The following is a 72089-nucleotide window of genomic DNA, read 5'->3' on the forward strand; positions in this document are numbered from 1 at the left end:
GAGGAAGAGGAAAAGTAATGTATGTCGAAGAATTCTCTGCATTAACACTCAATAAGAACTAGCATAAATGCGGCTTTATCTAGGAAAAATTAATGAAGTAAATTGAAACAGAATGAAGGAACTTCAATTTATTAGGACAGAACTAATTTCTGACGAATTCCGTTAAGAAAATAAGAGCTGCATATATATTTCTATACTTAATGTCATGGAAATAAACAAGCAAGGTGTTAACAGATTACTTTAAATGGTTTGGAGAAAACGTGAGTCTGAGTCTGGGTTATCCTCAGCACGCATTAAAATGCAGGATAATTCAGACCTCACAGTCAATAATTGGGTTGGAGAAACTTCAGCGTAAAGAGAAATCGCTCTGATTGGGACGATTTGAAAAGCATAGTTAAGTGTCAAAATAGCCAATAAGCAAAAAAAAAAACCAAAGCCTGGATGATATATTTTTTAGAGTTATAATCTGTGGCTAATTCTGACGAGAAATTTATTGAAGTCGTTCTAGACAATATCCATTCCATTCCATCTGTCATTGCCAGGTATATGTGAAAATTTCTAATGGAGAACCTTTAATTGTGAGTTGCAGGCTGATTAAAAATGTCGAAATACATTGTTCTTAACTGGCTAATTCGAAATTTGTGTATTACACAAACACGCTGCAATTTAAAATCACATAGTCAAAAACTTTCTGGGCAAAGAACTCTATACCTGTCATACAGTTTTAATAACGAAAGGAGAAAATTGTATTCGTCTTTGGTTAGTACCGCAAGCTTGTTAATGGACCGGTTGAGCCCATTTTTAACACCGACCTATCCGTAACGAATCTAAATGTTTTTTCTATGCTTAATAGCTTGACTCCCTGCACCAGTTCAATATTTGACGTTGAACAAAAGTATACATATTTCATAACGTCTCTGAAATTTGCTTCTGTGAGTATTTCAATATGGTCAATACACCGAAGAAGAATTTCTTGCCAACGGAGCTTAAAATGCTAGGAGTGGTCTTAATCGTATTTCACCTTGTATTCTTACTAACGTCGCTAATGTTCTTTGTAAGGCTCTAGCAATCATTTCCAATGTATCGTTTTTCACTAGCGTATTCTCTAATTTATTAAAAATGGGCTTTTTAATATAATGGTAGCGGGGCAAAGCACCAATAATTGCGTTTTGCTAAATTCAGTGTCGTACCAAGGTTATTTGCGTCGCTTTTTACTAGTCGTTTGATCCATTCTGTCGACGCGGGGGTTGTCTCATACCAGCCGGGTTTTGCTGCGACAAAATCTACTAGAACTTTCTTATTATATGTTAAAAGCATTTTCCCAATGTAATCAACATTCGGATAGTCAAATGTTTGCGTCGTGTTTGTCTAATCGCACACAAACAGTAGTGTATAAATTTCTCAATTCCATCGGGTGTGTTGTATCGTACTTTCACTTTGGTATTTCACTCGATCAAAACACGAACTTTGACCTTCTTATTCAATCGTGTGAAACTAAAGCAAAATGTTCGTTGCGTTTCATAAAAAGGTGTAGGAAGTGTTTTCATACCGCCAACATAACAAAGAGTTCCTGTTGCGCTGGTAGGACGTAGTTTAGAGTATGCGCCAATTGTCTGGAAACCTAACTATCCTTGCCAGCTAGTATAGACTCACTTAAAAAAAAGTTATGTCTTCCGCGGACTACAGCCTATTCTCCCTATGCAAATCGCTTAGAATTAATTGAGAAAAGAGGGTGGTTGAGAAAAGAAGGCACATGCTAAGAATGACCTTTGTGTTTAAGCTGAAGGGAAACATTAGTTGCCCACATATGCTCAGTCAACTATTTTTAAACATTCCACCCTGCTTTTTCAGGCGTTCCGTTCCAATTAGGCTCTCTCCACTGCGCATAATTTTCGAGCGTTTTTCGCCGTTTCGCGTAACTAGTAATAATTTGAACGACTTTTATACGCACGCTTCATTTTCTAAAAAGGAAAACTCCTTTAAATAAAATTTTTAACTATGAATTAAGTTATTGGTTGTCAGTTGTGTATCTATATGGATGCACCTACGGACAGTTATAGGTTTAATCGCCTACATCACCGATAGCATTAAGGTTGGAAGAGCATCTCTGTTTTTATCACATTGTCCACAAGTTTAATTGCTTTCTATTAACCTCCTTTACGTTATCTTTCGAATTTACATGCATTGAATTACATTTTCATTTATGTATATTGACTGTATAGATTAGCTAATTGTATTTAGTAAATAAAAATAAAATAAAAAAATACCACTTTTCTCCGGTATAAAAACCCTATTATTCATAAAATTAACATAGCAGACTAATTTAAAATTGCGGCATTCGTTGGAAAGGAAATCAACACAGTACAAATATATATTAAAAACTCCGTGTTCAAAGAATCGAGGAGGCTGGCAACCATACACATAACATGATGACAGCATAGCCGTTTCCGGCATGTTGAATATTGGGTTGATTTTTATTAAGTAGTTAATTTAACACATCTTTTTACTGAGGACATACGAGAAATAATTTATTAAATCAAAAGTGTTGGTTAATGATTAAAAAAATAAAATGAATACCAAAATAAATAAATTGCGATCGCAAAATAAATTCACGGAGAAAGTGTACGGCAATAAATGCTTCCCCAACCATACCAGCAAACCGCTTATAGTCAGAAAGACAAAAGTAAAGCGGCCGTAAATTACTAAATGTTAGAGGTGTTAATACATCTGGTAGAAAATGTCAGAAAGACAGAAGCAAAGCGGTCATAACCAAAGCTTGAATGTGTTAATATAGCTGGTAGAATGTAATTCAGAACAAAGCAAATACCAGAATGATTTCAAATTATATGCGAATTATAGAATTAATAGAATTAGTTGTCGCGTTTCAAGACAAACAAAAAGGCACATGTTAATGTAGAAGCAAATTCTTGATTAAATAACTGACGGTCTTATGGATTTTTAATGCGACAGCGTAAGCGCTTATGAAAAGTACGCTGTAATTCTTTGCATCATAAAATATAACCTAATCTAAAAGAACTGATCTCTATTACATGACGGCAACCAATTTGATAGAAATCGTCCGAGTTGAACTAACAGGAATGTGCAATGTTATTCCGTGCATACGTTGTGTGTAGGTTATGTTTTTCTTTGTTTTATTGCGCACGAAAACATCCCCAACTGATTACCATAAATACAAGAACACGCATTGAATTAAAACAAAGCAAAGCCTAAAAAGAAGTGCATATGATAAAGTGAGAAAGTAGCAAACTTATTCGAAGAAAGAATAATGTGCCAATTCCATTTAATGCCACAAGAGTTAGATGGTTCATAATATAAACTTGGGTGGCTACTGCATGCTGTAATAATTGTAGGATAATCGTGCTGTGCCTGTTTATGGATATGACATGTCCATGAATACTTATAATTTTTGCGTAAATTTCTGCTATATCGTTTATTTTTATGGTCGTGAGTTAGCATGACATTTTCTTTTTTTGTTGATGTATTAATCGATAAATCCATTGAAAATTTTGAGTGTTAATTTCTAGCAGATTTCTAGAATGGCAAAGAGCTTAATGCGGCCGCGGAAACTGAAAAATTTAATAGCTATGATTTTAGATTTTCCCGTTAGTGGTTCTAAGATATTGAATTTTTTTTAATGTTATGATTCGTGACAAAATTTCTATCATTCGGTATTTAACGAATTGCCAACATTGTTGGTGACTTTTTTTTGTTTTTATGATGATTTTAAACTTATAATTTTTTAAAGTATTGTGAAGTCATGTTATGTATAATGAATAAATTTTTTTCATTTGGTACTTCATCGTCTTTATGACGATATCACAAAAAAGTTGTGTTATATTTAAAACAATAATGTCGTTATAATGGTATCACATAGAACAGCCATAATGTTTAAAACACAGATCGTCACTATTGTAGGATCTCTATTCTATGCTTTGAAGTATAGTGATCACTGATAGAGAGGTCTACGCATGGTTACATCACCATCAAGGACGCCTACTGACAGAGACTCCATCATTCGTTCTAAGGCGCCGACCATTAGTAAATTTGTGACTTTAAATCATTTCGGCTGTCTATGTCAGTGCAGAGCCATGTGAAATTTTGCTCCAACGATACAAAGGAAAGTTTTGTTGCTATTGGGGGTGAAAAACATATTTATTTTTGGTGTCCTAAGCGCAAAAGATCATGGACAGGCTAAGGAGGACCGTTTACTTCGCCCGCAAGACCGAATTGCTTTAATAGGAAGATGATGCTTCAGTTGTGCGAGAAGGTAGAGGCCTATTATGGCTTGTGAACAGCATGCCATGACAATGCTTTATCACATATGCCAAATCTGGTTCGTCACATTAGAAGCTCTCAACCGGAAAGCGTTGCTCTATGCGGTTTACAAGACGGTTGGCCCCTTCCAACCGCCAATTGTTTGCCTTGATGAGTCAAGCAATTGCTGAACAACTCTTTGGTTCGTACGAAGAGTTAAAAAAATGACTCGCTAAATGATTAGTGTAAAAGTGGAAGTGTGGTATGCACAAATTGCTTTAAGAAGAGAAAAAATCTCTAAGTAACCACGAAGAATGCTTTGAATAAGTAAGTGTTAATGACTTTTTAAACATGATTTTGCAAGAAAACTCATACTTCAGACTTGTGCACCTGATAATGGTAAAATTGTTCTGAAGCACTCATTTCGTGCTTGAACATATGCAGAAGAATTTCACTAAAGAGATCCAAGGAGGACATGCAATACCTCTTTTGCAAGACATTCTCATTTCAGCAACATAAGTGGATTGTGTAACTTCTATCAAGAAACCTGAATTCTAGAAATGTTGCTTATAGGGGAAAAGCAATTTTCAATATGAACAGGGTGAGACCGAACCTAATCATCCCGCTTGTGATTCGGACAACATTAGAATTCCTATGACACATAATTTTACGCAGCCTTAAGCTACAAAGTTAATACGCATAGGAAAGGAAATAAAGAATAATCAGTATGAAGATTTTCCGATCATGGGGAAAGAAAATGCTGTTACTTATTCAAACACACAACTGGTAACCAGCTCCTTAAAGAGATTCATCAATGTTGTTTTCAAAACCCCGCTCATAAGGAAGACGCCTAATTCATTAAGGAACAACTGTCAACATCAATTTCCAAAATTACGAACTTTCTAAAATTGACATCATGCATAGATCCGCATATCACTTGACAAGCGCCGTTCACAAAAAAAACAAGGAATGGCGATGTTTTGGAGACTACATTAATTCAATAAAATTCCTGACCATTGCAATATGCCATTCATCAGCGACTGCAACATAGCGCTGATTGGAGATCGTTTTCCTCAATTGAGGAGCAAACAGGGCCTATAATCAACATAAAAACATAAAAACTATCGGCATCAAGTTACGTGAAGTGTCACTTCTGCTCGACACTTCGCAAATTGTTTATATATGGTCTGTATGACGGCAGTGTTCTTGACATTTTGCTTCCACACAGCTTAGCAGCTTACTACGCAACCTTGTAAATAAGTGATAATAATTATATGTAAAAACTAACCCTAACTTTATTGAGGCACAAATAAAGAGCTTTGTGTTCACATTGGGCCTTTTTTACACATCACGGCGAAGGAACGGTCCAATTTTCTGAAAAAAATACAAATTCGTTGAAGCTGGCCACGCTATTCAATTTTTGAAAGAGTATTCGGTAATAAGAAACAACACAAATAAAATAATGCATGTTACGAAAGAGAATTGTACAAAGGCATGGAAAGAGAATGCTGTTGGATAAATACACACAGATAATAATCACAGAGTAGTGCGTTATATATAATCGTATTAACTGATTATTCGTGATGTGTTTTGATGTATTTCTTGAGTAACAATTCGAAGCATATGCAGTTTTTTGAACTTTAATGGCGGAGAAACAAACAGGTTACAAATTCCAACAAATTAGAAGTGAAAATGGTGAGAAATATTTCAATTCAAATTTAAGGAATATATGCGTAAGAAAGGCGTATTGCATCAGAAAACTGTGAGTCATACGCCTCAGCAGAAGGCACTGCAGAGAGAATAAATATGTTGCATGAATTCAGGCTTACACAGAATTTGTTGGCTAAGGCCATTAATACTGCTACATATATTGGTGATAGGAGCCCGCGGAAAGTTTTAGGAGATGTGACCCCGCAACAGACCGTCAGCAACAAGTTTCCGAACATTTAGTTATAATGCGGTCTTATAAAATCAAGACGCTGAAGTTTAAGGGTTATGAAAGCTTTACTGAAGAGCATCGCCTATTAAACATTGAGAAACTTGAAATACTGGAAGATAGAGGTGTCATATCCTCAGTCCTCAAATTCTATCCGATGCGTTAAATTCAAATGATGCTGAAAACTGAAAAAAGAAGACTATGAAGTCTGCAATTCGACAGACCCAAATATGAAAATGTAATAACGTGAAAGGGAAAGGGACGTTTCCGTCGGAAAATATAGGACAAGATTTGTCGCTCAGGATTGTTCGAAAAGTACGATGTTGACCACCTTGTCAAACTTGTGCTGCGGTCACTATTATGGTCGTGCTTTCACTGAAGATACATTATGAATTGTTGGTAAATCATGTTGATATTGTGGCAGTATATTGATGATGACGTCTTTATAGAACAACTACCAATGTTTGAGGTCGCCGATAATCCAAGTAAAGTCTGCTAAATGAATAAAGCGTTATATGAACTTCTTCTTGAAATGAACTTAAACCGATGGCAGACGTACAATTGCACCGTAATTCAGCTTTAATGATTTTACGTTTTTTTTTATTCAAATTTTCTTGAAATTTAGTTTGCACCGCTGTATAGTGATTTTTAAGTTAATGTGGATTTTATTTGCAAAATTAGGAGATCTATTTACAAATTATTTGCAGGATCTTACATTTGCAGCGCTTGTAATGCCATGAATGTACTTGGGTCGCCCTTTTTCCTTCTTAGAAAATCCACATATTACCATAAAAACTCAATTCACCAAATATGCCATTTTCGTAACAGTACAAATATCGCCGCGTTGTGTGTGGGTGAAACGATCTGAACATGTTGAACGGAAGCTGACATGAACGTTATTATTACGCAACCAAATGAATATGTTGAAGTTGCGGACCACGACCCAATCTCATTTTATTTAAGTCAAGAGAAATCAAGAGAGAAAGATCTAGAGGCAAAATACGAATTCGTCAGCAAAATATACACGGAAATTGCTGAAGGCATGGCACAAGATGTAAGAAAGCGAGAGCTTTCGCATTAAATCCTCTTTTATATATATATATATATATGTATATCAGGATCTTGGTCCTAATATATGCTACCTTCACAGAACGCATAATACAATTATCCGGTCTGGTTCACAAGTGTGGTTTGCAACTTCGTCCATTGTTGCTGATCTTATTCATATTGTTGATTTCTATACATAGCATTGTCATGCAATAGTTGTTGATGTATTGCATTTTAATTTTAAATAATAATTAATTCGTTGTGATAGAAATTTTTAAAAATAAAAAAATAAAAAATTACAAAGATAAACATTAAATCAACGGAAAGAGTTATATACCAATACAATCCGTTATAGGTTCTCATATATCGCGTATTCTGGAAAAGTAGAGATGAGCCCCGGCGTATACGTATGGACGATATGAAACATGCATTTCCTGCCCACTCGGAAAGTAATATACGCAAGAGAATAAAACCAAGCGCAAAATTCGAGAGAATAGGAGTATACCAGACCAGTGCTAGTTTAAGATGGAAAATAAGTTGGCGACTAAGTTGGAGAGCAAGCTAGAGAATAGGATAGAGAATAAGCTAGAGGGTAAGCTAAAGGAAAGGTTAGAGAATAAGAATAGATTAAGAACAGGGTAAAGATAGAATAAGAATAGAATAAGAATAGATTAAGAGTAGAATAAGAATAGATTAAGAATAGGGTAGTGTAGGTTAGTTTTAGTGAGTGATATAGAGAGTTCGGAGTGAATCATGTCTAAGAAAGGGGTCGGGACTGTGGAAAAATGACGAAATAAATAGTAAAAAATATAAAGAACACTATAAACGACGGGTAATATAAATTTCCTGTGTTTCCTGGGCCGCTGAGCTACCCAAGAGAATGGACTGCGAAGGCCCTCACAAATGACGCCCGAGCAGGGACTCTTTAATATAGAGAAAGAAAAAAAATACATTAAAAAGCGGTGAGCAAAAAAAAAAGGAAAAAATATGTTAAAAGTGTGAACAAAAAAGGAAAACCACGGAAAGAAAAGTGGAAATTTTATAGAAGTTTTTCAGCTCTATATTTCGGACAATTGAAGGTCAACATAATTTAATTGAGGCATTAAAAAATAAATAAATATAGTTACGTTTTTAGTTAACTAACCAAACGAACACTACCGGAATCCACGTAAAACAATAGTATCATAATAGGAATAAACGTAGTAATTAGGGGAAAGAATCAAACGAAAATTAATTAAAGGGAAAAAAGAAGAACATTAAAATTTCATCCAACCAGCAACAAAAGTCAGATCTTAGACCAGGATTTTTTATAAAGTATTAATTTTAACTGAAGCGATAGCTCGGAATTTGGAAAGGTACGAAGTTGCATGCGAAGGCAGCAAGTGCAATTACACGCGGAGCGCTCATCAAGCGGCCTATTAATATCACTTTATTGTTAAAAACTTGGGCACCATACATAGTATTTTTGCATTGCAACCAACTTTCTAAACGATAGATTCAGTTGTAAAAAGAAGTGATAGAAGACTCGGGGGAAGAAAACAAAATTTGCCATATATAAGCCTTGCGCAACTTAACGGCTGCTATCAATGCAACAGCGGAACATTATTATAATTATGTTCGGCATTGTGCAAACCAGCCAAATCCGTAGCAACAGTTTCTGTTTAAAAACGCAAAATAAAACAAATTCTGTGGCCAACGACTCTAGTTAACGCGTTTACCTCGTTCGGGTCGGTCGCAAATTTTTGCAAATTATTAACTTTGTGGTTAAAGCCTAATTTACTAGGAACTTTGGTAAAAATGTTTTCGTTGGATATTGAAACATATAATATGTTTTCGGAGAAATATAAAAGATCAATCAATGCGGTATTAAAAATTCTTAAATTATGGGTTAAAACTTCTTAAGTTGTCGATGATCAACGAGTGCATGTGTGTGCTAAGGCACCTGCTACTAGAACCCAATTTTTTCGTCACTTGTATAGCTACCCAAAGCTAGCTAACACACTACCCCATAACTCCGCTCAATCATAGCGTGTGGCGGTATTGCCTTTTGTTTCTTCCGCTTACCATTGGCCTTCATTTAAACGAAGGAAAGGAAAGAAAAGGGATCTTCTTGCTATCATTTTATATTTGCTGGGGAGGTAGATTCTTGGGAAAAAAGGAAAACTAAATACTACCTATTGAGCAACCAAATTCTAAAGAAACGCGAAAATTGAAATTCCATAAATCCAACAAAATTCAAATAACAGCATTGAGTTATAAAATAAACAAAATATAATAGTACTGCTATGAGAAATCATTATGGACAGCCATCAAACGATAAATAGTAAGCTAAAGAGAAATAGCTTCAATTAATAACAAGATTTTGATTTAAAAAAAGAAAAGCAAAAACCCTAAATATTCGTAAAGCAATTCAGGAAAAATTCTTAAAGATATAAGTTACAGCAAAATACTAGACAAAATCATTGGAAAACTCTTTTTCGGTCGCAAAGAAAAAAAATAAATGACCACCTAGTAGGATAGCATACAATTGTTCGAATTTGATGAAAACTCTTCTGTAACAGTGCGATCTTAAAGATCGCACAAAATTTCCTTAAGCACAAACATAAAGGTGCATATATGGTTTATCAATATATTGACCGAAAATTTCCATAATTTTGAAATTGAAAACAAGCAACTCCGTATTCATAATTTAAAGATTTCATAAAATTGAAAAGGGCATTACGAAATTTATGGAAGAGGTGTAATTTTTCAATAAAGCAAACCGTTTTGACAAAAAAAAAAAAGGAAAAAACAAAACGATAAACAAACAACCCATAAGCGAAGTTGTAAAGACAACTTGAAAACTTAAATACTTCAATAAATATACTTTCACAACCAAAATAAATATATATAGTCACTTTATTCCAATATACAAATAAGCGATGCTAAAGTTAGATAGGCTAATAACAGAGTAATAAGCGAAGTTTAAAGATAAGTCGAAAACTCAGATATGTCAGTAAATGAATATTAACGGGTAAAATAAACATGTCGGCATAAGCTACTAATCCCTCTTTAGAAAATGGTAAGGGCTAGCGAAGATACATTAAAACAGAAAAGAAAGAAGAAAAATAAATAAAGAGAAAGAAGAAAAGAAAGAAGAAAAACACTCAAAAAGAAAAGAAAAACAAATAAAGACAAGGAAAGAAGAAAACATTCAAAGAAAAGGAAACAAAAAAAAAAGAGAAAAAATAAATAAAGCGAAAAGAAGAAAATAAACCGAAGAAAAACTATATATACAAAGCCCAGGAAAATCATCAAGTTGCGTATCATTAACTTTAGCTAAGCTTGTCGTTCTCTCTACATTCAACTACTGGACGTGAAATTCATCGAATCTTCCTCACCGGCTCACGAGATGAGCGCCGGCGACAACGCCCCGTGGGGGCTCTCAGTGAAGGCCCCGAGACCGAGCGCTTAGTACCAGCAGCTCATCATCGGCTGTATCCGATACAACCGAAACTTATAACTGCGATTAACAAGCGACGCTAGTTCAAGCACTAGCGGCCCTTTCGCTCACCGTGCCAGACACCCAGTAATGCCACCGAGGAGCCGTGGAGGATACCAGCGCCAGCGAGGCACAGCCCCACTCCCCTAGCCGCCACGTCTCACCCCAACGTCGAAAAACCGGCACCAGGCCAACGGACACGAGCCCGAAGGGCCCAATCGGTCTCACAACTGTTGAGCACCATACAGTCGGTGCAGTAAACCGCCATACAGGTGCAAGAGGACATGCAGGAGGAATTCCGCTGACGGCCGCGCCGACTCGAGGAAGACTTCTTCTAAGGGAGGCGACGCTATCGGCTTATTCTCAACCACGACTGAGAATGGAGGGTTATTGAATCACTCTGGCTTCCACCCGCTTTGCGCGGCCCTTGCCGCACCTGAGACACCGAGGTACCGCGTGCACTTTCCCGAGCGGTCCATCCAAGCAGCGACCCTGCCACAACACAACTGGACCTACAGTTTTTTCCAAAAGCCGAACTGGTCCAGTCGCCACACAGCCATCGAATCACGGATTGGCCGACAGTAGTCCGGCTCGATGTCCACTGATCAGTCGGATGTTCGGGGAACTTCAGCGTACAGGGGCACCGGATCGGCAGACTGTGCTGATCGACGAACAGCTGTATGTCATCACCGTCAGCAACCGAGGGTAGTGGGCAGCTAAACGGGACGGCCCTCGCCGCATCCGTAGGCACCAGGCATCCTCTACACCGAAGCATCCTCCGCCAACCACAGGCCACCTACCTAAATAACATCATCAACATTTAAAAACGAAACATCAGCGACAATAGGTGGCTATCGCCGTTAGCGCAAAACGGTCACAGATGCCACAGCCGCAACGAACCCAACCTAAAAATTCAACACAACAACAATCACAGCTATGACCAACTATTCTCCTATCAACTATTACAATTATATCGCAATCGCCGCCGTCAATGGTTTCGGAAGCCGCTGCTACATCGACATTAGCAACAACTACCACAACAACCAACAACGATGAAACTAGAACAACAACAATAATCCGTGAGAAGTAATGGTTAGTACCACCAACCACTTCACGTACCATCCCTATACGATAGCAATATCGACAATGGCCGAAATCCACGAAGGTTACAACCTGGCGAACGATTTCGCAGAGACAACGTCCATTAAAATCATCACCCGTAGCCAAGGGGCTGTCAACAAATTGCGAGCCCATAGCGACCAACATTGGCACAACGCGTAGCTCCCCCGCCAACGGTCCGGCATCTCAAGAAAAGCCAAAGGTACACGAGGGCTGATGGGATCTTCGGCCAACGATGCGATACTTCGATGTCGGAAGGCCGATGATGCAAGAGTGCTCGCATGACACTCCACCAATGAGAGGCGAGTACCATGGCACTGCGCCCATCACGAACAATAGCACCCTGCTCTACTCAGGCAACAGGCTCTGCGCATGTCACGGAAATATAGCACCCTGCTCTGCTCAGGCAACAGGCTCTGCGCCGATCATGAGAAACAGCACCCTGCTCTGCGCAAGCAACACTCTGCCACCATATTTCGACGCAACAGCTGCGAACGCAGCAACTCTCACAACATAGCAGCAGCAGCGAAAAGTTCCGCCACACCAAAGCCGCCACCGAATGGTCAATACCGGAGAGGCATATCACCAGTCACTTCTTCCCCCCGAAGAACGGAGGATGTGTGAGGGGCCAAAGTCGTCCCTCGTTTTGGACTCACGGTTTCTTCGTCTGTGGTGGGGGGAGAGTGCTAGTTTAAAATAGAGAATAAGTTATCGACTAAGTTAGAGAGTAAGCTAGAGAATAGGCTAGAGAATAAGAATAGATTAAAAATAGGGTAGGGTAGGTTAGTTTTAGTGAGTGATGTAGAGAGTTCGGAGTGAGTCATGTCTAGGAAAGAAGTCGCGACCGTGGAAAAATGGTAAAATGTATAATAAAAAATATAAAGAACACTATAAACGACGTGTAGTACAAAAATTTCTTATGTGTCTTGGGCCGCTGAGCTACCCCAGCCCTAGAAAATGAACCGCAGAGGCCCGCACAGTCTATGCTTTCCTATATGCATACGCACCTTGTAATGTTTACTCATTTCCTTACTTATGTGCGTTATATGTATATATATATATAAATATATATTGATTTACTTTGTTATACATTTTATACGACCATGTTGTACTCTTTCCTATGTAAACTTATTGTGTACTTTTAAATATACTCCTTCTTCTTCTGTTATTCAGCAAATTAACAACCAAAAATTTTCTGGTATTTGTAAATTATAAATATACTGATAGCATCTTCTTACATATGTACACAGTTGTCTCTTTCTATATATATATATATATACTTTGTTTATATACAAACATTAAACATTGTTACGCGCGAATTCGAAATGTTGCGTTTTCTACAGTTGCCGCGCGAGGAGGCCGTTGTGAAATGAAGAAAGTGAGAAACGGAAAGGGAACCAGCACGGTACGATCGTTATGGGTCCATTCTCTACGTGAGGTGGAGTTAGCAGTAGTAAGCGGGGAAGTAGGTCTTGATGATAAAGCAGTAGAAATGCCGCAGCAGCCCCCTAGAAGGACTGAGTCGAGTACAAGCAAAAGGTATGGCTGCCCCCGGCACTTCCTCCGATCATATTACCAGTACCCTCTCTAAACCTAGCTTACGCCACCATAGGTAAGTTAAACCAACCCTCTAGTATAGAAGCTGAAACTGGTCACGAATTGCCACGCAAGCAGACTGTAACCAGGAATAAAAAAGAAGTCGTCACAATGAATACGAGAATTACACATTAGAAGTCAAGAACGGAACCAAGGACAATCACTATTACTACCGCGGTAAAGCACCACCATCCGCCGAAAGTTTCTTGACTGCCGATACTATGAGTACCATCCACAATTATGGTCGTAGTGAAAATCTTTGGTTTCGGCAGACAGTTTGCGCATCATGGCCCAAATATGAGCAACTCTAGTGGTTACTCTCAGCATCTCTAAACAATGCAAATCGACAAATCAATAAATTGTAAAATAATGCTAAGAAAAAACTCTTGCCGAAAGTCGTTTTTCAGAGTTTTCTGATGAAGACATGTCTGTGGACGTTGACAATTCTAGATCAATGTCAACAAACCCCAATATAGTTCCGAAGTTGGACAGTAATTGTGACAATGGAACCTCTGATATCCTATGTTATATTAACAATAATCTGGTTTCGTATAATTCAATCACTTCTTCTAAGCAGATCAACCTTTATGACAGTGACAGTTTGGTGACTTGTGTGTGTTCATTGAATTAAATGAAAGCGAGCACGCCCAACGAGCCCGTCTTAACTCTGAACTTGTTTTCTTCGATTGTATTAAGAATTTCAAACTTGCGTGACTTCACGAAAAATGGAGAGTCCGAAATTGAAATATAGTCGGTCAGCAAGCTGTTTTGCTGAGACTCCTCCGATAAGAAAAATGTCATGGCTACTAACACTATTAAAATTGGCTGAAACGGTAAAGAAATCCCTAAAACCTTTATATTCAAATTTTGCAATCTCCCAGTCGATGACTTCATACAATTTCTTAAGTCATCTTTCAAATATGGCGGATTTAGACACGTATCCTAATTTTGTAAGAGCTAAAAAGCCCGCTGTGTCAAATTCTCACCATGCTTGCCGGACATCTGTACACAAACCAAATGTTTAATCTGTGACGCGTGCGATCACAATGTTCAAAATGTTCGAAGAGGAAACAGTAACAAGAAATTATAAAAATAATGGTCATTCAAAATGTTTCCTTTTGCCAGTACATAGAGAAGTATTCTGCAAACTTTTTTTGAGGAAAACTTTCTACTCTTACGTAACAACCCCGCTTCAAGCAACACAAGAGGTACTATCAACAAACAAAATCCTCATCAAGAAGAGATTCAACTACGTACCCAGACAAAAATCAAATCTCCCTCAACTCATACAGTCCATTATTCCCAAAGCGCAATCCACTACTCTTATATCAGCTTGTAGCCCAATTAGTCAGCCCACTGGTTCCGCTAAACCTACAACTAGGAAGATCATCTAAGTTTCGATGCATACGTAGGTGTGGCCATCCCCATAAAAAAGTATCCTTTATAGACAAATCCCATATAAGTCTTCTGTATATATAGTGATTGTCAAAACATCATCTCTCAGGTCGAATCTTGTAATAGCATCCTGCTATTTTATATCGACGAAATGAAACGACTTTGTAACTTCTTTGAATATTTTCAGAACGTAGTTTTTGCTGGTGATTTTAATTCTCAGTGTGGCGACACAGTTTCGAACAACAGAGGCAAAATCCTCCGTGACATTTAAGCTTTAGTAATTTCTATTGCCTTAACAGAACTATGTCAATCTTTCTTCATTCTAATGTCGCTGTCTTTACGGGTAGTGCGTTTGATGTAACTTTGTCAAATTTTTATATTGTTGCTTTTCAATGGGATGCCAGGAAAGAGATTCACTTATCAGGAAATCCAATCGGCTCGAACCAACTTTCAGACCTCTAACACCTTCTTTTCTAAGCTATGGTGGAATGCGGGTCCTTTTTTTCTGTGATTTACTGCAAACTGCAGGCCTCTAGGCAAAAATTATTGAGATATGATAACGTCACCAACTTTCATAACTTCAAAGAAGTTGAAAAAGAATGGAAAAAGGCGGTAGGGAAAGCGAAAGCAAATCATCATGCTCAAATAATTCAAGAACTTTGTACGAATGGTAATACGAGACCTTTTTGGAAATTTTTAAATGGTCATCGTGAGACGAATAAAAGATAATGTAGTCAATTTGGAATGATGCTAACATCAAACTTTATATGGATTTGATTAAAAATTAGTTGCCTACAGCTAACACTGCAGTTTTTCCCTCCTTCCATCTTTCTGCAGGAGGTTTGTCCCCTTTCTTATTGGAGGAACCTTTGCACGTCTTCAACTGCGGGCAGTGATGGTATCAAATATGACGTGTTAAAGTCCTTTCTGCCACGAGTCTATCCGCATTACTTTCTGCAATAATCAAATGTTGGACAAAAAACTGCTTTCCACATGCTTGGGGAATAATTAAAATTGTTCTCATCCCTAAATTTGGCAAAAATTTTGAAGATTTCATGAACTTTAGATTCATATCTCTTTTAGACAGGTCTTTAGACGAATAGAAGTTTTGAACACTCAAAACTTCTTTTTTGCATTGTCTTACGCATACCACTTACTTAAAGTTTCAAAGAAGGCATATCTGTTGACTGCAAAGGAACTTTTAAAAGCAAAAATCTTTAGACCTTCCTCTTTGGGAAGGGTGATCTCCAGAAATAGTGAAGTACCTTGGAACTACACAAGCTTCTACCAGAAATTTTATCACATTTTTAACAAAGTCAACACCATCCCCGCTTGAAATTTGAATTCATTCTAAATGTAAACTCGACTTCAATATCCTCAAGTTGTGGATGCTAACATGCAGGAGCAACACTTAACTACGATTTCGAGGACTGTGTAAAAACCTTCAGCGAGACCGAAAAGTCTTGTAGTCCCTTCTTATGTCCTTTTGTTGTTGTTGGGGATGTTAACATGCGGGAAAAATACCTAGCTAGAGTTTCGAGGACTATGCAGAATCGACTACGAAAAACGATAATTCCGATCGATTCAGTAAACGCCGACAACTAGGATATGTGGAAACTGCGTAGGGCGCATGTGTAACTTAAAAAGAAAGTATTTGTTGGCCAGAGAAACCCAACGTTTTGAAAGTAAATTTTTTTACTCTACCTCATTCGTCTCGAATCACATTGGTGGCAACCAGAAAAACACACTTACTTTGTGCGCCCCACCATATGGATGGATTTTGAATCCAGCATAATACCACCCTCTGTTGATTGGAGCAGCTACGCAAAATATGAAAGACAATTTTCCAATTAATACCTTCATCAATTTATCTTTTATATCATTTAATTGAACACATTATCTTTAAAATCATTATCAATTACCTTTAGTAAACGCCACGTGGTAAAAGCACCATCTGAGGACGGTTACATCTGTTTGAACAATCGAAAATAAAACAAATTTGAGCTTAGTCTTCTAATACTAACCACAGTTACATGTGATAACATGGAAATTGATTTGGCTTTTGCTGATACCATTTGAGACATTTCACTGTGAGTTTGAAACGAGGAACACTTGACAAGCATTAAAAATTTTAGAGGCCCAGAAGAGCAATCACGGAAAGCAAAATATGATTGAAATAACCAAAGCTTTTTCTATCCGAGAACCTAAAAAAACCCAAAGCAAACTCCAAACTGTTTCACAAAGAATGAGAGGGATAGTAAAGCATGGATGTAAAGTAGGGTACGACTGAGCCCATCACATACAATTGCGACTCTACTTAATTCTCTCAAAATACAACAAAATGTCTATTGGTGAGGAGAATATAGGCCTGCGGTTGGAATGTGATGGTGGTGTATGTTGTTCTATAGTAAATAAAGAACAGCTATAAGATGTCTCCCAAACAAATAAAGCATTTACAGATGGCTCCAAATTTAACACAAATAAATGAAGGTTCCAAATTTAACTTAAGCAATACTACAAATAACGCCGCAATGAACGCTGTGATACTATTTTCAAAGGAAACTCGCCGAAGCCTTGGTATATGTAATGTATCAAGTGAAGTTTATGCGCATCGACAAGTGGTTCAGAAAAATAGATATATCGCACCGAACGACTGATTTGCTGACCAGCTAAAAAGAGAAAAAACGACTCGCTGGAAATAGTGCACATTGGTATGGAACATTCGTTCTCCAGTTGTTATATGTATGCTATATATATATTCTCTACAGTAGGATTTTTATATCAGAATCATTACTCTAGGTTAGGTTAGTTTTTTTCGGTAGCAATAAAATGGAAAATTTGTTGAAAGTGGAATCGTAAGGAAGCGGTCAAGAAAATATGTTATGTGTGCATTTGAGATATTTTATTTTGCATCTTAGTATCAGTTATCTTCCTTGGATGTTATAAAAACATATATCGGATTGTATAGTTACTACTTAACCTTTACGACATTTCAATTGCATATTAAAGGTCTAGAAATATTATCTCTAAAAGTGCCTATATACCGATGCACGATGATCATGCTTGCTCTCATAGTTTCGCTGCTTTTCTATTAAGTAATTCTGCTTACTTCGCAAGTAATCCATTATTTGAAGAAAAAACGTATGTGCAATCGTAAGCATAAATACATGTAGAATTCTCATTGGAATACTCTCCTCTTCAAGCTTATTCTACAAGATAAGATGCACACCGCTGGCAGCAACATGTAACAGTAGGCGCACACGCAATACTTGTCATGTATTTTTACGTCTCCCCGAAAATCCAAACTACACTTGACCGCTTAAAAGAAGTCAGTTTTTAAAGACGGATACTTAGAAATATCTTCCGAAAAGCGGAGCAAAACAAAGCTTACGTTGCATTTACCGCCTCATACATAGAATATATCCATCGACAGTTTAGTGTTTCACCTTACTCTATGCTGCAATGGCATTTTAGTGGGTTTTAAATTCAGTCTACTATCGAATCAAACGCCCTTGATTACTTCGAAATCATTAGAGTTTTGCGATAGGCTCCGGTGGAACCCTTCAACAACAACGAGAGAAGGGGTTACCGAATTAATGGATAAGAATTTAAACAAAAGTTTTTCTAAATGCAGTATTACGAAGTCGTCAAATTATAACTAATCAGCGATTTGATGAAAACAAGATATTCCTAAATTATTAAATCTGAACTTACTGAGGAATTTCAATGTTTTTGTGTATACTCCCTGCTCAAGTACGTGCTGTTGGTACCTGGTAGTCACGCTAAAGCTTTTCATAGAAACTCGACAGGAAGGAACCCTGTTAGCGTCAGTCAATATATGAAAAATGGCGTGAAGAAGGGCATACCTTTGTTGTTCGTTTTTCCTTTAATTGACTAAGCAAAGTAAATAACCACATGATAATATTTACGAGTTGCTGCAACAAGGTAGTTTCATGTTTTAATATTAAATTGGTAATTGTATCGTTTCGACCCACAGAAACGGTTAGGTTACAGGAACAATAACATCCGGTCGTCAAGGCACTTCCGAAAAACGAACATGAACATGACGTTTATGACGGTCCTGCTGTTTTAACTGCACCTTGCAATATTAGCCCTCCATTACCCAGAGCTTTATCTGGATTTACTCTTGCTTGAAGAGTGGTGGACTTGAATTGAAAATGCAGCGTTTGTTGTGTGTATGGGAATATTCCCCATGCGCTAAACAAAAAAAAAAAAAAAGAAACACTCTTTTCACGAAACGTTTTGGATTTTTCCGAAGATTCATCCACCAGTCTAAGTTCCCTTTAGAACAGACTAGAGCTCCCTCAATGTAGGGATCTACAAAAACCGTTGGTGCTGCAGGTCAAATAATTATTTTGTGGAACAAGTAAGTCAAAGTGACGTGTGGGCACTACACTTTGTCCAGGAATTAGACGAGAAAACATATTCAAGAACAACGCCGTAGTTTAAACGGCAATACGCGCAGCGACCGTGTGACCAAATCCGCCGCTCTGATTATATTGCTCTTCTATTATTTCGCAAATTATTAAATTTTATCTATAAAAAAAATGATTTTAACCCCGTAGAAACCACATTACTATAAATAAGGAAGCTATAACCATCTAGGCATAAGGGCATTTAAAAGAGAAGGAGGAATATCACGATTACGCTGTGCTATTATCCTTCAAACTTATACATTTTCCTAGGGCGGACGAGCTGGATAACTGTAAGTTCACAACAACTGTAGATACGCATTGCAATCTTGTTGTTTGGTGTTTCACCGGACTGGTTGGTATATGAACGAGCGTTAGTGATTTGCAATATATCGTTCGTCGGTAGATATCTGCAGTAATAGTTTCATTCGATTTTAGCAGCTCGTACTACACAACAGCTTGCATATCCCAGCATATGCACAGGAAAACTTTAGAGCCATAAATACTTCGCTTCAGTGTCGATATGGATAGCTCTCTTACATTAACCTATAGCTTTTTGTCGCAATAGATTCACTTTTTCTCGCCAATCGGAATGCCCCGCAGGAAACTCTGCACAAAACGCTTTATTGATTGATGGTTCCCTCACGACATAGTCTATCTTTTGTTTCCTAAGAAAGTCAGCCCCGATATTAGAGAGGGATGTGATGTAAAGGAAAAACTTTTGACGATGATGTAAGACATGTCCGAGTTAGTTTCATAATTTTGTTCTCCTATTTATAAATCTACGTGACATTAAACTGTTATGCGTAAAAGTATATTATGACAGTGTTAAAACTCTGTAAGAAATTTTGAAGTGCCCTATCTGCTCCACGTTTGGACTATTAGTCCGAAATTCGCGAATACTTTTGAAAAATTTCTATATATAAAATAAAAAGGCGAAATGTAATAAAATTTCTTAATGTAGTTATATTTCTATAAATTAACAAGCGTTTATTTTTAAATTATACCCGCTTCTCCTTTTAAGTCAGATAACATGACGATAATCGAAGTTGCACTTAGGGAATCAGTGAAGACAATATAAATTACAACCCACTTTGTTTTTATACAATCTTTTAGTGTTTGTCAATAATGCCATTATATCTGCAGATGAGATTTTAAAAATTTTTCAGGTGAAGGTAAATTCAATATATAAAAAAATGATATTACTTTAATAAAATTTACTTTTGTCACGTAGAGCATATGGAAGTATTATGATGCGCATTTACATAGTAACCGTCGTGCTGTGGCCAATGGAGTCATAAACGTTAATATAAATAAATTTATAACAATCCCTAATTTGCTTTCTATCGCCTTAACTTAGCTTATTTGTTTAGGACAAGCTCGTTGGATAAAGCTTTTTGGGTTACTGCCAATTACTTCGATTATTTTATTTATGCAATTATATTAATAGTTCGCTTTTCCTCTCGCGAATGCCGCAGATCTCCAAGCAAATTCTTCGCGGTAAACCTGAGCAGTTCATTTAAATAAGATAAACGTTAATCCAGCCATGGAAATATTGATTTTTGTAGATGCCGTCGCGATAAATAAACACTCCTAATTTCATTAAATATCAAAGACGAATCGTCTCCCGACAGTTAACCTCATGTTGAATAACACGTGGCCAGAAATTTCTTCCAGACTACTGCAAGAAAATCCCCATCGAACGAATTATAAAATGAATATACCTTAAATCGGAGCAAATGACCATTAGATTATAGTTAATGCAAACCTTTTTTGAAAAATACCCTTTTTTTCTCCTTTTTTTACCGCGAGTTTATCTTTTACTCGTTGTGGTCAGTCAATGTCATATTGCCCGCAATTTCTTCAATATTCATGTTACGATTGGAGGTATCATCTCCACTGTCTTTCCCCGCAGAAGTGATAAAACTTAAAAAAGCAACCTAAATAAAAAGTACTACACATATTTGAATTGTAAGAAATATGCAGCAACATTGCAAACCTACATGCGACAAAGTAACTTTTGTTTTCTATATAATGGTTGATATTTTAACAATTAAAGTTCACAATACAAAAAAATTTAGTTTTTTAGTAAACATATGAAATTTATGGACGGCATATTGATATAATTTTTGAAAAATGTAAACAATCAAGATCCAAAAATAAGGTAGGAAAGTGAGTTTCAAGCTTCAAAATTGCAATCACAAGCTTCTAAATCTCCAAAAAAAAATGCAAAATTTTAGATTTAAAGAAGGAAGTATAAAGGAATACATTTGGTTGCGTTCTTATATCATAGAAATTCTATAAATTAAAAATACTTATTACTGAAAAAGTAAAAGCAAGGTGAAGACTAAAATATTAATCAAAATTCGCAAATTTTTTATAAATTGTTAACGCAGAAGAAAATTTGATGCATATATGTAACAACTGGACAACCCAACCATATTTTCATTCATCGATTTTCGTATTTTCACTTTTCTTGAGAGAAGCAAATATATGGGAATTTGGAAGACCGAAATTTAATAACTGCTTCATTCATATCATCCTTTCGACAACTAATGAGCTAAGATTAAACTGATTGTTAGCGGCAAAGAAATCGTAAATAATTTTTAGGTTAGCGTTTGTTTAACACATAAGAAGCTTCATCTATTAAAAAATGTTTGTCATGAAGTCACCATATAACCGCACGACAATTAACTACAAGGGATATAGCAAATTTTTTTTCCACTGTCCACAATGAACAGGCTATGGTGCAACGTGATTGCTACATTACTTTCCCTTGCGCCCACAAATTTTGTTAAATAGAAGTGATCTAACTTGTCCACTAGCTTTATTAGTTCCAACGCAATATATAAAACTACTAGAAACGAGCCAACAAAAATATTTCTAAACTAGAAGCACTCAATCTAACTCCATTCTCTGTAAAACCAAAAATAAAACGACTAATTTTAACCATCCGCTTTCTTTTTTTTATTAATCATGCACTTTCAATATTATTAAGGAAGGAAGAAATTCTTCTCCTGCTTTGATGTTAAAAAAAAAATTTTTAGAATCTTTTACATTGTCTGAGACTTCTAAGTTCCATCGTTGAGTATTCTTTTAGAAAAAATTTATTAAGACAAAGTTGATGTTGTAGAGATTAGTCCCTACGTGTTTATTTTACGTTAGAAGAGTTCTTAGGTTAATTGATTCGTTTCGAGTGCGATAAAAAGTATTTATTGTAATATATACATATATATAAGTCTATAGTTGACGAAGTGAGAGTTGTATGCCTTGAAAACTACTGCAAATAAATCCAAGGCTATTGCCACATAAACTACAATAAAATCTTTACGATGAGCAATTAGACAATTTGTCCAAGTTTTTTAATTCCCCATTGGCATAGGCAGATGGACGAAAATGGGTACATTTGCTCTCTTAGTGGATGAGGATAATAAAGCAAGAACAATTGATATAAAAACTTTGGCCAGAATTAGAGAGGAAGTCTCTGTTTTAAGTAAAAAATTTGCTTAAAAAGATAATTTGTCGTCGATTTCCCCTGATGTGTCTTTTTCTGGAAAAGTTTCTCTGGTTACTAAACGCATGTCTAATAAGGTTTTAGAAGTATTGCAATTTCTTCACTTTGAATCCGTTTTCAAGTACAAATCGTTCATCTCCACAGATTCTTAATTTTTATTTGTACAGGAGAAACCATCAGAAAATAGTAGCAGAAACCTAATATTTGTAAGTTGCACAATATTCCTACTTTTTAAGGTGTATGTAAAGTCTTTAAAGCTGCACTTGCTTCATATGATTCTGATATAAATAATTACATCATCAGATTAAGTTTTCAAATTGTTACGGCCTTGCGTCCTTGTAGCATTGAATAAGTGCCCGATTTGAATGACGTAGATACTATTTTCGTAGACGTACAATGTTAATACAAATAATAACACCGTTAAACAATCGATGTACCTGAAGGTTTAACACACATCTGCTGCAGGTCCTCAAACAAGCACATTTCAATCTTTTAAAGAATTGATTTGCATGAAACTATGAATAAAATCCCGCAGCCAAGAGCGGCTCGTGCATTTTCGTACCAACAATTTTTCTGCATTAAAAAAAGACAATTAATTGGCATTTACGATGTGGCGAAAAATTATGTTTCCGAACGTTGTCCGAATTGACTTTGAGAATGGTGATTAAGAATATGTTTACTTTACAATGTTTGATGGATATTCATCCACTAACTAAATTAACAAAATAAAAAAAATGAATATAGGGGTGACAGAGAAGTTTGGATCGAATCTACTCTAATTGGGGTTTTAGCTTATGTATATATGTGACCAAACGTCGTAGAGAGAAATATATAAATTTCTACGTCGATTATTAAATATACCAACGGCTTCCTGGCACCAGGGTTTTACACAACATCACTGTTTAACGTGTAAAACCATAAGCTACATTAAGAAGGCATCAAACATCACGTCCACTTTTATTATGAATTGATAGGTTAGTTACGAACAAAATTTATAAAAATTATGAAACGTATGTCAAAAATGTTTGCAGGGTAAGTATTTGTACATGTATAAGTGCAAATTTCGAATATGCCTACGTACAAAACGTGCTATTCGTTCGATTTGCACAAAAGTTAATATTAATTTACACTGTTTACTGAATTTACCAGGCAAAGGACATATGTTAAAAACTGCTGCATGAATAATTAATAAAAAAAATTTTGTTTATACAAGGTAACTAGAAAAGCCGTAGTAAATGAAATACGAATAAAAGTGAAAATTAGCAACTTAATTGTTTTCTCTGAAGTTAATGGTTTTTCATTACTTCCATTTACGGGTCTTTCAATCTAGTAACTCCCTAAGCAATTACAATCTTTATTCGCAAGCACAAATCAAGGGCGAGGTTTTTAGTTTCACAATGCAATTTATATGAAAATGAAAATATGTGATCAATCGAGAGAGTAAAACACAGTTTGTCCGGAAGCGAAAATGCTCGTCAATATAAAAAAATGACATTTGGTTTGATTTGCGCTATATATGTTCGCTATAATGTCCGAGACTTTTGATCTAATCTACTTCGAAACTAATTCGCTTTAAAAAAAACCTTACTCGTACCATGCCTGTCCTTCTCCTTCTCGTAGCATCGAAATTATAATGACAAACCACACGGAAAACTTACCAATTAGAATATACGGGGCCGTTTAAGGAGGTGAGAACAGTCAATCTTCCATCAAAAAAATCCGATCAGAATAAAATGCAATCCTTGTGTAAAACAATTCAAATGGTCTTCCCGATGGAATCACTAAAAATAATAAAGGATGTTTCTCTTCTTATCCACTATTGATTCGCAATTATATCAACGGTAGTTCTGACCATAGAAAGTGCGCATTCGAGATTTCTAATAAATCGAAGATGATTTTCCCATTTTTGTTAAGCCTGCTTGCTGTTAAAAATACCATGGATTTAAAAAGAATAAGAAAGCTATAAAGACGAAAAGAACATAAAGCCTATGTAGAATCTTACGTGCAGTACGAATATATTACAAGAATTAATAGACGGTTGTGTATGGAAAAAAGAGAAATGAAGTAACGTGTAACTCGAGACCAATGTGCACGCATATGCTAACGTAGAAATAAATTTTTGTATTTTTCGATATGTGCATATGTATTGCACTGCGCCTGAATGCGCTGCTATTTGTGAATTACGAGAGCTTTCAAGTTGATACTTGAATCACTATGCTTATTGTTGTATTGTGTGAAAATACCGTCCTCAACATCAATTGTCATTGTTATGTACGATAGTGAAAGCAAAACGAATTGCCATCGAACTATGCAGTCTATTTCGCGTAGCTTGAAATTTTATGCTTGCATGTGTACATATGCATTTAAAAAAACCAAACCGCTTAAAATTTGTGGAAAAGAGACACCAAATAACTCGTTTATGTTACTATTCATTCGACACAATTAGCATATAAGTAAGTTTGCAAGAGAATATGTTTTTGATAAAATCTTCGTCGGGGATATAAATTTATCCAATCAAAATACTGCCTGACAGAGACAAAAAATTTTGCAATCCACCAATTAAAAGAGGCCATTAAATCATTTCGTTAATTCGGCATTGGATTCGCTTACAAACAAAATTTTGTTTCTGGCAGTGCACGTATGTGCGCCTCGCTCACAATACTTTGTATGTATAAAAATATTTTATTTTCAATTTATACGCAATGTCAATGATGATTCGCCCAATCATGAGATGTTGTGTGTCGTATTGGTGGACGCATGTTTGTTACACTATGTGATTATTGAATAAAAGAGGGATGACACTACCAGTATCAGTATGAGTGCATATGGGGGACGAGAGCAAACAAGCTGGTAGGACGAACAACGACCACTTAATGAGCCGAGCATACTTTCCAAAAACATTGAAAACTGATTCATCTTAATAAGAAAAACTTATTCGAGGGCTATCCAGAAGCCATCTGAGAAGCACTCGTCAGTACTGTACAGACCTCTTGTTTCATTTGACGGAATCGTGTCGAGTGGTTATTCATAATAAATTCACTGATGTGGGTTCTTCATGCGAGTGTTTGAAATCAAAAGTATTTGAACAATATATTTTCAAGAAATGAAATGTTATTCTATTGACGCTACAATACCGTAATTCAAATTCGTTTTGGTGATATTTTCTTGTACGAGTACTTTCATAAATATTTATCATTTCCGTGTAATTTGCGAGATTAGCAATCATTTATGACTTGGTATAATGTTTATGCAGTACAATGATAAAATTCTTACAACAGCTGCTTCATAGCAAATAATGAAAAGATAAATGTAACAATAACAAAAATGATCCTTTGCCTAAAATATACGTATATACATACACTTAATACACATAGATATTGAGCAAATTTGTGCAACGGAAAACATTGTACGAGAATTAAAAACCATATTAAGAAATATAAAAATCAACCGAGTTAAAGTGATTATTTTGCTACAAAATCGATCAAAATTTGTATTGAAGGTAACTTGAACAATTAAGTTGTGTAGTAAGCGTTATATAAATTAAAAACGTCTTTTGCATAATTAAAACAACTTTTCGGTTAAAATTTTTTGTTAATTTAAATCGCTTATATGCACACGCCAAATGGAGGGCTGCACATAAGTACACAAAAAGAAAAATAGAAAGAGAAGGACGGAGAGAGGGAAAAGAGACAGAGATACTTTCGAGGCTGTCAAGAGCTTACAAGGGGCTTAGTGGATAATTGAAAGAGTCTTCAAAAATGTTTCAATATTCAACTACGAGCAGATAGAAAAAATTAATATAGAAACAACCAAAAGTAAATTAGCTCTAAATTCATTCACTAAATTGGATCTGAATAAAAGCGAAAATAGGCAAATTTAGCATCTTTTCTTTAACAACATTTAAGCGCACATTGTCTCTACCATCATTTGTGAGCTCAAGGAATACCTTCACAGTACTTAACAAAGGACATACACTCATTAAAAGATCTGAGTCTCTCGGAACATTTAATGACATCACATATTAGCTTGTAGGGGAAAGAAAATATACTGTTGTAATGCGTAGAAAGGCAGACGTATGGTGCATACCTATTGCTTCGTCTTTCCTTTTCATAAATATATTGCCATTTGTGTGCTATGAAAACGAAAAAAGCTAGTTGAAGTTCCATAAAAATGAAAAAAAGCTGATTGAAGTTCTCCTTCGAGATACGCGACGGCACTTTTAGCATTATTTACAACTAATGTAGACACTCTATTGATTATATGCAGCAAAACATATCACATCCACTTCGAATTATGCTTAGAATAATACAAAATCTTAAATAAAAAATTTCATTTCCAGCTATTTTAACGATTTGGACATTCTTGTTAGATTTGTATCTAAACCCTGCGCATTCTACAACTTGATATACAAAATTGATGTTAGTTCTTCAGAAGTAAGGCTTTTAAAGTTTTTCTTGTCTTTATCTTTCTGATATCTAATTCACTAGACAATCATCGCATTGACTCATTTGAGATCCGGCGTCTTTCGGTAAACCAACTTAATTCATCCAGCGGGTCTTCACATGTTACTCTCATGCTTATTTTTTTTCAATTTTATTCCGTAACACATTAAATAAATACTATTAAAAATTTTCTTCACATGAACTCAAACTTTAAGGATCGCTGTACGACTTTCCAAGTTTTCTTTTTTCTTTTAAACAAACATGTACACGTCGGTTCTGATGACGTGGAAAAACGATCGATTTAGAGTTTGCAGCGCATTCACGTAAAGAACGCAAACGAGTATCATTTACATAATATCATCGAGTATGATTTTATAACAATCCACGTGACGTTACCTAGGCAACAACGCTTTTCAAAGATCCTGTGCATGTCATTATAATATACTGATATTTATCTATTCATGGCATTTATATTTATCCATTCATGGCAATTGTGTACACATATATATAAACGAGAATATAATGGAAATGTAATAGTAACGCTAGAGATAATATATTACAAGTAGAATATATAACAAATTATAACTACGTTGTTAACAAAGCTTATTAAAATTATATGGCGCCTTCCAGTCAATTCCAAAAATACTCTTTCTATTTGGTTCATTCCGACTATCCACATAATACCACAAAAATGAAATGTAGTTAAAAATGGGCAAATTAGCTCCAACGCGCGAAGTGACGTTCAATATTTTAACTCAAAATAATACAGTTAGTTTCTACAGTATTCTTGCGTAAAAATCCACGATAACAAGTCAGCCTAAAGTCCTTTACTAAAAAGGTTATATTGTCAATTTCTATGTCATTTATCTTTCAAAACCTCTTTTTTTTAGTAGTTGAACTGTACGTTTCTCTACCATTCGTTCTGATAAAACTTTCTGTCTTCATTATTAGTTTCCAATTATGTACTCGACTAACCTTTTTCCTCTTACTAGATGCAACATTTTACACTTTATATTTCCTGAATTTAATACATCCTTTGTGAACAGTGTAGTATATACAACGATGCGTAACTTTTTTTCGAAATTTTGCGTACACCGTTTGTGCCGTATAGCGCATTATAGGAGGCATTAAGTACTTGTAGTTCTTTAATTCCATTGCCGAATTTTTTTAATTTGTTATGCTCACGCCGTTGTTGTATGTACAACGTATATAATTCAGTGCAACAAAAGAATTATTACATATTGCATGAAGATTGCAAGATATTTTATTAATTTTATTTGTGGGTATATCAATTGATTTTATCTGACAGTAAGAAATGTTTGTAGATTAAAACCGTTTTTGCAATATTATGTTATATTCCGCTAAGGATTGTCAGCTTTGTTGCCAGTTGTGAGGTTCTTTTGAAAACATCGCGCTCGTCAAGTTCTTTCTAAAGTCGTTGACTAAGAATATATATTCTAAATGCAATTGTTAGCATTCTAATAACGGAAATCAGAAAACCGGAGGGACAATTATGGCTAAGTAGATTCAATACTTTACGCTGAATCAGAACACGTACATTTTATGGGATATTTAACCGCTACTTTTAAATTTCCAAATTCTTAAGAATTGCATTATGCATTTAGTGTATATCTATCCTTCTCCTAAAGCTAAACAAATAGCTCTTGTATTCACGCGCAGGAAATCATTGGATTTCCCAAAATTCGTAGTTCGACTTTGGCGAACAAAAGTATATCCCATTCTCATCATTATCTATTCTTAATTGCTTTGCAAAGACGAAAGACGTTTATGTATACAAGCTCGTCTTATTAACTACTATGTTTAAAAAAACTCGAACGTTTAGCTGATGAATCTTTAAATCTTTTTATAGTCTGTTTGGCAACATCTTTTCAAAAAACTTGCCTCTGATATCCTAGAATACAGAAGAAAGCTACTAGGATACTAGGATGGACCATGCAATCGTTTTTGAAGGAACCGTGTATAGAAATGAGAACAGCGAAGTTGTGTAACGCAGCTAGACATTATTAACTAGTTAAAGCACTTCGTTTAATATTCCATATTGCCCAGATATTTTTTTCCAATTCAGAACCTCAGAGAAACAAAGTGACCAAATTGAGTAGAAGACGACAGCATTCAGTTTGCGTCCATTCTTATGGTAGTATAATGACAACAGCCACTGTTTTGATAGATAACCTTCTCTTCTACGGACATGAATTTATCTGCTTGCATGTAAACCGCAAAATCCATATGTCAGGATGTTCAAACCGGTGCTTTCGCTAATAGTAAATCTTTCTTATGCAACGGTGATTTGTGACTCACGTAAGTTATGAGGGGAAGTGTCGGCTGGCAACTCCAATAGCTTGAGATATATTGTTTTTGCTGCTGTTGCTATGTTGCAGCAGGTATACTTTGGTATTTTTGACAAATGTGTTCTTACGATTATTTATCCACTTATCCTGTGCCGCTGCTTTATCGCAATTTACGCCAAATTGTGTATGTATGCACAAAAACAAGTTTTGTAAATTTATTAGCTTAAATGTGCGTGTTTTAATATCCACCACCGAAGAATAGGGGATTATTCATTTTGTGAAAACCTCTACAAAAGTCAAAAGAAAGTTTTATAGACCCCACAAAGTATATGTGTTTTTGATTACCATCAAATTCTGAATCGATTGAAGCGTAAATGAATGTGGTCCTGATCGCAAAAATAAGTTGTCGGCTTCACATTACAACATTTTGGAATTTGTTGCAGCCAGGCTGGTATTGAAAATTAGCAAAATTTGACAAAGAACACACAAGCAGTAAAATTAAAACTCCTCGGACTTCAAAAGCAAAATAAGTAGGTTCTTATGCTGACTACTCATAAACTGCAATAATAAATCCTGCCCACATCCTGAAATCAGCTAGGGAACGTTAATATATTGCTTTACTATAACTACTAGATCTTTATCTAATCCTATCTTAGACCTAATATCTAATTTTCTCTTTTAAAATAGAGTCGATAGCGCCTGTTGTTACTGCGCAATTTTTTTTTTTTTTAATCTAAGAATTTATTTCATTACTCTAAAAAATTACTAGTGAAGGATCAGCTACAATTTTGAGGTGAACAATGTGATCATTTAATTACTATGTAATAAGAAGGAGAACAATGGCACATAAGTGTATACATACTTTGTTTTAAACTTTACAATACGTGCATATTTTATTTTGCTTTGTTGCTGCAGGCTCGGTCTTAACAGTTCCAAATTATGCACGCATATTCATTTTGCCTAGCTGCAGTGATGCAACGCACTAAGCAGCCAGAAAATACGGTTTGCATTACATTAATGCATTAAAATCATAAGGTACTTGAAGAACTAACTGTATGATTTTCTGTTGTTTACATCAACTGCTAGATCATCTACATGCATTGTTGCAATGATGCATGCAAGCTATTGAAGCTGAATTCAACTACGGTCAAACCCGTACAGCCATGTCGTATCAAGTTCATCGAGTTTGTAGTATATACCGCATACGCTCGCATTGTGTTTAGATCTTTTTAAATTCTTTTAAAGATGAATTCCGTCCGTAAATATGTCGCTTGAGAAGTAAGCAATTCGTCCCTATTGGATATGCATTATATCACAGCTCACGCGCTTTCATAGATAAATCGAATGCTTTGGATAGACAATCTTTTGCATTAAAAGTTTTAAAGTCGAATAAAAGGATGAACGGGAATGCAGGAAAATGAATATGCCTATGACGAGATGTGACCACGACACGAAGAATTTACTGACGTCTTATGTTGTATTTACCTATAAATACGATTTGCCATTTAATATGAACATACGCCATATTCGCTGACTCGTCGATATTGGTTGCAGTCACCATGCTAAAACTATAACCGAATAGCAAAAAAGTTTTAAGAGTTTTATGGAACAGCAAAATGAACCAAAAGCCTTATACAGCTTTATTGCACATACGCTATGAACAAGCGTGATAATGTGCATCTTGTAAAAATAAAAATGCATCTGTGATTTACATAGCCTTACGTTTCCGATCTTTTCAGGATTGGGATATATTAACAAATTTCGTAAATAAAACCATTTCGTATGTCAGCTACAACAATTAGAGATAATCAAAATAACGCTGAAGCCTTTGCGGGGGATCCAGAACGAGAAGATAGCAACTTGTTAAGAGAATTAAATGGAGTCGATTTGGTAATGAGTTTATCGCCAAAGTCATCTTTATCAACTTCAATTTCTCAAGCTCATAATATCGAACAACATCTTCTTAAACAAAATTCGGGAATTTCGTCTCCAGTCCATGTCTCTTCACCAGCAGTTGCAGTCGCACATCAGCAACACAACTTTTCGAATATACACCATCTTCAGAATTTGCATAATCAGCATAACTCATTTTTCAATAATAGCCATTCAACGCCTTTCAGTGTAACTGATATATTAAGTCCGATTGAAGAGTCTTATCGAAAATTGGAAATAAACGGAAACCCACCATCGCCTTATCGGTAACTATTAAAATTTTAGGTACTGTTTCAATATGAATGATATCATTATATTGACAAATATATGTATCAATATTTTTGCACATTGAGGACTTTAAAGTGCATCCAAAATTAGCTTGTAGATTCACTAATTATTACTTTAGAGGCTATTTCGTGAATAGCTTTACTGACGCACTCCTAATATAAATAATGTGATGCGCTAGTCGTAGCGACTTAAAGGACATTCACTAGTACAAAAATATGTAAACGTAAGCCTTGGTCACTTTGTGCACATAAATGGCATCAACAAAAATGATATGTGCTCTTGTATATCTGACAATGGTCATGGCAAGCTCACCTTAGCAAGATTATAGTTATTTAAGTAAGAACAGTTGATTTTCCTTGCTCCACGTTTTGACTCACTTAGTGCAAACATAGCACTGAGTGCAGAACTTACGTTTGAAATGAAGACTGTGATTCCGATATAGGTGACTGTTAAAAGGGTATATCGCATTATTGCTATGCGAATCGACGAGCTAATAAATATATAAGTGCAGCAAACATAATATATCGACCCACCTAAGAGGCGACATCGATTTAAACTTGCTGTTTCTCCGCGAGAGCAAACTTCGTCTGATATTTTTCTTCTTATTCAACTTACGTTTGACAAACTGGTAAATATGCTTATGGGTGCGTCTCCAATTTGGAAAATGGTAACTTTTAATCTAAACCGAATAATAATCTAATCTTAAGAGGAATAATCGCTAGGATCATTTAAATCTTACTCGCAAAATACAATCTCACAGTAAAGGAAAAGCTTTAATACACGCCTTATATATAACATTGGCCTAGAATACAAATATGTGCTAAAAGTATTTGCTAAAAATAAAACCGAGATTCCAAAGTGGAAATGAAAATCAAAGGCAAATTCCTGTAAACGACTACTTTATATTCTTCAATTTTTCTGAAGTTTCTATTTTTTCTTTTGATAAAAAAAAATTAAATTATCGTTTCTTAATACTAAGCCCTCGCACAATAATTTAACGCTCTTATTGGCCTGATACAACTGTTATCGTCGTTAATAATACTGAATACCCATAGAAAAGCATTCGAATTTCTATTTTGAAGCAAATCTATCCTTTGTTAGCAAATCTAAAATTTATATAGAAGAATATTTAATATATATTTGAATAGCATTTCATTGGTACTATTTGTAAACATAAGATGCGTCCTTATGTGAAAAGTAAACAAAAACTCTTTTACAACAAGCGATTGCTAAGCATACAAAACAATCACAAGACATAGCCCAAAAAAATAATAATGTTCAAAATGTAGACATTTTACGTGGCAAGTTCGCCTCCCTGTTCCAACTTTATACGTTATCGATTAAAGATTACATCTAACAAAATCACTCAAGGTAATGTTGAACTTTACACTCTACTCGCCAGCATATGGAGGAAGTTCTTAGTATAAGTTTCTGACAAGATTTTCGATACCATCGAAATTAAATGTGCATATGTGTAAATACTGAATATAGCATTCTTATTCGTTCCATGGTTGCCATTCACTCCTCCAACCAACTTCTTTAAAAAGTTTCTCTTAAGTAGTCCCCTAGTTTTGATGAATACAACGACATTGCACTCGTTGACAATGTATTCCAGTAACATTAACTTAGCTTCACTCAACTTTTATTGCAATAAGTCTTTTTCGATAAGGACCCGTTGCTTAAAGTAATTGTTAATTAACATTCATTACTCAAGAGATGTAATTCCCGTAAAGTACATAATTCTTGACTAGCGCAAGATTCCCAATCATCTGAACTTAATCTGTCCCCCCTTGCGCCCAGCGTTTATTTTTGGAACGCTCATGCAAATAATAAAGAAGGCTACATCTTCACATCACGCAAAACAAGCGAAAAAATTGTAACTTATAGTGCACAGAATACTTCTCCCATCACCATTTAGATCATTGGCAGTGATCAAAATTGGCAAAATGTGCTTCATTCGATTACAAATTCATCTAAAATAAACAAACACTGCAATTAGCTACCTATGTTGATTTAACATAAGCATTTGTAGCACACGATGTCTGCGAAGTTTTCATACCCGCCCAACTAATTGAAAGATCGAGCACTGTTCAGCGCCGCTTTGTGAGGGTCAGAGACTGTTGAGACTGTCGTACGTGCACTAGCTGAGCGAGCTAATGCGAGAGATGTGGAGGTCTTTTAATTTCGATCTTGCAGACACTCTTCAGACGTTTACACTTAAAAGAAAAGTACATTCTTAACCCTTACACGAATAGACGAACAGGCGAAACCTATCTTACCGAACATGCATATTTTCAGCCCGGAGATATTCTCTATCATGCCATAACTACTGATCTCCTTCCGTCCATGACGTATATGGGAGGCTCCGAAGTTTAATCCGAAGACCCCTAAATTAATTTCTTCTCAAATTTAAGGACACTATATTTTATTTCATTTTTTTCTTTTCTTACATATTATTCAATAGTTCACATTTTTAAATATATAATAATGACAGACAAATTCACTTATTTACAACCATTGGGTATTTATGTAAATATGTATATATGTAAAACTACTCTTACTTATAACAGAAATAAAATCGTTTTATATAAATGTATATAACATACTTACATCTTTTTTATTGCTTAACTGTTTTATAATAAGTGAGCATCGAATCATAGATCACGCGTAATAAATGAAGCAACATATTCAAATAACATAAATTCGGCATAACCCGTCAAAAAAAGCATTCTTTAATCAAATGGAATTAATTCGTTAGGACGGCTCATTGAAATAAATTCTCTTTAATCAAATCACAGTACATTTGTGCTTAGTAGAGTGGTTTGTATTCAGCCAAGGGCAGTTTATATCCAACACATAAAATTTGATAGTTTACAAATGCAAAGAGTGGTTAACAAAATCTTGTCTGCTCTCTAAGTCGGTCTCCCCATTTCTCCTTTTTTTTTCCTTATTTCATTTGTCAAAAATAAGCAATGAAATATTCCGACAGCCACGCCAAAATCTCCTCAACGTTAAACTGCTTTTCATGTCTGAGCTTAATAGTTCCTGCAACGCAAGGTTATGTTCTTAATAAAAATTATTAAGTACAACCACATGTTACAAGGTGTATATTACCCTGATTTTGTTCAACGTTCGAGTTGATTTCAGCAGCTTTGAGAATCTTTATTTATGTGGAAAGAGCTGCAGATACTTTAGCTTCGCTTTCTCCACTAACTATAGGTTTAAAGACAGCGATGACTTTTATATACTTTTAACAAAATGAATCAGTTTGAGTCACTTTTTTGCTCCCACTGCCAAATTAACGACGCTGAAAAAAATCAGTACTTCTTCATATTTTTGTCAATAATGTGCGAACCCTATAAAATATATCTCAAAAACTACGATACAGGTATTTGTTTTGACTTATTTTTGTAGGATTTCCTTTTTTAGGTTAACTGAGACCGTTTATCAGTGACTAAAAAATATATAGATTAGCGTAAGTTCTCATATAAGTTCAGCTTCTATTTATACGTTTAAATATTCGCAAGCTTTCCAAATCATAAACCGATTTCTGTTCTTTTTATTTTAGGTCAAATTCTAGCGGTAGTAGTATCAATTCTCCTAGCACCTTAGGTTCATCCACAATGGCTAATCCATACACAATGGGATCACTGTATCACAGTCCAGGTGTACAAAGTTACTGTGGACCAACGGAAAATTTATCTTTGGCAGGACATTACAGTGATATGCGGTCATCAGCTTCTTGGTATGGAACAACAGCCAATGATCCAAGATTCGCAAGTAAGTCTACTCTCAATAGCATTAAACATTCAATGCAATTTTTGATTCAATTATGCCTACTTTCGCTAAGCCGTAAGCTATATGTGGGCGTCAAATATAAGAAAAAGTTGTAACGTACAAATATTTGCTACTCTCCAAATTTTTTTATTTGATTATTCAAAAGGAAGTAGTCGCGGTCTATATCATATTCATTTTAGAATTAACCCATTTTCAGGCAGATAACATATCTTCATTTGAAGAATGTGCGATATAGTTGTAAACATTTTGTCTGTTTTGGGTTATGATAATTACAAATAACACTTAAAAAAAGAAAAAATATAATTGAATCACTTGTAAATTTGTGTGGGCATGCCCGTTTTAGCCCATTTTTGCACGCAAAGAGTCGAGTATTTCGCAAAGTAAATGTGGAAAATCTCAACCTTCTAGCTTTTATAATTTCTACATAACGACCAAAAAGCCACAAATTTTTATTGGGAAAGACGGAGTTGCATTCGGTTTATGCTCGACTACCGGTTTCTGCTCGACTACGAGTCTCTGCTCTGACTGATTTGTCCCTTTTTCAATAGCAACTTGCGTGCTAAGACTTCCACTTGTCCTACTAAATTTGAAGTGGCTATCTTCAGTTATACGACCAAGAGAGTGCCAAGAGCAAACATCGCACAGGCGGACAGACATGGGTAATTCAATTGAACACCGTTCAAGAGTATATATGTTTTATAGGGTCTCTGAAGTTTCCTTTGGAGTGTTACATACATTATGAAAAAAAATGAATATACCCATATCCTTCTGTGATGGGTGTAAAAAACACCTGAAAGCAAAACACTAACGAAGGAAACGTTGTGAAGAGGGTTATATTGAAATAATTAAAAGAGATAGATGAAGAACTAAATAAAAACGCGCGATCGCAGGAAGGACAGGGGTATACTCATACTTTCTTTTCATTTTTATACCTATCATCGAAGGATAAGGAGTATATTCATGTTGTCAAAACATTTGCAAAGCTCAGAAGCAAGCGTCAGAGAGCCCACAATGTATATATTCTTGATTGGGATCAAATTCTAAATCGCTTTAAGCATGTCCGTCTGTCCGTCTATGCAATGTCTGTTGTAAACATTCTCCTGACCGCAAAGATGAAGCTATCAACTTCAAATGCGGCAGAAACATTAGAAGAAGAAATCAGCTGCGCCCGTTTCATATTAAAAAGCACGAAAATTTTATTCTTTTGCTTCTCTTGCGGTTTTTTGGCGTAAATAATGTTAGGTATAAAAGATTCGATCACGACCGAATGTAATTGTCGTATTGGTTTTTCTTTTCTCGCATACTTGTGTTGCTCCTTCGTTGGCTTGCTTATAGCAGCACAGCCGCTTTACACATAGCGTCTTTATTTGCGCTTTATTATCTTCCTTGTTTGATAGCTTTAATTATGAACTGAATTATTATGCGTATAGCATATTTGTTTTTGAATTTTTGTGTTAATATTTTTTAACAAATTCATATTTTTAACGTAAAGTATATTGCGGACTTTCGTTTTCGCAAATTTTTTACTAATTGCTGTAGCTTAAATTGATCTAATATTCATTGATGATAAACTCAATGTGCTTGTTATAATTACTGCAAATTCCACATTAAAGAAGCATAAAACCGTAAATCCGCATAAAGGGAACTTACCATAATTAATAAACTCCGTTTATCTTGTAAGGAGTGACTATATTCGATCTGAACAGAAAGTACTCCCCTGGATAAAGAAAGACGTATCGTTCAAAACGACGGCAAAATTTTGGTTGATTGGGCAGTGTACTTTAATTTATCCATTGTAACTCAAGTTTCACCAGTCAAACTGATTTGCTGGATTTTATGATCATAAAACTTTTTTTATTTTTTTCTTTCGCATTTCTATTACTTATTAAATATAGACCTCATGAGCAGACACATAAATACAAGCCGAGTTATAATAACAATTAAGCGCAGTGTTGCCATCATACTCCAATTACTAATTATAAGAAGTAGTGTTAGTGTAATATGAAATTTCTTCAAGTACTATTATAATAATTCTTCACTTATATTTTCTCATTTAAAGTGATATTTTAAAACTTCTACACAAATTCCAGCGCATTGCAGCTCAAATAAACATTTTTATAATATACCATTATACAGTTTAGAATCTTCTTACTGTATTCTTATTACTTATCCGCTATCCCATTTTCGTTACGCGAAAAGCAGACAAATTACATGCATGCTGAATTAAATGACTCAAAGCATATAACACTTTTCTAAAAATTATGATTTCTTGCAATTTTACAGCTGATGATATGTGTAAGCTACATTATTGTAACAATGTACAGTTTTAGACCATCTGCTTAGAACAGCTAGTTATTTCCGAACAGACTGTATCCATATTTTGTTGGAACTTATTATTCTTGATAGTCCATAGAAATTATAGTGGGTCTGATGTGTCGTCTTGGAATGCCCTTCGTTCCATTTTGACGGGATTCGTAACAATACTCGAAAAAGCTTGATAAAATTTTCTAGTTTTCTTCTGCTCTTTGCATATTTTGCAGGAAATGTATTAACGAATCATGCAGAACTACGTTAAAACATATATTATGAATTATGTTCGCCATAAGTACAATGTTATAGCCTTCGTATATATTGCGAAGCAAAACTTAAAATTACTTATTGTTAGAGCATTTATTGGAATCTGAATACTTATTAAAATTAATTGTTTTATAAAAATTGTAATAAACTCGCCCGTTCGGTTTTATACTTCTTCTGAGAATATTATAATAACTATAAATACATATATAAAATAGGTATTGTTTCGCATTTTTTACATATAGGCTTGACATTGTCAATATTTTTGAGGAAGAATTTTTAATTGTTTCATTTCTCTCGTATTTCAAGCCTTCAAAGGGGTGATTTCAATAAGAAACAAGTGGGATGTATATAGAGTGTTCAAATAAATTTGCGGCAGTTGGGCTACATATTTTATACTTGACTGATATTGTAGGAAGGAAGTGTATTGGGATTTACCAACTATAAATAAGTGGAATAGTATAAGAGAAAGAGATGACACTTTGACTGGTGTTACTTTCCAGGTAGAATCATCCTAATAAAAATTTCTTACCTGGCCGTTCACTTAAATTTTAACCTAATTTAAAATTTAAAATTTAATTAAAATTTTTAAAGCTTCATTTACACATATTTTTACTTTTCACTCTTGTTATATTTTAGTATCTAGATTAATGGGCAGTACTGCAACTGGGTCTATGGGACATATGAGCAACATGGGGAGCTTAGCAACGTGTACAGTTAGTGATGCAAAACCACTTCAATTTCCCTTAACACAACGAAGGAAGAGGAGAGTACTTTTCACACAAGCTCAGGTCAGTTTCCTTATAATATGTGCTTTATATGACTTGTTCCTTCTAAAAGGTTGCAAATTTCGGACTATGGTTCACTACTGTTTTTACCACATAACTTCTAAAGATTACTTATTTTATTTTGTTTCGAATAACTATTACACATCACCATCTTGTTTCCATGAAAATTTTATCTCTTTATACACGTATGGAAAATGGTCTATGAACAAGGGACCAAATTAATCTTCTTTGAAGCGAACAAAGAAGTGGCAGCCATGTCCAAAGAAATTTAATAATGTCTCTATGAAGCTTATACTTTGACTGTAGCCGAATCTTTTATACCCACCTCTTTAGTTTAAGAAAAAAATGAAAAAAGGTCACCGTGGCTAATTTTTTTCATTTTGTACAATATACGAATCTGCTGTAATTTGTGACTTGACAGCAAAAAACGAAAAATCACACTTGTGCATAGTTTCTGTTTCAAGGTAGACGTGCCCTTCGAGTGATTTGACTCATTTTCACTATGAAACTGCGTGCAACAACTTCTAATGTGCCTGCGAAAATTGAAACCGATATGTTCATTTTTACGATCAGGAAAATGTTTACCGCATGCGTAACGCAAAGGGACAGTGGAATAGGTGATCAATTCAGAATTTGATGTTGGCAAAACGTTTGACAAAATGAATATCCGCAATCCTTCGTAAGAGGTAATATGCATAAAACTGCAGTTGTTCATTGTTTTAATTCAAAAAATGGAGAATAAAATATTTTTTCCAAATAAGATTTTTTTGCTGACATATTCGTTTCCTCAAAGAATTCTCAAGGTTGCGTTTTAACTCACTTTTTTCATATTGTGTCATGTTTCCAAGTTAAGTAAACGCAGGAAATTTGCATTTTTACCTACAGTTTACCTTATTGATGCGTTTAACCTAGGAAATGTACCCACCATGTTTTGTGTTAATGGACGTTTTTGAGAGCCATCTCCAATTTCTATTTTTTGCCATAAATTCATATTGACTTTTTAAGAAGAAAAACCCCATTAGGTTTTATAAGCATTAATTTTATTTCTTTTTTCTTTTTGCCTTCGATAACTCGCCACCATCTTTCATCACGTACAACTACTCCTACTAAATGGCATTTCATCCTAAAATCCGGAGCATGAGGAAAATCGAATATGACCTGTTCACTTTGTCATATAATCGGCCCTAGTTTGTTTCAGATTTTTGAAAATACTCTTGTTTGGTTTCATAAGACTACAACATATACTATCCAAGCATCATACATCATTATCGCCTCACGACACGAATTACTAGAAGGAAACTGGTACCAACAAGACGCTGACGGCAAACAATATGTCAATTTTATATCGTTCCGCTAGCATTACAGCTCTATTATAAGTATACTTAGATTTTAATTACCTTTTCTTAAGATCTTAATAAATGAACTAATATACTGCGCATCATTTTTAATTATCACAATCCCACCAGCAGGCAAATAGATATTGCTGAGACTATTTCTCGACGATCGCCTTCGCTATCATTACTGCCTTGTAGTTAACGAAAAGCGCTCTAAGGCAGGTTAAACAAATGATATTTATTTACATGTTAATAACCCTATATAGTCTTAACTTCCTATCATTTGTTCACGCGATTTTAAATTCAATGTCAAATATAAAGTGTACATAAATTCAGTAAATCTAAGAGAATCCCTATTATTAATAAATTTTTTCTAAAACGAGTACTACCAACTTGTCTCAAATGGAACCTTAAAGTGACTTATCCATTCTAATTCAACTTCAATACAGCATTTTGCAACTCAACCTGAATCTACTGCTTACGTATATATAATATGTAGCCATATATAAAGGGCCGTTGATAGCCAATATATGTGTAATATGTTAGGCAAACAAAGCTTCTTGCAATGAATTTATCCACTTATATAAAGCACAAAAAAAAAATTTAGCAAGTTTAATAAAAACTCAGCAATGCAAGGACATTGCTGTGAATGGTTGTTTAGTTAGCCATGTAAATATTGATTTTTTTTTCTTTGCTTCAAAGTCAATACAGACTCATAAAATTGTTGGTATTTATGGAAGACTCTCAATTTGAAGTGCTCTGTAAATACGAAATTCATTTTTCATTATAGTTTGAATATGGATGTAAATAACTTTGTTTACCAATGCATAGCACCAATATTTAATCCAATGAGTTAGTAGTAATCATTTGAAGACGATTAATAATCGTTTTGCGTATGCACACATAGAAATAAATATCTAACGTTTACATTCAGCGGTTGCATTATGTGGAATAGATGAATTGTGAGCGTCTGAAAATGATATTTATCTAAAATAAGCGATATTTGTGAACATTGAAAGACTTGAAGAGCGTTTCGCTGAGAATCGATCGAGACATTGTCTGTTTTCGCTTATTCACCAATGTCTGCTGCAATTATTTCCTCTGCTACATCCATAGATTTGATGAACTTCAGCAATCCTATTTCCGTTAGAGACAGCAAAACAAAAGCGTCAAATTTAATTCAACCATCATAAATGTACTCAAGCTGAATTTTTGCAAGTCTAGGCAGATTTCATTATGCAAAAATCAAGCTGCTACCTACAAATTTAATTCCTTCTTCTTTAAAGAATGAAGATAAACATGGGACTTCAATCTTTTCCTGCAGTGCTTCGCGAAAAACAGCCTATTCTATTAGTCAAAACAAATTTCCGTACGTTAAGGATTATTATCATCTATTATGAAATATTGCAAGCTTGAAAAATGTTAAAATATAGTTGTTTTCACAACATAACGTCACCATATAATCGCATATATCTCTGATCGTTCCCCCGAAGCTTGTATACTTAATGTAATATTCTTTCCATTCCATTTACAAAAGAGACGTCACACAGCGTGTAAACGATGCACTAACTGCATTTTATATATATACTTATGTATACATTCACAATGTAAAAACATGTTACGTGTTATTTCAAGAATGTATTACAGTAACATTAAAAGAGAGGCAAAAAATTTCGGTCTTTGTTAAGCTGATATGATAAATTTGAATTAATATAGACTACATACAAAAATATTTACATATTCTTTAATTGCAGGTGTATGAATTAGAAAGAAGGTTTAAACAGCAACGCTATTTATCTGCTCCGGAGAGGGAACATTTGGCAAGCTTAATACATTTAACACCAACTCAGGTAAGTTGCATGGTCTTCTATTAATTTTTGATAAATGAAACAAAAAAACTATCTACGGATATAGAAATGAATTGTATTTAACTATAATCTAAAGATAGTGTCGGATAAAAAACTATGTCTTAAAGCAGATGATTTTAGGACCAGTCAGTCTTATTATAACAATTCTCAAATTTCTTATATTACAACTTTGGAAATGCAAGAACCTATTAAAACACTTTATTTACATATTTATTTATTTATTCCACTTATACTAGAAACTCGACTAAAACAAAATGGCAATCGAGTTCAAAAACTTAGTATAAGTACAATAAAACAAATAAGAAAAAAAAAAAAGAAAAAAAGTATGTACACAACTAGCATAGAGCCACACCCACAACCGGTATAGGACCAAATTGTAAGTGAATCCCTAAGCCATCGCAAACATGAATAAGCTTGGCAACCGATAATACAATTAATTTACGACTCATAATCACTTTTTGAAGTTAAAATTTAGTTGAAGTACGACATAGGTAAATCGCGGGGATTAAGCAATGTTGCTTTAATGGACTTTAAAAAGTCCGTTAATGAGAATAAGCAATAGACGTCATTTAGATTCTTGCAAACAACTCTGAGCGGGTTAAACAGGTCGTAATTATATTTGCATTGACTAAGCTTTATCAAGATAAAGTGCCTAGAGAAGCGGTTAGGGACATCAAAGCCTATTTCACGAAGTAATGCGGGCGAGTCAATTGTCCCATTTATCAATTTGATTATGGAAGAAACCCCAAGAACAAATCTACGTTTCTCCAGTGACGGTAAGGATAACAGAAGCAACCTATTTTCATAGCGTGGAAGAGGGGTAATCGGGTCCCAACCCAAATTCCTAAGCGCAAACAGCAAGAATTGCTTTTGAACAGATTCAATTGAATCTACATAGCACCTATATGAAGGAGATCACACAACAGAGGCATACTTAAGTATAGGTCTAACTAAACACATGTAAAGCCTTTTCGTAATACAAGGATCATCAAGCTCTCTGGACCATCTCTTTATAAAACCAAGCACGGACCTAGCTTTGCTTAACGAGAGCTTAATTAGCAAATTGAAGCGTAACCTATGGTCAAATAGAACGCCTAAATCTATTATTGAATCGACGTTCTCCAACTTATGCGAATCTATGAAATACTGAGTAATCAATGACTTTCTTCTTGAGCAAGAAAGCTGCTTACATTTATTTAGATTTAGTTTCAGAAGATTGAAAGGGCACCATGCTACCAAATTATTCAAATCACTTTGAAGATGATGTGATTGCGATTCTACTTCGAAAATTTTTTGAAAAGCTTGTTTTTCCTATTCTGGTAATATTTAATTGTTTTATTAAAGCACGGGGGACACTTACGGAACAGATGCAGAAATAGCTTGATTTAATATATTGTAGAACGACGACAATAAGCTGTCAATACTTCCCACTGAGAAATCAAGCACAATAAGAGAAAGATGTGATTTTAGCAGTGAAACACTGATTTTATGGAAATCATAAAATTTATATGAAAAATTTGAATTTGGACCGTTATAGAAGTTCAACGAACCAACATGCTTGTAATGAAAGGAAATACCCAATGCTGGATGATATGGATCCTGAGGTAAACTAATCGGAAGACAACGATTAACACAAATCTCAGGAAAATTGGCAAAGCAAAGATCAAGCAATCTACTGTTGCAATTAGAGGTACCATTGTATGGAACTAAATTATGATCAAATAATTCATTAAAGAACACAACGGCTCTACCAGATGTTGAGGTGGGAATCAAACAGCCACAACTATCACTGTAACACCAAATGACTTGAGGCAAATTGAAGTCACCCAACGCAATGACTATATCGGTAGGTTTAGATTGCTTGGCCACTTCACAAATGAGACGGCCTGCTTCTTATATACAGAGATATCCGAATTTGGGGGAATGTAGGAGCAGGTCACATATAAGTGTTTATTAGGAAATTTCACTCGAATGACAATAAATGCAACGTCGGGAGTAGTTGGAAATTCAAGTGAACAGGAGGGAACTGCCGAAAAAATGGCAATCAAAACACCACCACCATTGCGAAACAATCGATCGTTTCTGAAAACTTGAAATGAATTATGGAAAAGTTCCGGCGAATGTAGATCTGACTTTAACCATGTTTCAGTGAAGACCGGACAGGAAAGCTCCGTGCTCACTGAATTTAGGAAGGTAGAACGAATCTTTGAATTTAGGCCCCTAACATTTTGATAAATGAGAGAAAATGAGCCTGAAGAAATATTTAGTTTTTTGAGGGGGAAAGAGCTACTGCATTAGCATTACGCGGTCGATCCCGAGGGATAAATTCCTTAATAAAGGATCCGACCGGCCACAATGCTTTATTTAACATCAAATCCATATTTTCAGTCGAAACTAGAATTTGACAGAAGGGGCTTTTGCTGTCAGATAACTTTTTATGCTATCAACACATGTATCTGGTGCCAGTCTTGACACAAATATTGCCTTTCTGGGAGGAACTGCTTTCAAGCATAAGTCGTCTGTACTAGGAGCAGCAAGGTTGACGGACGGGGAGTTATGAGTTGGAGAAAATGTAGAAGGGGTAATCACACTTGCACGAGCACCTTGTGCGACGTGCTCAGTTTGGCGACCAGCGTTTACAATCAAACAGCCAGGAGGAGAGGACGATTTACTGTTATCACTATTAGTTTTAGGCGATGACGCCTGAGAAGATTGAGTGACATCAATGGGAGGAGATACCCTTGCCACTTCAGCATAGCTCAAGCCAGAAGGACTTCCCGCCTTTTTTGTAATTTTTATGTTACCGACCGCTTCAGCCGTAGCAAAAACACTAACATTCTTTTTAGACTTCAAGGAATCGCTAACTTGCACCGACGGAACGGACTTAGGTGAATTCAGAGGTGACGAACCACACGCTACGCTACGAGTTGAAACTTTGTTAGCTGGAGAGGGAGATGACTGCGCAATATAACGACACTCATCAAACCTAGTCTTGCTTAATTCAAATTTCTCCCACAAAGAGCCGAGATTTTTGCTCAAATCTGAGAACCAATTTCTCGTCTCCGTGAAAAGTTTGTAGAAGTCAATGTCCCGCTTTCTGCAGTGACCATCGTAAACCTCTAGAAGGGTCAAGGACTGCATCAGCAGCACGGCCGGTAAAACCAGCACACTTTGCATGTCCAAAACGATCACATAGCCAACAAGAAATGAATCGTTCAGATTCAGGGCCCGTTTTCGCACGACATGGTGTAAATAAACAATCCACGTCCATTGAAAACAAAAAAAGTAGCTTATGAAGGAAAAAAAGAAAAACTAAAAAAAAAATTTTTTTCACTACAAAAATTTTCAGGAAAATTACAGGAAATTTCACACTTCCCTGCCCACTGTAAATATAGAGCGAAAGTTAAAGAAACTGTAAACACAGATTAACAGGCAAAAAGAGAGACTTTTACTAAGAGCTCAATTGCTGTTTACAATAAGCAAAATGATTTTATCACATAAATGGTTATTATATTCATATACGTTAAATTCACACTTTATTCTTTTAGAGAATTTTTTAAAATTAAACACGAATAAAGCAAAAAAGCTAAGAAATACACTAAAAAAATTGAAATATTTCTTGCACAGAATAAAAACGCGACTAGAAGACGCACGCAGAGTTGCCAAACAGATAGATATAATTTTTTTCGCGTACTCAATTGAGTGCACAATCTTACAAACATCCGTCAAGATAATTAGATGCAGACCACTAAATGATTCTGCAATATTCCTTGACACTGCTTTGCTGAATCCAGCAATTTAAGTCATTGTATTTCTTAAAATTTATGAAAAGAGCCTAGAACAAGAAGATCAACAACTCATATAAGAAAATTAATCCGACATACGAAAATTAAATATACATTAACGGTCAATGATCTTAAAATAACGGCGCAAGCGCAAGGAAGCGAGGATATCGCAGGTTGAGAAAATCGTGATATAATAATTCTTTATCTTATACCGAGAATAAAGGAGAGGAGAAGGTAATGTGGATTATAAGGCATAACAAGAGTTTAACATCCCGACAAAATTGCAAATTTAAACAAACTTCTTGATGAAGTGATTATGGTTTGTGTGCTAACAAACAAGAATATGATAGGTTTTATTTTCTTTACTTTTAATTTTTACACTGATATATTCATTGCACTTTTATAATCGTTTAGCTGATGTTATATTTTACATACATTTTAGTTGCTGTTTTGTATTATTTTTTGCACGATGTTATATAATGCTTCTCCTGTATGCACAGAAGTTATTCGTTTATTTCTCTTTATTTTTAGGTAAAAATTTGGTTTCAAAATCATAGGTATAAATGCAAAAGACAAGCTAAAGAAAAAGCCATGGCCGAACAAAACCAACAAAATCAGGTAATTCATTAATAATATCATTTATTGTAATATTGTAGTTTTAAATATTAATCGTAATTGGTTACTAACTAACCAAATCTGGAACTAACTAAACTAAACTCAAACAACTAACTAAAACATATTGTAAAGTTGTTATTCCATTTGGTTTAACTTATTGACAAAACAAATTGTTACGTTTATTATTAATTTTTGAAATTTGCTATTGATATTGTGCGTAGGTCATTTTTTTTGTTAACATGTTGCTGAGACTGTAATTGAGTTTTGAAATACTCTCAAGGAAGAAAGTAACTATTACAATATCGTAAAAGGTAATGTAGTGTCTTCTTCATGCCATTTTAGTACGTTTAGTTTTTATACCATGATAAATACGATCTCGTCGAAGGGCATCGGGCATGATTTTTTGGAGTTTTGAATATGCCGAATTGTGTGCTAAAGAAAATCATTTTGAGAAGAGTTTCTTTTCCTATTTATTTAAAAAAAAAAAATATAAATTGTCAGATGGACCGTGAATCGCGATAGAAAATGGATGAGGAAAATTCGAAACATTAAGCAGGGATTACATTACATCCGCTGAATTTGCAAAACTTTGCAAAATTTCGGACCACTACTTATTTGAATCAATAAAGCATTATTGCAGACAGTTTAGAACGCCATTTTAAGCGATTTCTACGCTTTAGTGCATGGTTATTCGATCAGAATTTTTAAAACATCAAAGATTTCTAAGAAAAAAACAGTCTCAGTTAATTTTAGTGATCAAATATTTTCACTTATTTTCGCGGTTTATTAATGCATAACAATATTTTCTTTGAATCGCACAAGCTATTTCAATAATTATTTATATTATTTAATACTTCTTCTAGCCTTAGAATGACAACGTTCGGGCTGTAAATATTTTTTAGAGGTTAGGTTTATTACAGCTTTATCAATTTTGGGACTAATGAATGCATATAATGAATTTCTAATAAAGACAGGTTATTTTTTATGATAATGGCAGACAATATGTACTTTTTATTTACGGTTGTTTTACTAAGAAGAATTAAGAGTTTCGAAACGAAAACATTTATTACGCTTGTGTGTTACAAAGTCTCAACTAGCTGTGCGTCGCTTCACATTTGCTTTTTATTCTCGTCTATTACAAAGAGGCAAAGACCTGCATTGCATTGTCTGTAATAAATCAATCAAACTGCAATAAATTGTTAGTTTATATCAGAATAGTTGGCAATTAGAAAAGCATTTTAAAATTTTCAACTTACCGCTCAAAGTCTTCAAAACACCTTATTTTGACTACTTTCCATTTCAGAGTTGTTATTATGAACTCTAATATACTCCCTGGTCAAATTAAAGTTCTACTTCAACGTTCCAATACATCCGAGCTTTAGTATCGAATCTAGTGAAAGCGTGGTGTTCAATAGGTGATGTTGGCATGGACATCCGCTTTGCCTGTAAATATCTTAGCATGATAAATTGAAAGTTCAAAGGTATTTAGTTACTTTACAACAGATTGCACAGAAACATTTTTTAACTGTAAGTTCGAGAGTGTCCCTTTTATTTAAGGATTTGTCCTTACGATAGTAGACAGTCACTATCCACTTAACAAAAATGTCAGCTTACAATCTGCTTCAGAAATTAATCTAAAAAGTTAGCACAGGATTAAATGTAGTAGATAAAAAACTGTGTTCTATTGGAAGTTTTAAATTAAAAGTCGGTACATATAATTACTACTTTTAGAAAGCTAAGGTAGACACAAACGATAGTTTTAGGGTTTCCGCGATGTGTGTAATTCTGGTGACAAAAAAGTGGAGCTGTTTGAGCCAACGAGGTAGCACATAGTATATATACCGGAGCAAGGACAATTCATGACCCAAAAAAAATAATACATTCCAAGATAGGTACTTAGCAGTACAAATAACACTTACAAGCGATGAAATTCAAAAGTAGCAACAGAAAAATTAAGTATAGAAAGTATGATCGGCTACGATCACCTACTCGTCACAAACGATGTGGCATCCACACGAAGTTTTTGACAATAACTTTACCGTTAACGAACATACAGCTTTCACGGTTTTCACAGCCTTATTTTTAATTTTTTCTTAACCGCTCAAAATTTCGCAGTTTTTAAAAATGTAATCGTAATAACCTAAGACAAACAATTCGAGGGTTTGATAAAGGAATTCAATACCCAAAAATGTAATCGGCTCGAGAAGGAATGCATTTTAGCCCAGTGATTCACCTCGTTTCATTGGTAAGGAAAGGAATTCTTAAGCTGGCGTGTCCTTCTTGAAATCATCATAATGGTGGTAAAACTTCATCCATAATAGAAACAGTTTATTTTCCCTAAAAGCCGTAGGTTGAAAGTAAACTTCGAAAAGGGTTGCCCAATTGAAAATATAAAATGCATAGGAGGCTAAGATTATTTTCAAATCTTTAACCGATCTAATAATTGTAGACGTATTCTTACGATTTTTGGAGCAAAAACAGTTTAGATATTATCGCACCTAAGTGAAACTTGGTTGAGAATCATCAAGTTAAATAAAAAAAGAAACAATTACGATTGATACTGTCTTTCTACCATTATTTATTGTTAAATAAAAAAATGAACGAGAAAAAAAAGTTGTCGAAAATATATTATTTTTCAAAAAATTCCGTAAACAATTATTATTTAAAACAGCTATTAAATATAAATTACCAATCTGTCTCAAAAGGTGTATCATTTCTGGTTCTCTTATTTCTAGTCGGCAAGTTCGCCGCGGCGGGTTGCTGTTCCAGTCCTTGTGAAAGATGGAAAGCCCTGCTCGGGTGGCAATACAACTCAACCACACTCACAACAGGTTTCAGGCAATGTAAATAACAGTAGTACGGGAAACGCAGGCTCTGGTAATGGAAACAATTCTGCAGCGCCCGGAATCAATCTAATTACGTCGGAAGCTCCAAACTCCCACTCACCAGACACGTCGTCATCACTTCTTGCAACCTATAATGGGACAGTATCAGCGCACAATGCACAAGTCCTGCAGCAGCCATGTAACAACAGCCTAGCAATGTCCAATAGCCTAGCAATGGCATACCGAAATCAAAATAATTTTATATCTAATGGACATCAGCAACAGTGCGGGGGGTACCTGCCTCTGCAAGGAAGGGCGTGGTAAAACCGTTTTTGCTTTCTGTATGAACTCTGTCAGCTCTGTAAATGTTTTAATGATTTTGTTATATAAATAGTTGAAACTAAATGTACATGATGTGGATCTTATCTAAAATACACTTAAATTTTTAAAAAACGTGTTTTAAGATTAAAAGAGATGTTTTTATATACACCATAAACTGTTACTTTAATAAGTTTTTATTCAATACTAGATAACATTAGTACATAGAGCGTACGGAATTCATCATGACACAAAACCAGAAAAACATGGTTAATGTATTATTTATTGACTGGTTATGTGAAATACGTTGTAACGCACGATGTCTATAATAATTCTCTCTGTCTGTTTGAATATATAACTACTGACTTTACTATTTTTATGACTACTCTTATGTGCCACTTCAAGATGAACGCGGTTTGTAGAGATGAACGCACGTGTCATAACCGAGTTACCCAGATTGGGATGTAAACAGAGGTTTTAAATTCTTATGGTCACTTCATAGACGGTTACAACTAAGAGATATACGCGTGTCTTACCTTTATAAAAGTAAACGGATAGAGGAAATCAACTTAAAGAAAGAGCAGATCATAAGACCTATAACCTACCCTACCTATGATCTGTTCCGGCGCGTAATTTCGCGCGAAGTTGGGTCTAATGTTTCTCTAACTTGCTTTTCTCTAATATAAAAAAACGTTACCAAAATTTTACATATTTTTTTGTCTTTTAGCTCAGATAACTTCTAGTAGCAAAACCAATAACAATATCTCTACATTAATCAAAAGGGGGCGGATTAAATAATTTGTAGGTATATATGTATGACTACTTAAATTATGTCAGGTATTAAATAAATCATATATACATGTTATAAAGGTAAAATAAATACGATAAAAAATCTTATGTGCCGACTGTTTGCTGCTGTAGATGATGACATCGATATCAAAAATGATGAAGTTAATAATGAAGTTGATGACGTAACGGAGACTAAAACTTTTTGCTGTTGTGTACTTTAAATGTTTCATAAACTCAAATTCAGCATGAACAATTCGCGACGATTATTTTCCTTCCAGTTTATTTTTATTACTCTTTCCTTTATTCACTCTGGTTTCAAAAATCGCTTTTCTATCTCGATGACGAAAATGGTGTCCCAAGATATTGTTGAAACGTTTATTGCTGTTTATGGATTATTCGCATTTTCGTTCTTCTTTTTAAATTGCATTTCTCTGCTTTGATCGACGTGTACACATTATGTACCCACAACATTTCTTCACACATATAAATGAATTTGCTTATATTTGAATATACATACGTACTATACAACTGTACATATAGTTATTCATTGCACATTTTTACATATTTATTATAATATTCCAATTTGTTTTTGCTATACATATAAAAGAAATCGCCTGCCGTTGTATCTTTTATTATAATTGTGACTTTTAAAAATATTTTTTTTACGACAATTTTTAGACGGGAAACATTTTCTTCGTAAAAAAAAAAGTGAAGTACTTGTAAAGTTCTTGAGGAGCATAATGTCCAATACAAACTAGTTTATTTCACAAATTTATTAGGAACGTTTTTCAAAATTTTTCTAAAAAAAAAGAAGAACAATTTAACTGACTTTTGCAAAGTTTTTCCACGTGTCTTTAAACTACCTAACAACTTCATTTCCTGCAGAGTTGTAATGTAGCAAATATCACATAAAATATAAAACCAGTGTTACAACGTTACATATTTAAAAAAAAAAAATACAGCATCTCTGCAATATGACTCATCCTTTTTATCTATGTAAAGGACGAAAAGGTTGCGTTAGGATTCTTATTATTTATCAACACCTACCTAAGCAATGAAGTTCGTGGCAAAAAAAAGAGCGCAATATACAGCTAAAGGCCATCAATCACATTAATGGGGCGGGTTCTTTCCTGAAGAGCTTGGCAAATATTTGCTGCGAAGCTCTTGACCGCAAGCTGCGTTCCTCCTGCGAGCGTAGTTCAACACTTTCTTGTTTGAATATTACCCAATGCAAGATGTGCGCTCCGTGTCTTCTGTTTCCCCACATCGTATATATGTCTTCCTATTTGGAGTGGTGAATATAGGCTTCGAAAGAACCATATCTGGTGAGTTCTTGCGTTACACAGGAGCCAACATGTTTTCTCGAAAATCAGTCTTTAATGTTCAGTATAAGACGTCATGTCAGTCCCTCTTCCCCATCTCTGGCAAGGCGACACTTCTCCCTTGATTTTGTCATACTTTCTTCAGCCAAACCGATTGGAACCATCCTAGCGATTATCAGCACAACATCCTCAGTAGCGATGTGCTTACCCTTAACGCTCTTAGGCGTAATGTCGACTTGAGACCTTCACTGTAGATTTGGACGTCCCGGACGCCATATATGGCTCACGTATAGCGTTGCCTATTTTGCCACAACCATTTGTCTTACAGCATCTCACAGTCCTTTAGATGAAAACACATCGTTCTACGCTTGAAATAATTCGTTCTGATATTTTGGAGGCAGTTCGGGATTTCTCGGTTATCTAAGGATATTATAATGTGTCGCCATCTTGCTGAGTTGAACGCACTTTTAATATCCGACATAACTATTAGGCAGCATATCTCCACATCGTCGTTCCATCAAGTTCTTTCGACTGCTGTACTGGCACTGAAAAATCAGTTTAGCCCTCCCGACTCAGCCATAGCCAGCAAAATGCGATGGCTGTAAAAACCCAATTGCTTCCACATTGCAAGAAGTATACCTGTAACTTGCCAGCTGTTGTAAAGTTTGACGGCCACTTCAGTTTGCGATCAATTATTACTATAATATCACAATTTGGGATACCATATCGTCCTAGGGCTTTTTTTAATTTTTTGCTCTAGCTTTTGATATCATGTTCATACTTGACATGTGGCGTCTTCTCACAAGTGCAATAGACCGCCAGTCGTCTAAGCGATAGCGTTTCTACAATGTCTTTGCAGGTCTCAAAGTGTTTTTAACTACCTAGTAACCCAAGCCCTTTGTGTTAGCTTCTATTCCATTTACGTGCATGCTGAAGCTGCGACGCCTGTGTCCAATGATTGGATTAGTTCTTTAAGCTATCATCTCTTGTTCTTATACTTCAGTTGACGTGTTAAGTAATCCATGATATTTTTCGATCTTTGGTGAAACCGGCGTGTTCGATTGCAGCGTAGCTATCTCCTCGTTCCGCCAATATGACGGTAATTATATAATATATAATAATAATGCGTCTTCTTATTATGGCGGCATCACCTCCTTCTTCAATTTTTCGATTTGAGATCGTTTGAGATCTCCATTCTTCTTATTAACTCTGTCAGCTTGTACCCCCAAGATTATTTTAAACATCATCGAAGTTGGTGGACTTCCATCGTGAGTAGCGTAACGTCTCGGATGCGCCGATCTTAGAAACCTCTGCCTTAATGTTTGAAACCCGTTTTTCTTCATCTACCTTGTTCCCACTATTTCCGGAATTCGTCACATTTTTGACTGAGTGAATTACGCATGTAATTTTTCCACACTGTGTAGCAATCACTTCATTATTTGCTCCCTCTGATGTAGCTGTTGTTGGTTATGCACATACAGTCATTTTCTATGTTCTTGTTTTTGTTTTTTGACCCTACGTTGTTATGGCTTTTTGTTTTGCTGCTGATGTTATTGATTTTTCCTTAGGTTGTACATTTTATTGCGCCTTTGCTTATGTATTCGTGTGCGTGCTTAAATGGGCTGCTATCACTGCTATTTCTGTTCTGGTGCTGTTTCTCTTTCCGCAGCAAGTAGCGCTGTTTTCGGCGTTGTACTCGCCGTTGTTGTTTATGTGATCATTGTTGCTACCATTAGCGGACGTTTATATATTTGCAGGCTTGCTTCATTCCGTGGCCAATAGTTTTAGGGGGGTGACCAGCATTGCCCTTTGCAAAGAACGCCCTTACTTTTCCTACGCATATTTGTAAGCAAACTGATCTTCGAGCAATACAGAGCGTCTGCATTCATACCAGTACTATATGTACTTTTGTCGAAAGCGCAAGGTTACGCTTCAGAGAAATTGGCAATGCCTGTTTTCGTGTTCACTGTACTTAACGGCCGTAACTAAATAGTGAAGAGAGGGGAAGACTTTCTACGAATCGACAATGGAGCGATAGCGCGCTTTTCAGTCTAGTTTTTCACTGAGATCTCCAGTTAAGCCGATTTTTTTCACAAAACTAACACTAAAAGAGGGGGCACTTCAGAACGGTTTTCCGCGCTACATACTCGCCGAATTCATTCAATAATACGGTGAACTTATCTTTGGCGTGTACTCACTTCATTTCACATTCCCAATTTAGATTTGGCTCGTAACAAACGAGACTGGTTACTCAGCGGTTTTTGCCAACCCAAGAACGCATCACTGGTTAAGTCACTAATGACGTGGAGGTTCGAGGCTTTTGCGGTAAAGTAGCAAAATTTAGTTGTATCTGTGATATATCTGTTTCAGTGATGTCTTTTTACTTGAAGTGCAAATAGAATGGCCTGCGAAAACCAACTCTCGTGTGGCGCAACGACTCCATCCGAAGTGACACTTTCTTTAACCTGTTGCAGTCATTTCTATCTTAATCCGCTACTCCAAATACTTTGTTGCAAAACAAACAGTGCGCCTGCCATGAACCAGCAAAGTTGCGTTGTAAGATAAGAATGTTGGCGGCAATTCCAGTGCTGCTTAAATATTTTGCCAAGAAGCCAATGCAGGACAATGGAATTGGATGATGCGCTTCATATGAAATTGCTGTTGAGTGTAAGCGACATTTAACACGAATAAGCCCCTTTATATCTACAAACCTGTGGACATATTTACCTGTCTTCTTATTCTGCTTCCGGAGCGATTTCAACTCTGCCTGGATGCGGAAACGTTCTACGGTCTTGACGACAATAAACTTCGGCAACAAACACTCTATTTGGCGTTAATTGAAAAATCATCTCGTTGGTGATGCAAGAAGATGCGGGGTTCATATCGTAGACGATGTTTCCAGTTTCATTGGAGTGTACTAATATGGCATTTGGTTACAGACGAATTTATTTTTCTTCACATCTGACTTTGGTTAACCAATATCGAAAAGGCTGAGCTAAGATTGAAAATTGCTATATAAAAATAACCTGCTTTTGCGGGATGACGTTAATTGATGTTTGAGACAGCAGGATCTTTCGAGTTAGCTCACTAAAATGCTGGCCCGCGGAAAAATGCCCTTCTCGATGTCAAAGTTCAAGCGAAAAATAGCCTACACATGCAGATGTATCTAGACTTAGTAATGAGTTATGGGTTAAACGTTATTCCGCTTCTCCAAACGATTCGAGTATATTTGACAAATGATGCAAAGTTTTTCGTTCGCAACCATAATGATTGTTTGGAGAAACTTTTGTACGTGACCGGTTTGTACGGATTCAAATAAATCAAACTTTATGCAACATTTATCCAAGTCTTCCAAGTCTTCGGCACATTCACATTCTTGTGATGAGATGAAATTGTTTTATATCTCTGTGTATCTGTATCTATTTTTCAATAGTGAATATGAATACAGACAATCAGAATTGAATTAGCATCGAAGACAATTTGTTTTATGTCACTGAGTCTGTACACATTGAAGTGTTAAGAGATAGTCCAAGTGCTGTGGTTGCTGGCAAGTAGGAAACCATCCTTAGATTGCGCACACCATGGTAAAATCTAAAGAAACAAGAAGCAAATATAGTTTTAGTTTTAATAGGCACTTTTCGATGTATCGTGTCCGTTATTTTCTTTCTACAGCGTAGAAGTGATATGTGAGTGTTTACATACCTTCCTCAAAATTAATGTATTTTTCGTGGATATTAGCTTTATTACGTTTCGTCCGGATAGATCGCACCCTATATGAGCTGCGATATGTACTCGCTATTTCACGTATCCCGAAATATGAAAGACCTCGGCACCGCAGTTCGGTGGTCACTGCAGAAATGGCACACACTAGATTATTCCTTGGAACACTTCCTGCGACTATCAAGGCGAAATATATGTTTTGGAGTGTCCGAAAGTATTCATATAGCCTGACCCGTTCCGCGTTTAACAAATTTAAGTGTCAGTCAGTATCAAGAGTAAGAAGGTCCGACACACGCGCCGATTTTCAAATTTCAAGAAGTTAGACTTCTTGTCAAAGGCCGCATCATCATTCACCCATTTTCATCACAAGATGCGAACAAAACCAACGTTTTCCCATCTAAAGCGAGTTTTAGTAGGAATGATTATAAGCGAGGGATTCAGAACATCAACTCATCTAGCTCAAATTTTTGTATCTTACATCGCTGGCGGCACAGGTTATATTAAATTTGTGCGCACGTAGATAATACTCAGAACGACTTGAGGTAGACCCATGATTTACCATACCGACCGCGTCAGAATCGTTGCCTAAATTGGTCTAAACTTGTCTGCCCGTCTGATGAGTGACCATATAGCATTTACGGGTTGCATTTTTGGGGTATTTTGATTAAATTTGATAAAATGACATGTTTTAGAGCTAGGGTGAACGCTATTAAAAACGATTCGCTTCGGACCACTTTTTCCACTAATAATTTTTGGTAAGTCGCTATACGAAAAAGCAATGTAATTTTTAGAAGTTCGCGAAAAAAATTATTTAGTAGTAGTATTTCGGCGTTCTAAATTCGCCGGACAATTTTGAATCGGACGGGATCCCTTTTTCATATAATCATTTCGCGCCTCAGAAATAGAAATTTATTACTACAGCATTAACAAAGGAATGACTTCGAAAGTCTTCGTTCCTTTAATCAAATTAGTGATTTAGCTGCTTAATTTATTTATTTTGTATATCAAAGATTAATATTCCGATGAAAAGAAATAGGCTAACAATGCATGCAAAAAACATGGGTGAGGTCAACTGTTGAATTTGTAAGTGTGTTGGAAATCTGTGAAGACTAAATTGCGAATTCATTGGAGGAGAAATCGGTACGAGATGTCCTTTTAAGTGGGTCATCATAAAAGAATTCAAGCATCAACGATGAAAAATGTAATCTTAAGGCGATAAAATCAACTTTCCAAAGCGTCTCAATTCCTTAACAAGAAAATTTCTCAAACAGCAACGTTTTATAGAAAAATGCTGCAATTCGGTAACACCAAGCATCTTAAAAGCATCAATGTAAAAAACGTGTTCAAATCCAAATGCAAATGTGCAGCTGAAGGATGTAAGGGGTAGCAAGTGGACGAACGTTAAGGGCAAATAGTGCTTGAATCCCTAGAATGGGTTATTAACAACATCTATACTTACAGTGACCACGTAGCAATAATCTTGAAGCTACATCAGAGCCAGCGGGCGACCAGGGTAAAACTCTCTCAGGGGTCTCAAATGGAAACGAGAATCTCTAGATAAAAAACTCTTCGAGCATAAATTGGAAGAAGCAGAACCCAGGAACTCGGCAAAGGCTTCCGTTGCGGAGGTTATAGCACGGATTATAAAAGCTTGTGAAGATTCAGACGTTGCTTCTTCAAGAGCAAGGAGCCAGTATGCTGGTGGACAGACAAGATAACCGAACTAAGGGCTCAATATAACAGAGCGAGGCATATCTACCAAAGATCGAGAGGGACTAGCGCTTATCTCAGACATCAAGAAGAGCTCAAATTCAGGCGATGACTTTTTAAAAAATCGATAATGGTCAGTAAGAAAATGTGGTGAAAAAGTGGGGTAAGGCGTATAAATAGGTGATGAAGAAGCTAAAATATTTAGGCTATGTTTGTGAGCACATTCAACGCTTGTTTGAAAGAACAAATTTTTCCAGATAAGTGGAAACAACAAACGCTGGTGTTGCTGCCAAAGCCAACTAAACCGTGAAGCATACGCATACCGCCGTATTTGTCTATTGGATACAATAGGCAAAGTGTAAAAGGAACACGTTGGATGGAAGGCAACAAAAAGTATTGCTTAGTAATAGCATTAAACATTAAAAATGCATTCAACTCAGCAAACTGGTATTGTGTCATAGTCGCTGTACAGAAAAGAAGAGTCCTACCGCATCTTCTAAATACAGTGGCTAGTTACTTTACTGACAGGAAACTTCGATACGTTACGTATAAAGGGTGCAGAGAAAGGCCGACCACCGGAGGGATGCCTCAGGGATCAGTCCTGGGTCCTACATTGCGGAACGTGATGTACGACGATATCCTGAGACTACCTCTCCCAGAGGGAGCATCCATCGTGGGTTTTGCTGACGACATTGCGATAACTATCGTGGCAAAAACTTTAGAGGGAAATACCACTACAGCGAATAAAACTACCGACACGATTAAGAGGTGGCTGCGGTCAGTGAATTTAGATCTGGCGGAAGAACAAACAGAAGCGGTATGAATCTCTTCTAGGAAGAAAATTGAGAAAGTGACTATCCAAGTGGGAGATACGAGGAAACAGTCACAAGAAGCTATAAAATACCTAGCAGGGATGATCGACTATAGACTTTCGTTTAAACGGCTTCTGCAGTACATGGGCGAAAAGGCAGCTAAGGTAGCAAAGTCGCGGGCGTGCTTACTGCCAAACTAGCGGGGCCTTGGCAAGATCATACAAAGCTGATTGCAAAAGTGGTGACTACGGCAGTAATGTATAGCTCTTTAGTTTGGGAAAAAGCCCTCACTATACCGTCTTACACAAGAAACATCCAAGCAGCATACAGGCTATGCGCTCTAAGAGCGGACGACGTCGGACGATGCGGCTTTGGCTATCGCTGGGATCATACAAATCGACTTGCGAGCCAAAGCAGGTATTTGACACAGCCAATTAGCGGCCCTGGTTGCTTTAGAGCATATTTAAATAGGTTTAAGATAGAGCAGGACACATTCTGTAGTTTTTGTGAAAGCATCGAAGACGCTGAACATGTTGTAAGGAAGCGTTTTACTTCCTTCCGTCCGCACAAATGGCGACCCTTAGACCCCAAAAACAGTCAGTATGGTTTGTCCCTCCGCTCTAGAGAATGAATACCCCTTATATATCTCCTCTCCTTACGTCAGCATAAGATCATCCTTCTCCTGCACAAACTGTTGATAACTCAATGTTTATTAAAAAACAAGAGAAAAAGGAAATGTGCCCAGTATAAGCAATATACATAAGTCTTTGCATGAAGAAACGTGTTATAATCCGTTGAGCAACATTCTAATAGCTGTTGCTAGTTTTCAACAAACTACCTGTAGTATTGAATTATCCACATTTTGTAAAGGCACAGACTTAACGGTCTGGTGCCAATATCCTTAAGATAGACATAACGATAGGCAAACAAGCAAACATTACGAGTGAAAAAAAAGGCCATGTTGATATGGTGCCCATCATATGAAGACATGCCTAACGGGGTATGAAATCATACGATTTGGTATCTAGATTAGCAATGACAATAAAACAGACATAAAAATACGCATACAAGCAATAGGCAATAGTAACATAAGGTTTATAAGATTACTCATTGTACATATCATATGAAGGCATACTTAACGGTTCTGCGGCTTATAAAATCATACGATTTGTTACCTAAGCCAGCACTGGCAGTAAGATCATACGAGTTGGTACTTATTTAACATTAAAATATACATAAGATTAGTATTATATTATAAATGCAGGCAAACATGTTCAATCAGACCTAAGCCAACACTAGCAAGAAGACCATACGAGTCAGTAGTTGAGGTAGCATTAGTAGATGCAGGCAACCATGTTCGACCAGACCTAAATTAGTATATGTAAGAAAACACACATAAGAATAACACAATAATAATGACAAAATACTCGTAATCGGGTCAAATTTGTTTTAACGCCTGCTGTTGTTTTAAGAATATCATGGTAACACATATGAAAGTCAAAGCAGCTATGTAACGGGACAGCGATGATGATCGCGACTATAAAAGACCACGTAACAGCACGCTCGTCTTTTCATTCGTGTTACAGCAGCCAGAAGTAAGTGATTACGGACTACATAACTAGCTGACATTACTGCTAGGCCCTTTTTGTTAACTTCACGGATAGGGGATGGCAAGTTTAGCTTACCCGTCATCCCTGAATGACTAATAGGACTGTTAACTTTCACGGATAGGGGGTGGCAGGTTTAGCTTAGCCGCCAACCTTGAATGAGTAATGGACACTCTCTTGCGAAGTGAAACGGTTAAGAAACGGACGCGTGAGCCTATAGACCGAGGTTGGCTGCTGTAACACCCGCTGCGTCTTGCTTTTCTTTTACAGAATCTCGCGATACGGTTAAAACGTAAACAAAACAATAATAATCTTTCGGGACGAACCAAAGCAAGAGTCGGGTCACCACGCTGATTTTTTTTTCCTCCCACTCCTCTTAAAATCGCTTATCTATCGTAAATTCCTTAGGAGTAAATAAATAATAAAACCAACATCCGGAGGTCCAAATTATTTTTCTTCTGTATATATTCCTTGGAAGGAATCCTGGAATGCCCTGAGCTTACCCCGCCAAAGAAGACCCGTTACAATGTTTTCTTTGCCTGTCCGAAATACCATACTACAGAAGGAAGTTGGTGTGCTACCTCTCCCCGACAATCTTGTGACAATTATGTTGCACGACCTGAAAATATTGAAGCCGGTAGGAGTGTTCGCCGCAAATATTTCGGGAAAACAAAGACACGAAGAGCGTCAACGTAGGCTTGTAAGTAGTGCTTAAACGGATACCCTCCCTGTTAAGGTATATCTAAACAGTCCTGCCATAGATTAGGGAATTGGAGGGTTGGTTTTTAGCGGGTTAAAGTCGCGCACTGCCCTGATGGGCGCCTGTTGATGGTTATCCACCTCACAAAAAAAAAAATCCTGAAGGATATAAATGCTGGATAAGTAGCAAGATAAATGTAGTTATGGATTGAAATAACATTTCAGGCAGGTACCTGTTGCAAAACCATTCCAATTCCCAAAAAGCATATCCAACGTTTAGATGACTTATAATTGTTAGGAAAGCCCAATATTAGCTTATTAGCACTTAGCCGTGAAAAATTACCACTAACAGTTAAGATTGATTTATTTATTTATTTTATTCCACTTATACTAGAAACTCAACTAAACAAATAACAGTCGAGTTCAATAGGCTCTTAATGCAAAACTAATATTAATTAACAATAAAATTGAGTATAAACATAATAAAACAAATAAGAAGAAAAAAAAAAGAAAAAGCAAAAAGAAAAAAAAGCATGTACACTATCAGCATAGGAGCACACTTACAACCGGTACAGGACCAAATTGTAAATGAACCCCTAAGCCATCGCAAACATGCATAAGCCTGGCAACCGATAATAAATTGACAATAATTCACTTTCGAAACGTAACGACTTTTTAAGGATAAAAGCTAGTTTAAATACGACATAAGTAAATCGCGCGTATTAAGCAATGTTGCTTTAATGGACTTTAAAGAGTCCGATAATGAGAATAAGTGACAGACGTCATTTAAGTTCTTGCAAACAACTCTGTGCGGATTAAACAGCTCATAATTAAATTTACACTGATTAAGCTTAACCAAGATAAAGTGCCTAGAGAAGCGGTTAGGGACATTAAAGCTTATTTCACCAAGTAATGAAGGCGAGTCAATAGCACCATTTATTACTTTAATTAGAAAGGAAACGCCAAGAACAAATCTACGTTTCTCAAGAGACGGTAGGGACAGCAACCTATTTTCATACGGAGGAAGAGAGGCAATCGGATCCCAACCCAAATTTCTAATGGCATACAGCAAGAATTGCTTTTGAACAGATTCAGTTGAATCTACGTAGCCCCTATATGAAGGAGACCACACAACTGAGGCATACTCGAGTAGGGGTCTAACCAAACATATGTACAGCCTTTTCGTAATATAGGGATCATCAAGCTCTTTGGACCACCTGTTTATAAAACCAAGCGCGGACCTAGCTTTGCTAATCAAGAGCTCAATATGCAAGTTAAAACGTAACCTATGGTCAAATAAAACGCCTAAATCTGTAATCGAATCGACGTCCTCCAATTTATGCGAATCTATGAAGTACTGAGTAATGAATGACTTTCTTCCTGAGAATGAAAGCTTCTTACATTTACTCAAATTTAGTTTCAGGAGATTCAAAGAGCACCATGCAACAAAATTATCCAAATCACCTTGAAGCTGATGTGATTGCGATTCAACAGAGAAGGAAGAAAACAGTTTCACATCATCAGCATACATTAAGATCTGGCTGGAATTAACCACCGATGGGAGATCGTTAATGTATAAACTAAATAAAATGGGACCTAAGTGACTTCTTTGAGGTACGCCAGATGTAACGGGGAATTCATCCGAGCTAATGGAGTTAAACAAAACTCTGAAGGATCTATTGTGCAGATAAGAGCTTATCCATTTTACTAAGTAGGGTGGGAAACCAGAGGCTTGGAGTTTAAAGATAAGTAGTCTATGGTTAACCATATCAAATGCTTTGCTTAAATCAGTGTAAATAACATCTGTGCGAGAGCCACTAGAAAAAGCCTTGAAAACATGACAGGTAAACTCTAACAAGTTGGTGACTGTAGATCGCGCTTTCCGAAAGCCATGCTGGTGCGGAGAAATATACGAATTAATGGCAAAGGCCAAATGCTGAGTCACAATACGCTCGAACAACTTGGGCAAGACACTCAACTTGGCTATGCCTCTGTAGTTCTCAACAAATTGTCTACTTCCACTCTTGTGGATAGGAATAAGGAAACTACTCTTCCAACATGAAGGGAAAACACCTGAATACAAGGACATGTTAAAAATCTTTGAGATCACACCACACAACTCGACAGCGCAAGATTTAAGTACACATGATGGAATTCCATCAGGTCCAGGCGAACAACTGTATTTTAGAGAACTCAACCCTTTGAAAACATCTTCCGAAATAACCAAGTTAGGTATTGAAACCGAGTTAGTTATAGGATATGGGTAGTTTGCTGATAAATCGAAATTAGCAATCGAAAAGTTTCGTCGGAAATACTCAGCAAATAGATTTGAGATTTCAAAATCATCCGAGGAACCAGAGCCATTAAAAGAAACATGAGAGGGATATGTGGAAATTTTTCTTTTAAAGTTAACAAATTTAAAGAAGAATTTAGGATTAGCAAACAGAGAGGATTTAATGAACTGAAGGTATCTGCAGTAATAATGATGGTTGAGGGAGTTAAATCTATGCCTCGCCACCGAGTGAGCGACATAGTCGAGCGCAGAGCCACTTTTCGAATATTTTTTGAATAGCGAGTTTTTTCTATTCTTGTGATATTCAATTGTCTTATTAAACCACGGGGGACATCTGCTTCGAGGTCGACAATGCTTGATCGGAACAGATGCAGCAATAGCTAGATTTAATGTATTGTAGAACGATGGCAATAAGCTTAATATTAGATCACAATTCAAAAAATTACTTTTACACATTTCATGTAGTGAACGCGAATAGTAACCTTGTTTGTGTATGTAAACAGGCAGAAGTGCGAATTCAATAAAACAAATTTAGCAGCAATAGACAAAACTATCGGTATGTACTCATATATATTTAAAAGTTTGGCTTTGTTGCAAATGTTAATTTTATATCATGAAAAAAAAAATATATCAGAAAAAATGACAACAAGAATTAGACAATCAATAGATTGGGTTCGTTCAAATGTGTTTGTTACCGAACGGCCAATTAAAATTTTGCCTCGGTTAACGAAAGTTAAACAAAGCCGTAATGAGGCCACAATGTCCATTCCCACGTATTGCAGACTATAAGATCACAGTATTGGAGACCGTAACACTAAATTAAAAGTTTAAAAATATATAACGACATTATACACAAACGACATCGCTTGGAGTTACCTTCTAATTCTAACGCAACGATAGAAACGTTTCTTGCGCAGTTGAACATATCTCCGAATAACATTTCCAGTCTATTAACATAGACCGAAAATTATCAAATAATATTTTCTTGAATTAATCTATTACTTTGAATCGTTGATTATTTATCTTCTAAAATTACACGTTCAAGTCGACTTCTTGAAAAAAGTTCGAAGTTACGTTGGGAAAAAGTTTTTGATTTAATATTTGAAAGTCGGAAAAGGTTTTTCATTTTAGTTATTCTATAGACGCACTTCTGCTATTATGCAAAATAAGGAACATACCGGATCACAGGCTAGCAGCAGACTAACAGAGCGGTACAAGAAACTATTTCCCTTTTTTTTGCACGCAATCAATTGGCTCATTACGTTTACGATTTGAAGACATTAGAAATTGGTAACTCTAATTTTTGCTTGAAGTGATTGCAACCTTGCATCCCAGTTGCATTATCCATTCTTATGGTTAGTTCTTCTTTTTTATTTTTAACTTTTGAGTAGTACGCAAAGCAATTTGCAAAGAAAACAGAATCATATTGAAGCATAGAAATATATAACATAAAACTTTATCATATCCAATCGTATCTAACAAAAGGAAATCGTACGGACTTTTGGCAAAGTATCACACTTAGTCTGTTCGACACAGACTTCTGCTAATTTATAGCGCTTTGTGATGCGATTACTTTATTATAATTTACCCATTGCCAAGAAGCTCGGAAAACATCCCTGTGTGCCCAAGACGTTATCTTAACCAACGTTTGAAGTGTACTCTTCATTGCGACTTTATAATTTCGTATTTGTCCAGTTCTTTCTGTAACATTAAGCAAATAAGAAAACAGAAAGAAAGATTACATGTTTCGAAATATTTTTTATTGCAGCGAGGCTGACCATTCAATACACACCACTTCGCCTAACACAATTTATTCAAAACTTTTTTAATAAAATTCGAAAACTGATGTCATGATTCAACGTAAAGAAATACTTCTCAGGGGTGACCTTACAGAGAGAGCAGATCAATACATAATTACGGTGGTAATTATTATATTTGGGTATTAATTTGCTTTTCACGATCTTATTACTCTTCGCTTATTTTCGTCATAAAGTACTAAACGTTGTACTTTGCCTCCACCGAAAAGCTTACTTTTCATGAGAAACGTTACATGAAGTGAAGTCCGGGAAATATACTAACCTGGCCCAAATTTTTAATCACAATATAACCACAATTAAACTTTCAACCTTTTGTCATAGTTATGGTTATCTTTCGTAGAAATGGTTACATGCGAAGAAAAAAGTTGCCTATACAATCCAAATTCTTGACATCAATTTGCATCGAAACACTAACACCCATTGACTTTGTAAACAAATTTGAAAAAGTTTTGCATGCAGCACTATTTCAAAAATATGGAAGGCGGTCGTGAAAATAGTCTGATCTATTTATATATTTAGAAATTAATTATTATTATATTTTAAATAGTGTCTTCGGCAGACACTTCAACGTTATCGCACAGCGAAGTAGTTAAGAGGAACGCGTATCAAGTCATTCATGGGCCAATACCCAAAACGGTAGACAACACTTTAATTACGATTGGTGTATGATTGTAACTATAGTAAGAGAACAGTCGATACAAGTAAACACTTACCGATTGGTTGAACGCCACGCAGTTGCTACTTCTCGTTGCCTCCACACTCTCACATGAACCATGTGACAATGACTGTGTTACTCGTACAGGGCCCATGCTCCGATTGACTGCTCCTGTAGGGTGTCACTATCACTTAAGATTAAAAATCCAACAGAAGAAATGCATTAGAAATAAATTAATAGCTATTCGTAGCAAAAAGTACCGAGGAATAATTCATAAATGAAGAACAAATGCCCTTTCAGTTAAATAAGAAAATTGTAATCGGTTGTGAACGAATCTTTTGTACCCATTACCAACATTCTATCTAACAAGAAAACCAAGTTTCCATACTTTATAATATTGGGTAAGCTAATGTTTGTTGCATAGGCGTGTCAGCGTTATAGGCATGTCACTTAACCAGTTTAGGTTCTTTCAAATCCTTTTAAAAACTTGTGGGCGATATCTGCATTTTTGACAACGAGAAAATGTTTACCAAGGAATTACAAAGTTGAGCAGACAAATAGATGAACAGACGGACTTGCTTAGGTACACTCTGAATTTGAAGCTGTTCAAAGGTGAATACATGTTATGGGATTTTTGGGGCCTTTTGAGCGATTGACAAAATGCGTAGGCTAGGAATGCAGAACTTTTCCATTTTTGTACATGCCCCTTAGCATTGTTCATACTGTAAGAGTTTTATAAACTTCTCTGGCTTAGCTAATGAGTAATAACAAAAGAACATCTTTTTTCTTTTTGGAAAATAGAGTTATTTTCAGAGAAGATGGTAGTGCAGGAATGTTCTTCGACTGATTTGGTTCATTTTCGATATCAATCCCAATGGTTGCACTGCAATGGCGATGGTTCCTTCTGTATGTAATGAATGTTTTGGCAAAACGAATATATCTTCACCTTTTGATAATGGATGTAAGCAACAGATGCGTTGACTGTTGCTGAATTGGTGGCTTTCCGAGCTGGCTGCATGTACAGATGTTGGATTCCATAGGGATCGGGAGTCTTCAAGCTTGCTCACACAAGCTCTTAATCTTTCTTGAGTGAGTATGGTTCGAGTAATAAAGTGCAACGTAAGTCAAGCCGCCGATCGGGATATCAGTCAGGACGTCTTACTGTCGGCCAGTCTATGGTGTTTTCTTTTGACATTCTCCAATAAATTTTAGTTGGAATTTAGGTATGTTCGACCCTAAATCCAGATGTAAAATCTTTGCTAAATTCAAAAAGAATTTACAAAACCCCCAAAACAAGTTATTTGATTACCCACACCTAACCTATTATTAAGTTTATTTCTCCTGTGAGCACATTAATAAACTCGTTTATTATAAATATTCGAGAAAGAATAATTTCATTATTTTCGAAAAGCATTTCAACTGTTTTCCCATTCGTTTATTTTATCAAATTTATTTTCTATGGTGTATTTTGTATCTACAATATGAATCATCAAAAGTTAGTTTTTAAGATTTAAATTATTTCTTCATTCCGATGTTTCCTCATCAAGTCCTGAGTACATGTTCGACGATTGTAGTATCTGTAAGAGAAAAAGGTAACTCGATTACATATCATGCACATCCTATATTTAATGCTATTTTAATAATTATATTTATAATAACGAGACTTTCTACAATCATTCGGCAAACGTAAACGTCGTGACGTCTTTGCCACTAGTTCATAAATTTTGAACAGTTTTCGTAAGGCTTGATATAAAAACAGTCTTGGTATCTGCTTGCAATACGAGATAACACAGAAAAATTTACCGGCTGTTTCCATCTGTGAATATCTTTCAAAGAAACAAGGTGGACTATAAGAAAAGAATCACGCCAATAACAACCGAAATGAATTGTTATCCAAGGTGGAGGAGACTGCAAAAACAACGGCAAAGCACGAATTGATCATACTTGTTCTCTATTGGGTGGAACTTATGAGCTGTCTTAACCTGGTCAGGCAATTAATTTACTCTATGTCTTAATGTTAAAAATTAATTAAAAAGTTAAATGGCGTAAACGAAATTAAACGTCCTTATCATCAATATGTCGTGCTCCACAACGGCTATTCAGTGAGCTTAGTTGCGATGCTTTCGTTCTTTCACTTTTGTAGGCCGGCCCTTGCTCCGTTCGACTACCATTTGCTTCGCTCTTGTCAGAGTTCTTTTAATATTCTAAGGCTTTAAAAGAGGATTGGAAAAATCACTTGACTCAACTTTTCGCTTGGATATCCGGAAAGTTTTATAAGAAAAATTACAACAAATTATCGATCAAAGTGGAGCACATATATATATTTATGTAAGTTTTAAAGCATTTTAAAAACAATTACGAATATCACGTTTATCTTGGGATGAACTTTTCTTACCCACTTCTTCAGAGTAATATATATATATATATGTGTGTTACATTGATTGAGGTTTTATTAGTCGGCCTGGTGCATTTCGTCGTTTAGAAGGCCTAAGAAAATATTTACAAACATTTGTCCGTCTATGCAAATTACAAATTTAAACAATGTAAATCTTTTTATTGTTCTGCTATAAGTTTGCGATCAACTAAAGACCAGAATTTACTACACATTGAAAAATTTCTTTGCCGGATGTGCACGTAGTTTCGAGTTCGGAAACCCATTTTTGTCTGTGATCAGGAAAATGACACTTATGAACCAAGACATCAAATTTCCACATTTTCCGCCACTTCTCAATTTTGGCACCGGTCAACTTCCCAAAGAATGACAAAAGGAATGTAGACATCGACTGCAAACTTTGCGTTCATTAAAACTATACTTTATTTGTTTTCGGATTCGTACTTGTGCGTATCCCAAACAAAACGCATGCTCTGTATTCTCCGAAGCTGGTTGTATTGAAAAGTATTGGGATACTTGAAGCAAACTTACAAGTATGACCACATTTTGTTTATTATAAGGGCTTGTAATGTAAACTGGAACATTTTCTGTAAACTTTGAGCAATAAGAAGTTCATTTACGTTAAAATTGCCTAAGAAGATTCTTTGTTCGAAATAGGCGATGCAAGCTGTGTTCACCTTCTGACACGGCAACACCTTCTGAGGAGCAAGCCAAATCCTCTTTACAACATTGCAGTTCTGCAATTGGAACGGGAAAAAGAACCCAGCCAAGACCCACGAAACCAACAAAGAAACAGAGAGAATCTCCCTACTCATAACACAGATCAGACAAAACTGTAAAAATTTCCACGCTTGTACAAAAGAGAAAAAAATTAACTGCCAATTTTTAAATAGTTAATTTTTTGTTTCCTGTTTTTTTTGTTAAGATAAATGTGGTAGATATGTAGGAATCGATGAGAGACGAACGTGATTCTTCACTTGCTTTAATTCAATTCATTCGTTTTTAAGTATAGCTTTTCTGTCTTACCTTCCTTCGAGTTTTCTTTCATGTTTTCTTGTTATCTTCTATAAATTACCTTTTGTTAACCACATTATCTTTTGTCAAAACGGTTATAACATCTAGAAAGAGGCTTCAGACCCCCCACAAATTATATACACTTTAGATTAGCATTAAATTCTGAATCAATTTAAGCATGTAGGGCAATCCATCCGTGTATGTAATGTTTGTGATAACCATTCTTCTGGTCCTTGGCTCCAAACTTGGCAGAAACATTGGAAGATTTTGGAAGCAGATTAGTATTGAAAATGTGCCAGATCGGTCGAAGAACAGTGTAACGTAACCTAATACCGCTTTTGTTTTCAAAACCGAAAAAATGTCATATTTTACTTGTTAGCTCTAACACACATAGATATACGTATAGAAGTTTGCACGCCTACTGATAAATCTATAGTACTCGTATAAAAATAGAAAAATCAGCCGAGCTGGCCTAATATTATAGAATATTAAAATTTAAGTCTTCATAAGATTCAAATTTTATAAAATAATAGGAAGTTGTTACAGACGGGTTTGTACAGAAAATGGGCGAAATCAGTCAAAGGATGTGCCAACAGCGGTAAAAAAGTTCCCATATCTATTCTAGTTGTGATCCTACATATGTAGACAATTTGAAATAATCGTCCACGTTCATAATTTAAAACAAGCTTGTTTGGGTACTTACTGGTCCAGATTGATTTAATGCGTGCTTGGGAAGAGGACGATCTGTCTTAAGCTCACGTTTATTTCTGCTCTCATCTTTCTGTTTTCCATCGCGAGCTTGATTCTTAGCAACCTTTGTTCCTTTCTTCATTTCCGACCTTAAAATAAATGCAAAATTGTAAACATCAATTTCTAGCAAACAATAACGGAAGGACTAGATTAGATTTCTTAGGTACGTGCGCTTTTTTTTCTAACGCAATGTATTTATTTATATTTATATTGCAACGTAACTGCACTTTGTGATTTTACGTATTTACTAGACTTTTTTTTTAAGCTCATCCCACTCAATTGCAGAAACTCATATTTACAAAGTGTTAGCGTTGCTTCAGGTCTTCTCCATATTAAATTTCAATTATTAAAATTCAATTGTCCCGAATCGTCTAACTTTACCTTCTGCAAACGGTCTATTGATATACCCTTTTTACAAGCGAGTTACCAATACTAAACGTCATTGGGACATTTTGATGCTAATCCCTTTGTACCTGTGAAATGTTCTGCGAATTCTTGCTAATCTATCCAGGAGTCGCCAGCTGCGCGGGCACGTAAAGTATTCCGAATTTGTATTTGGTTTTAAAATTTTTAGAATAATATGTATAAGGAATATTCGTAACAATATTTGTAAAAATGTCACATTGCCACAGTTGTGATTTGCTTGTCTAAGTAAGAAATTTATGTAGAAATAACTCCAATTGTTGTCAAAGTACTTTGCAAGTCTCTGGATGTGCATAATAAAGAATAGTAAAAATCTTAAAAGAAAGAAGAGATAAATTTGTTATTCACGAGAGTAAAGATAATAAACTGTTCGAAGTTGTGCTTTATGGTTTGGAAGGAGTTACAACTAAAAAAGCTAAAGTCGACTTCATTGTGCTCAACTTTAAGTGCAATGATCATTGGAAACTGCTTTTTAATAATCCTTTTGGAGGATACTATTTTCATGGTTTATTTTGAAAACTGTACAGCACGTTTAAATGCGTTGCGCTGAAACGTTGTTCCACTCTTGCTCACGTCATGCGAAAACAGAAAGGAAAGCTATTTCAGTGACGAAACGTTCAAATGTTTCAACATATCGGATGCTTTTGTAGTACAGGACTGCTGATCGTCCTTATAATTCTATCGTAGGGTGTGCGAATTGCATTGAAAACAATACCCACTTCGTGGTCTTTTTATACAAATAAGACACAAATTGAATAATGCAAACCCTGCTCAGAGAGCAAAGTTCTAGAATAACTCTTCTTCAGGTTGATTTTTTGTCGAGCAATATAACTTGACGTTTTTAGCTCTCATCATAGAGCTAATGTAAGATTTGTTGATAATATATCCCGCTAATGTTAATAATTCGGTCATTTCAATGAATGTGCAACATAAACAGTCATTTGCCTCAGTTCTTAAGGGTAATGTTAATGTTTGCACAGAAAATGAAATCACTTTTGATGTTGGTAACAATCGTAAGGTGTTTACAATTGAAAAAGAACAATTTCCTGCAGACACAATAAGCTAGCAGATATTTTTGTTCAACTGTTCAAAATATTTTGTCAAAATCATTTCAGGCCGCAATAAATCCATTGATCTTCTTAATATTTCAATCAACCGTAGCACCAACATATGTTTACTTCCCCAAACTTGGTTAAAATACTCCGACGATTTGGACCTTTCGAACTGTACTTGTCCTGACAGGACGAATTAGTAAAGTGGGGGAGTTTAATCCACAGTATCTTGGTATTCCACGAAATTCCGTCTGATAGAATTTAAATTAAATTTGATAGAATTTAAAACGTGGATCTGGATACTCGCAGTGGTAATGGAAATTCCTTGGGGTTCATTAGAGTCTATTTTCCTCACGGATCCTGTTCATGTGAGCTTAAGAGTATACTTAAAACGCAGTCACGCAAAACTTTGAACCGAAAGGGTGATTTTGTTATAAGTGATTTTCTTATAAGTGTCAAGCTTCGGAATCGGTGCTTTACAAGAGCAAATTTTATCGAGAAATGTTTTGAATGAAATCACAACTTTTTTTTCGACGACTATTTTACACACCAACCGAACCGACTTGTGTACTCCTTTTTTGGATTTAGTCCTGAACGGTATACCGACGCTTATTGCTATTCCGACCATTGATTAGTCATATTTTCTTCGAGTTTCTAAGCAATCATAAACGAAAACTTTACTAATGGGCTATAGCAAAACTAATTGGAAAAGTCATCGTCATTTCCTTTACAATTCCTTTAGTGACCAATGAAGCTGTATCAATTGTGCATTCGCAGCAGATAATTTACCCACCAGTATCAACCTACTTACTATAAGCATAGCAGACGTTGTTCGACGCTCAATACCCAAAATATCACATTACATAATCCAAATTTAGCGTAAGCAAAAGATATTTCCTAAAAATTTATTATTTTTCAGGCTCCATCATGTAAAAGTAGAAATTACACCTTGTCTTCATATATAGGCTTGCTTTTCCTAATAACTTCTATATTTGTTAGAGTCTAAAAAATAAACTTAGATTCATATGTCCTAGTGTTAATCTGTCTACTAAGCGGCTACTTTTGGTCAATTTTCATCACACAATGTTAAAAATTAAGCCTTTCTTCGAAAAGCTTACTATTCGTTTTATATGCAATCACGTCCAAGAACTGACCCATATAGTAAATTTGATTTCTTTATCAATTTACCATTATAATCCAATTTTCACCATGAAATATTGAAAATTATACCTTTCTACCATATAACGATTCAATTTTGTTGGGGACGTTTATAAAAACGGGTTCAAAAAATCGAACCCGAATCAAATTTTTCACATCACCTTAGAATGTCGAAACACTATTACTTAACAAGTTTTGCCGATA

General features: G+C 35.6%; 2 protein-coding genes and 1 long non-coding RNA gene across 7 annotated transcripts in view; 1 reads left to right on the forward strand and 2 right to left on the reverse strand.

Moving 5' to 3' along the window:
- Positions 1 to 25775: 25775 nt before the first annotated feature.
- On the forward strand, positions 25776 to 50181 carry LOC119639149 (thyroid transcription factor 1). 4 transcript variants are annotated; one of them, XM_038036384.1, is made up of 7 exons: positions 25776 to 26295; positions 31287 to 31745; positions 35336 to 35547; positions 38779 to 38930; positions 42016 to 42111; positions 46446 to 46532; positions 49265 to 50179. In XM_038036384.1, exons 2-7 carry the CDS (start codon positions 31330 to 31332, stop codon positions 49676 to 49678), a joined length of 1377 nt encoding a protein of 458 aa, XP_037892312.1. In that variant the 5' UTR covers positions 25776 to 26295; positions 31287 to 31329; the 3' UTR covers positions 49679 to 50179. The 4 variants fall into 4 exon arrangements, with proteins under 4 accessions (XP_037892312.1, XP_037892314.1, XP_037892313.1 ...); XM_038036386.1 differs by lacking the exon at positions 31287 to 31745 and having other exon boundaries at positions 25777 to 26295; positions 49265 to 50165; XM_038036385.1 differs by lacking the exon at positions 25776 to 26295 and having other exon boundaries at positions 49265 to 50181.
- On the reverse strand, positions 46841 to 55931 carry LOC119639150. The gene is made up of 5 exons (XR_005247538.1): positions 55486 to 55931; positions 54511 to 55374; positions 53982 to 54441; positions 47786 to 47972; positions 46841 to 47715 (listed from the first exon to the last, which is right to left on the reverse strand). It is a non-coding gene; the product is annotated as an uncharacterized LOC119639150 (long non-coding RNA).
- A 9337-nt stretch (positions 55932 to 65268) lies between these two features.
- The window catches only part of LOC119639151 (eukaryotic translation initiation factor 4B), an 18226-nt gene continuing 11405 nt past the window's right edge, over positions 65269 to 72089 (reverse strand). Inside the window, exons 4-5 of one of the 2 annotated variants that reach the window (XM_038036389.1) lie at positions 69206 to 69341; positions 65269 to 65286 (exon numbers count right to left, since the gene is read on the reverse strand). In XM_038036389.1, coding sequence (XP_037892317.1) covers positions 65284 to 65286; positions 69206 to 69341 — 139 coding nt within the window. In that variant the 3' untranslated portion in view covers positions 65269 to 65283. Of the gene's footprint in view, positions 65287 to 66579; positions 66674 to 69205; positions 69342 to 72089 lie in introns of those variants that run through there. The other variant, XM_038036388.1, reaches the window with a different exon arrangement.

This window comes from Glossina fuscipes, unplaced genomic scaffold (assembly GCF_014805625.2).
Source record: "Glossina fuscipes isolate IAEA_lab_2018 unplaced genomic scaffold, Yale_Gfus_2 112, whole genome shotgun sequence".
NCBI lineage: Eukaryota > Metazoa > Arthropoda > Insecta > Diptera > Glossinidae > Glossina > Glossina fuscipes.

Excerpts from the sequence above, each read along its gene's own strand:
- LOC119639149 (XM_038036384.1), top strand. The coding sequence starts at position 31,330 with ATGTCAGCTACAACAATTAGAGATAATCAAAATAACGCTGAAGCCTTT. Across the intron at positions 31,746-35,335 it reads AACCCACCATCGCCTTATCG|GTCAAATTCTAGCGGTAGTA; the intron begins GTAACTATTAAA and ends TTTTTATTTTAG. Across the intron at positions 46,533-49,264 it reads AACAAAACCAACAAAATCAG|TCGGCAAGTTCGCCGCGGCG; the intron begins GTAATTCATTAA and ends TCTTATTTCTAG.